General features: G+C 45.9%; 1 protein-coding gene across 1 annotated transcript; it reads right to left on the reverse strand.

The window, feature by feature from the left end:
* Positions 1-708: 708 nt before the first annotated feature.
* On the reverse strand, positions 709-58,423 carry LSM12 (LSM12 homolog). The gene is made up of 5 exons (XM_029574243.1): positions 58,269-58,423; positions 55,652-55,785; positions 36,466-36,575; positions 2,808-2,934; positions 709-1,257 (listed from the first exon to the last, which is right to left on the reverse strand). Exons 1-5 carry the CDS (start codon positions 58,387-58,389, stop codon positions 1,165-1,167), a joined length of 585 nt encoding a protein of 194 aa, XP_029430103.1. The 5' UTR covers positions 58,390-58,423; the 3' UTR covers positions 709-1,164.
* Positions 58,424-72,089: the final 13,666 nt, after the last annotated feature.

Here is a 72,089-nt window from a genome sequence, read left to right on the forward strand (position 1 = left end):
TGAAGAGCTCCCTGGGAGGAGTGGGGGGCAGGGGCATTTTTGCCCAGACCCACTGTCCCCCCTCTCCCACACCATTGCACCTTGCCCTCTAAGCTCTCATCTCCATTTGTTTTAGAATCAGCTTCTTAATCCTACTGCATGAGTTTCCTTTCTAATACAAACTAAATTCAGTTTGTAATTATTCATCCAACACTGGGCCCTCCAGAAGCTAAGTCTGCTCCTCTGCTTGTAGCTTATCCCAGGATAAAAGCCACATTGTAAGAAGAGAATATCTAGCGCAAAGGATAGCACAATAACCAGTGTCTATTGCTACCTACAATCACCTGGGGAATGGTCCCTTTTGCTTTTACGTAAGCAGTATGTTATGAGCTGGCATTTCTCATCTCCTGTCTAGAACTTGCCAGACAAGGTATTAGCATGTGGCTGCCATGTTTGAGCACAGCACTCACTTCCTGGCCATCACCTGCTGCACACCTACTCTCTCAACCCTCCAAGACAGAAAACTTGTCTGCTGCTCCCACAACACAGCCTCCTACAAGAGCCCCCCCCACACCCCCCCCAAAAAATAATAAAAAAAAAAAAAAAAAAGAATACACAAGGTCTGTTCTGTTTACCCTGATTGAGTAGAAAATACTTTGTAGACTTCTTAATATATCTCTAATATATATAATATATATATATTTTTTAGATAAGAAAAACCCACAATTCAAGTCTTGCCTTTTTCATATACAGACTGTGTAACCTCTCAAATTCAATCACAGCCAGATTTATTATTATTATTATTTTTTTTTTTTATTTCTGAAACGCACTGGTTGCTCTCCTAGCTCCAAAAAAGGGAGTAGCCAGAACCACTTTATAAACAAAATAAAGCTGGAGGACAGATACAAGAAAAGGGAAATAACCTTTGCAGATAAAACAGTGACTCCATTGAAAGTAAAAAAAAAAATTGGATGCAGTTAGTCAAGTAATGAACAATCTTAAATTATTCTTTTTTTCTGTCTGTTTTAAAGTCTAAGGTTTGGAATCGTTGGCTCTTTGTTAAAGAGCTCACAGGAAATAAAATCTAAACCCTCCCCCACCCCGATCCCCCTTTCGCCTCCAAGGTGGAACGCCAGCTCTGATGAATCTTGGCAGCAGCGCTTCCATGTGATCAGGATGCAGGACTCATGACGACAAGGCCGTTTCCTTCTGTGGCTGCTGTGCTGGTGAGCGCGGCACCATCTTTTGACTTTCCAGATCTCTAAAGTGTTTCTCGACCTGTGCAAAGGAGAATAAATTCCTAGTAACAGAAGGTGATGATAGTAACAGGAGGACAAATTGACCAATCTATCATTTTCAGTAGATGAACAAATTCACATAATTAAACCACTCATTTCAATGGTAAATAGTCACTAATCAAACTTACATAGCCAATTAGGCTTAAAGTTCAAAAGCCAAGCCATTCATCTTTAGAAAAAAAGGGCCAGAGTGAATTTTATACTGCTATGCATGCAAGACTTTGGATCCAGTTACACCGGGTGGCAATGCTATCAAGAATTACTCAACTCCTCAGGCAGGAGCAGCAGAATTTTCAGAAGAGTAAAGAACAGTCTTCTAGGAGGTGGCCAGCATCCTCCAACTCTTACCAATCTGGCTTCAGAAAAGGTCCTGTTAAGCTTTTACCAAAAGTGTCCACCTACATACTAACCAAGGTGGTAATGCCCTTCTGGTCCTTCTAGTCTTGTCGCATTTGGCCCTGTCAACCACTTTAGACAGCTGTATCAAGGGCTCTGCTCTTGAATGGTTCAAATCATTTTTGACCAACAGAATATTCACACCTAAGAATCTCACCTGCAGAATGCCCCAGGGTTCAGCGATTTCCCCACTCCTCTTCAACATTCTGTCCAATTTGTGACCTCATCCAATTTCATCTATTTGCAGCATCAGTTTTGCATGAAAACAGAAACTGACCAAACTGCAGCCATTGCTAATCTCAATGACCAAGCAGTGGCCCCTATGGCTTAAACTAAAGCTAAACCCCTCCAAAATCTGAATTCCTTTGGTTATACTGACAAGGATATTATCTTTATCTATTTAGTTATCTATCTCCTCTACTCCATTTTTCCAGCTACCTATGCTTCCAAGTTTTAGCCTCCTTGTTGATTGTAACTTTGCTCCTTCTGTTAAATGATTATTGATTATTTATTTACTGTTAAGTTCCTCCCTGTTTTATGTAAACCGATTTGATATGGCTATTACCATGAAGGTCGGTATAGAAAAATGTTAAATAAATAAATAACTTCATCAGCCTCCTTGCCAGCCTTTCCCTTACAACCTAATGACACTGTAGTATAGGCCCCAAGAAGCGACTGCATGCACATTTTTTTTTGTATGAGGAACAATTTTTTAAACAATTTGAGCATCAGTATTAGTGTTGCATTTCTGTATACAGCACAAAGAAATTTTTATGTGAGCAATGCTCCAAAATGTTGCTCAGGAGCTCAGCTAAGAGAACTAGTCTGGAGGGTACATGTCCATTAGCATCTCAACACGGAAATACAAATCTCAAAAATAGTAAAGATCTTTTATACACCTACATCAGATTAGTCAATTGTGTACCTACTTTGAGAAATGTGATCTTACTCACTAATTAACTGCATAGACTACTGCAACTATTCCATTGCACAATATAAAATGTACTAAATGTACCCTGTGACTGCCTTGGCCATCCAGTAGCTGCTGAGCACTTCAGCCACAGAAAAGAAGTAGTTTGCTCAGAGGGGCACGGAAAGAATCAGAAGCCTTGCAGGCTGCTCCTCCATACTTACTATTTTGCGTACGTGACTCAATGCGCTTCCCTCTTTGCCTTTACAGTTCTCCACTTGATATGGAGGTGCAATAACAACTTCTTCCATCACGACTATGTTCTTCTCTTGCCATTTGCAGTCTTTAATGCTGGGGAGATAGACAAGGATCAAAGATCACGGTTTCTTCAAGTCTGAGTAATATTGGAGCACATCCACAGGCACATTTCATTTGGGCTCAACCTCACATAAGGCTGGTTGATCGAGAACAAGGCATTACAGCCTTTCCACAACAAGATATATAGAAATTGTCACCAATTACTATACCATTGCACTGCCTTAGATCTCAGGCTTCATCACAATAAAGTAAAGCAGAGCTGCTTACCTGTGACAGGTGTTCTCCTGGGACAGAAGGATGTTAGTCCTCACATGGGTGATGTCAAATGGAGTCCGGCACAGAAAACTTGTCAAAATTTTTAGAACTTTGACTAGGCACACTGAGCATGACCAGCACATCTATCCACATGGGGTCCCTCATCAGTCTGATAGAGACTTAAGTGAAGAAAAAAACACAAAAACCAAACATGAGAAACCCAACTCCATGGGGTGATGGGTGGGTTTCGTGAGGACTAACATTCTGCTGTCCCAGGTAAGCAACTCTGCTTTATCCTGGGACAAGCAGGATGGTAGTCTTCACATGGGTGAATTCCTAGCTGCAGCTCCTAAAAAACCATCAAAAACCAACAAGCATGTAACTAGGTGCCAACGGGCACAATGGGAGGCAGCCTGAACCTGAAAACAAAGCCAGAAGCTGGAAGAGGTGGGCTTCACAGCTGAAAAACTCTGGAGAACAGATTGTCCGAAACTGTTGCAGCCGCCATCCCTGTCCAGGCAGTAATGTGAAGCAAAGGTGAGGAGGGAACTCCATATCGCAGCTTTCCAGATCTCATCCATGGGGACTGCTCACTAGTGGGCCACCGTAGTCGCCAAGGCTCTGACAGAATGAGCCTTGACATGGTCCCCCAGCTGCACCTGCGCATAGCAATATGAGATAGACTTTAGCCAACTGGCTGGCAAATTACGTCAGAGCCATGGCGACTTCGGAGGCCCACTAGTGAGCAATCCCCATGGATGAGATCTGGAAAGCTGCGATATGGAGTTCTCTCCTCACCTTGTGTGGATGGCCTATGACCTGCCATCCGCTTCAGGTAAAAGGCCAAGGCTCTCTTGCAATCCAGGCTATAGAGAGCCCATTTGCCCTGGTGTGAACAAGACTTTCTTTCCAAAGTGGGTAAGACTATCGACTGATTCAGATGGAACTGTCATCACCTTTGGTAAGAACTTAGGATGTGTTCGCAGAACCACCCTATTGTGGAAGAACTTCATGTAAGGTAGATAGGACACCACAGCTTGAAGTTTGCTGACCCTGTGCGCAGAGGTGTCTGCCACCAGGAAGACTACTTTCCAGGTCAAGAACTTTAGGTCACAGGAGCACATGGATTCGAAAGGAGCCTTCATAAGCTCGGTCAGGACCACGTTAAGGTCTCAGGACATCGCGGGAGGCCTTGCATGAAGTGCCCCACAATACGATGCATCAAGATGGGTGTACCATCCACCTCTTGGTGGTACGCCCCAATGGCACTAAGATGCACCCTCACTGAGTTGGTTTTTAGGCCGAACTCCGAGAGGTGTAGCAAGTAGTCCAGCAATTTCAGAGTGGAGCAGGAGAATGGGTCTAAACAGTGACTCACACCAAGCAGAAAACCACTTCCACTTTGGGCCACAAGACTTCCTAGTAATCTGCCTCCTGGTTTCCAGGACTGTAAAATCAACATCTACACTGAGGGGACAAGGCCCTGAGGCTGGGATGATGCAACCAGCCCCGATCCTGTATGATGGGGTCTGTGGCAGTCCCCAGATGATTGGTTCGCTCAGGGTGAGATGTTGCAGGAGGGGGAACCAGACTTTATGCAGCCAATAATGGGCGATGAGAAGCCCAGTCTCATGATCTTGCTGGAGCTTCAGGAGGGTCTTTGACACTAGCAGAAGTGGAGGGTAGGCATACAGGAGACCCCTGCCCCAACGGTATGCAAAAGCATCCAATGCCTTTCTGCCACCCTCCTGGAATAGGGAGCAGAACCAAGCTACCTTCCTGTTGCAGGGGGAAGCAAACAGATTCACATCTGGGAATCCCAAAGACGCAAGAAAGAAACTCAAAAACAACTTGAGAATCAAGGAAAGAAAATGGCGAAAGCATCCTTCCCCCTCTTTACTTGCAACATACAAAGCTTCCATGCATGAAAACAGGATCACCATCCTAAAAATAAAATGCGATTTCCACACATTCAAAATACACGATCAGTAGTACAATGCCAAGGCCCTCTTCTCGCTGATATCCAACTTAATCGCGCCTACCCCCACACACAGTCCCATTAGCCTCCAAAAGCAAGTGTGACAACCTTGCTTCTTTCTTCCACAACAAAATCTCCAAACTGACAGCAAATTTTCCACCTGATACTGCCGTCACCATTGCCTTCCCCTCCAACACCACGGCAAGCCTTAATCACCTTGAAACCACATCAGCCCTTGAAATTGAATCCCTATTAAAGAAAATCAATCCTTCTACTCACCCCTCAGGCAACATACCCTCCAAAATGCTACAAACCATCCCCAAAATAGCCACATCCCTCTCCGAGATCAACTGCTCCATCACCCATAGTGAAGTCCCTACCTCCCTCAAACAATTGTGAAACCCATCCTAAAAAAAAAACCCAATCTCGACCCATCAGAACTAGCTGTCACCCAATCTCAAACTTACCGCTAATGGCCAAAATCACTGAAAAGGTAGTCAACCTCCGCCTCACTGAGTACTTAGACACACAATATTCTATCCCCTTCTCAATTTGGTTTCCGTAAATTCTTCAGTACAGAAACACTCCTAATATCCCTCACAGACACTATACTCAAAGGCATGGATAAAGGTCAAGCCTACCTACTAGCTATGCTTGACATCTCGTCCGCCTTCGACACTGTCAGTCACAAAATCCTCCTAACCCAACTCACTAACATAGGCATAACAAACTGCCCACAGCTGGTTTAAATCGTACCTTGAAAACAGACATTTCAAGGTCAAACTAAGCAACAACGAATCTAACCCCAAACTAACTCGAGGTGTACCCCAAGGCTCCGCTCTCTTCCACCCTTTTCAATATCTACCTGTTACCCCTCTGCCACCTCTTATCTAGCTTAGGCATCGTCCATTTCATATACGCGGATGACGTCAAAATTATTATCCCCATCAACAATTCACTTTCCAATGCTTTAAAGATCTGGTACAACTGCATCAACTTGATCAACCAACTCCTTACTAACCTCAATCTTGCACTCAACACCACTAAACCTGAAATCATGTCTCACAATCCACCCACCTATAATCCCACTCTAACCAACACCGTTCCCCCTCCCCGCCCCCATCTCACAACATGTACGCAACTTTGGTATCAACACTGACAACCAACTGAACCTAAAAGCCTTCATAAAATCTACCTTGAAGGAATGCTATTTTAAACTTCATGTGTTAAAGAAAATTAGACCCCTCTTACACTTCCACGACTTCTGCACTGTCCTACAAACCATAGTTTGCGCCAAGATGGACTACTGTAATTCCCTCCTCCTAGGTCTCCCCTCCTCTACTACCCTGTTTCCCTGAAAATAAGACAGTGTCTTATATTAATTTTTGCTACCAAAGATGCACTAGGCCTTATTTTCAGGGGATGTCTAATACCGTAGAGCTGCTGGCTGCCCCTGCGTCAGCCATGCCTCACCAGTGTGCTGTCAGAGAGAGGTAAGAGTGTGCAACATTCATGGTAGTCAGCTTGGGCTGACACTGCTGCTTTTGAACCTCTGCACACTGCTTGGAAGGGGTCCCCCGACCGGTACTGCCACCATCCCCAGATGTCAGTAATCTTGCTGCCACTGTCACTGCTGCCACATGGCTATTGGGGAGGCGCCGATTGCTGCTACTGACACTGAAGCCCATTCTGCTGCCTCCTCTGTGCAGGCCCCATGGGCTTCCACTTTCTCCATGCGGATCTCATACATTGTGAGATCCGCATAGAGAAAGTGCTATTCTTGCACATTCCCAAAGATTACATGTGCCAATCACTAAAAAGTAAATTTTTTTTTTTACCTTTGCTGGCTGATGTTAGTTTTCTAATCGGTTGGTCACAGGCTTTTTTTTTCTCCACCTTCCCTTTCTTATTTTTTTGCCAATTCCTTTTATATTGTCCTTTTTTCTTCTGTATTTTTTTTCTTTCCATATTCTTCCCTAAAACAGTCAGGTTCTCATTCTCATATGCATTTCTCACACACACACACAGGCTCTCACTGTCACATGCTGTCTCTCATACAATCATTCATACAGTCTCTCACTGGCACATGCTGTCTGACACACACAGGCTCTCTCACTCCCACATGCTGTCTTGCTCAAGCATAGGCTCTCACCGTCACACGCTGTCTCTCTCACACACACAGAGGCTCTCACATGCTGCCTCTACAAACATTCAGATCCTTACTCCCACACACAATCTCTCAACTCATCTCATACACGCACGCACCCACCCTTCTACAGACCCTCAGCCTCTCTCTCACCTCTGGGCCTCCTCTTCGCGGGTCGCCGCAGGATGGGCTCTGCAGCGGCCCTGAACTTTTCGGGCCGCGGCAGCCCTGCTACCGGGCATCTTCCTCGGCCCTACCGAGCCTCTTCCTCTTCTTGGGACGCTGCGACTTGGGATTCGCAGCAGCCCGCGGCGGCTCCTCTTCTGCATGCGCTGATGCTCTTTCTCCTTCCTGCCCACACGGCTCCGGCAACGTTTACTTCCAGGGCCGCACAGGCAGGAAGGAGAAAGAGCATCGGCGCGTTTGAACGCGATCTTTTTCTTCGGGCAAGGAGGCTCAGCGGCCGCATGAGCCTCCTTGCGCCCGGGGGCATTGGCTCCCCTCGGGATACCACTGCTCGCGTCTGCCCCTAATACTTTGGAAACTTTATTAAAAAAAAAAAATGACATCACAGGATTGACCGGCCCACCGGGGGAAGCCCAATCCCCCGATAGGTCAATCCGCCCCTGTTTACAAAGGATGGCTTACATTCGGGGGAGGTCTTATATTTAAGAATTCAGCAAAATCTCTACTAGGTCTTATTTTTGGGGGATGTCTTATTTTCGGGGAAACACGGTATCAAGCCCCTCCAGTTATTACAGAATGCCACTGCCAGAATATTAACCAACACCTGTAGAAAAGATCACATCACGCCCATCCTTAGAGACCTTCACTGGCTCTTGATCTCTAGAATTCTCTACAAAACCCTTTCCCTTATACACAAGACTTTACACAACCAGACCACCACCTAGCTAAATGACTCATTCCACTTCAACACCTCCCAACAGACCAACCAGATCTGCCTATAAAGGAACTCTTCACATTCCCACTCCTAAAACTACACAACGATCCTCCACTAGGGACCGAGCTCTCTCAATAGCAGGACCCATCATCAACTAGAACTCAATGCTGCCCGACCTACGCATTGAACCCTGCACACAGAAATTAAAAAAAATAAATTAAAAAACGTGGCTCTTCAAGCTAGCCTTCCCCTAATCCCCACCTTCACCCCGCCCCTCATCCCCATTTACCACCCCCACTGCCCCTCAAAACATCTGCTAACTTATCTGCTCGAGATGACAATCCCCTTTATGCCTATTCTTCACTTTGTACAAAGTTACTCCCTTACTTTAAATTGACAACTTGCATATAGTTACTAATATATATATATATTTCAGTTATGTACTCTTAATGTTATGTACTCTCTCTTACCATGCTATACAATCTAATCGTTCCATGTAATTTCTCTCTCAATGTAAACCGATACGATGTGCAAACGGTTATCAGTATATAAAAACCTTTAAATAAAGATCCAATCTGCAACATCCCGCTTCAGAGACCATTCGTAGGGTCAGAACGATCAACTCAGACCGTCAGCCACCACATTCTCCAGTCCTGGAAGGTACATGGCCCGGATCAGGATGCCTTAGGACAGAGCCCACGACCAGATCAGCTTACTGGCAGAGAGGGTACGACCTCATACCCTGCTCTTTGAGGTACCATATTGGTTGTCCGTCCGGTATTAGGACCTCCTTGTTGGCCAGGTGATCCTGAAACGCCCAGAGCGTGTATCGGATTGCTTGGAGCTCCAGAAAGTTTACATGGTATTGTGCTTCCTGGGTGGACCATTGACCTTGAGTGTAGATATCCTCCACATTACCACCCCACCTGAGATGGGAGACATCTGTGGTGAGCACAGCCTGTGTCAGGGATGCCTGGAATGGTACCCTTGCCTCCAAGTTGGAAAAGGTCTTCCATCATGTCAAGGAGACCTGGAGCAGCTGAATGATTCGAATGTGCATCCGAAGATCCTGAGTGGACTGGAGCCACTGGAAGCGGAGGGTCCACTGAGCTCTGCACATGTGTGGATGAGCAAAGAGAGTGACATGGACCATCGCTGCCATGTTACCCAACAGCCACAACTTGCAGTGCGCCAAGACCTGGTGACTCTGGAAGATCGCTCTCGCCAGAGCCATTAAGTTGAACACCCAGTCTCAGGGCAAGAATGCCTGAGCCTGCACACAGTGTTGAACCTGGCTCCAATGAAGTCCAATTGTTGCAATGGAATCAGTTGAGACTTCGGGTAGTTGATCAGAAAACCCAGAGTCTCAAACCCAAATGGAATACAGGGACTGCAGTACACCCTCCTGGATGGAGCTCCTGATGAGCCAGTTGTCCAGGTAGGGAAAGACCTGCACATGCAGTTTCTGTAAGCAAGCGCCCACCACTGTCAGGCACTTTGTGAAAACATGGGGTGCTAACACCAGGCTGAAAGTCAGCACTTGGTATTAGAAGTGTTGCCTGCCCACCATGAACCAGATACTTTGTGGGCACAAGCATCTTTTAGGTCGCATGAGCAAAGCCAAGCTCCTCTCTGCAGGAGAAGTATCAGGGTGCCGAGAGAAACCATCTTGAACTTCTCCGTTTTCAGGAACTTGTTTAAGGCCCGTAAGTCCAGAATAGGATGGAGATCCCCAGTTCTCTTTGGAATCAGGAAATACCTTGAATAGAAACCATGCCCCCGTTGTCACGGCGGAATGGGCTAGACTGGCCTGGCTATTAAAAGGGTGGCGAGCTCTGTGAAAAGTTCTCCTGATCAGTCAAGACTGGCTTGAATTCCCTCAGTCAAAATTCCATGGCTGGGTTTTGGTGGGGGGGCTAGCTGAGGCCTAAGAGCTCAGGGTTGCAGAGGGAGAGACATAGGGCCAGCCCATTGAGCCTTCATCCTAGTCACCAAAAAGTAGTATTTCCTTGGCTGGTAACGAATTTCTTGTAACAGGATTACAATCAAAATGGTTTACATAATAACAAAACAGTGCAATTACATAAAACAGAGGAATACAGAACTAGGATCATGAAACAAACCAGGGTGTGTGTGTGTGTGTGTGTGTGTGTGTGTGAGTGAATTGGGGCTAAAGTAGGACATATAGCATTTGACTGAATCGAGAGAAAGCAGGCAAGAGTCAATGAGTTACTGGTGATAGAGTTGATTTAAGATATACCGCCGTTCATCCTAGGATATCGCGTCGGTTTACAGGAAAACAAAACAAAACGTCAGAGCGTTGTACATAGAAAAAGGTAGTAATAATTATGAACTAGTATATAAATAACTAAGGGAAGAAGTAACATTGTAGATATAACAAGTTAATAGTTATGAACTAATACATAAATAACAGTGAGAATAGCTAAGTAATTAAAACGGCAAAAACTTAAAGTAGAGGGAAAGGAGGGGGGGAGAGGGGAGGAAGAGAGAGTTGGACGTGCTGGGGTATTTAGGGAAGTTGTATCATGGAGGGAGAAAGTGATGGAAAATGTCTATTGTGCTTGCAAAGAGGGTAGAATGAAGTAGGAAGGAGGAGCGGGGGGGGGGGGGGGGGATGAAGTGTAGGCCTGAGTAAATAACCATGTCTTGAGATTTTTTTTGAAGACTGTTCAAGTAGTAGTTCAGTGGGCATAGAGTTCCATAAGGTAGGGCCAGCTAGTGACAGGGCGCGGGCCTTGGTGGATGTATATTTAAAGAGTTGGGGTGAAGGGGTTTGCAAGGTAGCCATGTATGGGTTTCTGATCGGCCTATTAGAAGTATGAAATTGTAAGGAGTTTAGAGAACCAGTTCATTTCTGATTTGTGAAGGGCTTTGTGTATGAGGGTTAAAACCTTATATTGAATGCGAAAGTGAATGGGTAGCCAATGTAATCGTTTAAGAATAGGTGTAATATGCTCCTTTGAAGTAGTGTTGGTGAGTATGCGAGCAGCAGTGTTCTGTAGAATTTGTAACGGATTGATTGCATTTTTGGGGAGTCCTAATAGAAGAGCATTACAGTAGTCCATTTTAGAGAATACCATGGCTTGGAGTACGGTGCGGAAGTCAGTGAAATGTAATAGGGATTTAAGTTTTTTTAATAGTATGGATCTTGAAAAAACATTCAATATTGTATTGATATATTTTTTGAATGTCATGTGGTCTAGTATGACTCCTAGATCATGTAATTGGTGGGAAAATTGGGTGTGGGGTAGAGTGATAGGCATTGTCGGCGTAGTATGAGAGGGTGTGGGAGAAGTTATAATCATAAGTTCAGTTTGAGGTATTAAGAGAAAGTTGTATAGAATTAAGTAGATTGTTGATTGCGTTGAGTGTGGTATGCCAGATAAAGGGCTTTTGGTATGGAATCAGTGATTGGAATTAGAATTTGTACATCAGCGTACAAATAGTGAGGCATCTTAAGGCTGGACAGGAGTTGGCAGAGGGGTAACAGATAAATATTAAACAGTGTGGAAGACAGTGAGGAGCCTTGGGGGACTCCATGAGCAAGGGGTATTTCCTTAGATTCATGGTTGCCTAATTTGACTTTATAATTCCTATTGCTGAGGTATGAAGTGAACCAGTTGTGGGCTGTGCCAGTAATTCCAATTTCATCAAGGCGTTTGAGGAGTATCTGATGGCTGACTATATCAAATGCAGCCGAAATGTCTAAGATTATTAGCAAATGGGATAGTCCTTTGTCTAAACTTTTGATCAGGTAGTCAGAAAGTGAAATAAGCAGGGTTTCTGTACTGTGTAGTTTCCGAAAACCATATTGAGATGGGGATAGGATCAGATGCTCATCTAAATATTCACTGAGTTGGCGGTTGATAATGCTGGAAGGTCTCATGATGACCCTTCAGGTGTGCTACTACTCAATTTTATCACTGAAGGGGTTCTCCCCAGTACAGGGCAGGTCCGCAATCCACTCCTAAACCTATAGACAGAGGTTTGAGGCATGAAGCCAAGCCATGCGGTGAGCACTGAAGCCAGCAGCCGCTACCCTTGCTGCCATCTCAAAGACATCATAGGTGGAGCAGACTATGCTTACCACACTCCAACCCCTGCTGGACTACCTTCAGGAAGTCCTCATGCAGTTGCTGGGGCAGGCACTCAACCAGATCCTGGACTTAGACATTCCTGGAATCCTGGTTCATGTACAGTTGGTAGCACGCAATATGTGCCGCCAGCATGGATCCTTGGAAGAGACTTCCCCCCAGGGCATCTACAGCCCTATGTTCCCGGCCTGGGAGCGCCGAGGCATGGGTCTGAGAATGCTTTGTCTTTTTGAAGGCAGCTCCACCACCACAGACTGATGTGGGAGTAGACACCTCTCAAACCCCTTGGTAGGCTAAACCAAGTACACGGCATTGGTCTTCCTGTTCACCACGGATACAGCGATGGGGTGTTCCCAGAGCCAAAGATCTTTACATATGTCATGGACTCTGGCAGCCATCACCTCTTTTGGCACATCTACAAACTGGAGAATCTCCAACATTTTGTGGCGGGAGTCCTCCATCAGGAGCTGAAAAGGGAAGACTCCTCCAAGGCCCGAACAAGTCAGGTCCTCTGGAGGGGACTGATAACTCTCCTCCGAAGGAGATGGCTCAGAAGACTTGGATGCATCTCCCCCCCCCCCCCCCCCCCCTCAATAGGTCATATGGGGCATCTTCTTCATTTATGACCCCCATAGATATCTGTGCCAGGCACTGGTGACACCTCCTCCCTGTCCTCACAGGACTTTCAGGAGGAGTTGGACCACAGGGTGCAGTGCTCAGTCTTCAAACATTGAGCCGTTCCCGCCACCGGCCCCCATACCGGTGCTGGAGCCCACACCACCGATCGAGCATCTGAACATTCGACTTGACGCCTTCCTGACATAGCCGGTGCCCAAGGGACCTTCGGTTTCCCAGTGGCCACCAATGCCCCCCTTGGGAGCTATCCCCAATCACTGGCTCCTCTGAGGAAGATGCTTCTGGCTTCGTAGTCCCCAGGTCTCTGTTCCCCTTGCCCGGATCCTCTGGCCTCCAGTACCTCCGTACCACCAGGACTGTTGATTTACCTCTGTGCCCTCAAGACCCTCTGAGCCCACGGCCAGGGATTTATGCAGGCCTCACCTGCATAGGTCCTGTGACAGCCTCAGCAAAGAAGGAATAATTCTTCAGAGTCTTCCTCTTGAGATCTGATGTCCCCCTGTTGGAGCCTTTGCCACCGTAGAAAAGGAGTCTCTCCCCTCTGGAGGACCTCTCCTTTACGGTTGTCAGGACCATGGCTGATGCTATCCCCTTCCAGCTTTTCACGGAGGAGGGTGCACAACAAAATAATTGGAGGTCCTCCAATTAGTCCAGTGGTTCTCAACCTTTTTCCCCATCGTGACACACCTGACAGGCCACGCACAAATGTGACACACTGCTCATTACAATTCACTGCGGAAATAAAAAGTAAAGGTCCAGTAATTATTTTTATTGTTTAAAATGACAAGGAAAAGATACGTATTCTGTCCTAACAGAAATTGCATAAATAGTAAGCTTCCCACATCAAAACAGCACCAATTTCCAGCACTTTATACAGTAACCACCTTACCTAAGAAAAGGCAACACTGAAAATATTACACCAGGCCTTAAGACACCAATACATCTCCTATTAGGAAAACAGACCAAGTCAGGCTGCTATAGAGCCCTACCAAACTACACGCCAGCAGAAAACCTCACCTAAATCACATGTGCTGACCCTCACCTAACAAAGAATAGAGAGACCAAAACGCATAACTAGAAGCATGCAGAAAAAACTGAATTGGAAATTGCAACAAGCCAGAGTCTCTTTATGCAGTATAATAAAGGAAAAAACCAAACATCACCCATCCTTATAAAACAAATCAAGAAATATAAAATCAGTAGCAGTAAAACCATGCTAACAAAAAACAGATTTCAAAACAGCTGATGAGTGGAATATCCAATAATTAAAAACTCAAACATTTTCTAGATACCAATAAAGTATTTCAAAATAGCAGACACAAAGACCCAGTAATGAAAAATAAGGATACAAACATTTTTTTGCTCTACATACCTGGGAGCATTTGATATCCAGGTGTCCTGAGATTGTTTTGAATTAGCAGGAGGAGGGGTGGTTTGCTTGGAACTTTCTCCTCTCTCTCAATCACATACCAGTGCTCTCACACTGGCTCTCAGTTACACACCTATACACACATGCTCTCTCTCACTTATATAGGCTCTTAATTACACATTTACACACATGCTATCTTTTCATGCTTACACACAGGCTTTCAATCACACACATACATGCTGTCTTCTCACACAGACTCATTCACATGCTTACAAACATGCTCTCATTTACACACAGGCTCTCACATACTCACATGCTCCCTCACCTAAACCAGCTCAGTCACACAGACATCTCTTACTTCTACACACAGGCTCTTAATCATACATACACATGATCTCTGTCACACACAAAGGATCTCAATCATACACATACTCTTTCACACAAACAGGTTTTCAATCACAAACTTACACATACAGGTTCCCAATCAAACTTGCATTCATGCTCTCTCTCTCACAGGCAGGCTCTCAATCACAAAGCAATTAAATAAATAAATGCTTTCTTTCACATATACAGGCTCTCAATCACACACATACATGCTATCTCACTCACACACAGGATCTCAAACACACATGCTTGCTCGCTCATTCACTCTCCCTCCCTGGAACTAGCAGCAGCAGCAGCCTCCTCCCAACCCTAACCTCCTTCATTTTCAGCCCTCGCGAGGAGAAAGGAGTCCCATCGGCCGCGGGGGTTGACCTTCATTTTTCTCTGAGCCGCGCTGCTCATTCCTCCGGCTGCGTCTCTTCTGGTTGATGCTGACCACACTAGCATGGTCTCTTCTTCCCGCGCACGCTGCTCACCACTTCCTCTTCCGGGCCGGGGGGGGGCAGGAAGAAGAGACCATGCCAGTGCCGCTGACTCCAGCTGTTCTGTTGCGTTCCGCCTGGGCTGACAGCATTTTAAGTCCAGGCAGAGGAGGACCGGGGAACAGCTGGGTCAGCGGGGGACCGCGAAGTGTGGCGACACACCTGCATGTTCTTGGTGCCACAATGGTTGAGAACCACTGAATTAATCGATGCCCCTAAAGAGATAGTGGCTATTCCCATTCATAAAATCTTTAAAGATCTTCTCCTTCAGATGTGGGAACACCCAATATCCATTGCTCCAGTGAAAAAGAAGGCAGAGGCCACCTACCTAGTACAGCAGGCCTTGCGTTTTGAGACACCATCTCCCTCACCAGTCTGTGGTAGTCAAGTCCACTCAAAAAGGCCAAGTGCACATGCACCCAGGAAAATGACTTTGCAGGTGAGATGTTTAAGGTCACCAGAGCGCATAGGCTCGAAAGGAGATTGCATGAGCCGCACTAGTACCACGTTGAGATCTTAGGTCACAGAGGGGGCTTTAACTAACAGGACCCTCATGAAGCAGTTAAAAGCAGTGGGGAGTCTGCTGGGACTGTATTGAAGTTCAGGTGGTAACTGTGTTTCAAGATGGCCAGAACCCAACGGCCGGTGGTAATAGGGGCCCAGTGGTTTGCGAACACAGTCTGCCTCCAACCGATGGGCAAGAATCCACAGGCACCGGGAGTTGGTCTCCGCTCTCTCGCCGCAAGTCAAAAGCTTGCAGCGGGGCTGGGGGTACACTGCTGGCAAGGCCAGCTCCTGGTTCTATTGCTTGATGCCCTGGTACGTGTAGCCGGAGAATAGTACCTTCTCTGGCAGTAGAAGGGCTTGCAAGGTCCTGTTTGCAGAAGCCTGTGCCTAGAAGACCTTGGGTCGGAGGCGCTGGCTGAAAGCTGCTGCAAAGTTTTGTGGTGATCCTTGAGCTGAGCCACTGTGTCCCTGACCTTGTCACTGAATAGATTCTCTCCGGTACAGGGCAGATCCGCCAACCTCTCTTGAACCTACGAGCGAAGGTCGGAGGCCTGAAGCCAGGCTATGCAATGGGCACTAATACCTGCGATCTTGTGTGGGCTGTGCTCAGCCAGGAGACAGGAAATACTAAAGCTTCTCGGGTCCAGCTAAGTAAAAAGTTTAAGTATAACTAAGTAAGACAATCAGGGGGAGGGTCCTTTCAAGCTCAATTGCAGATACAGGGTCCTGAGACCAACCCCCCCCACTCACACAAGGCATTAAGGAACTAAAAAAAAAAACAAAAAACAGGATTACAGTGGACTCTGGTAGAATTAGACCTGTGATGCGGAGACAAACACTGTATCAAGTGACACAAGTACAAAATGCCTTCTCTGTATTAAATACAGAAGTTCTTGAGAAAGACTGAAGTGTTATCTGAAAAGAAAGAAACCCCAATGCATACACAAATTCCATAATACAATCAGTAACCAAAGGAAAAAGCTCATTGTGCTGGGTGACTGTCAGAGGCACTAATCTGAGAACTCTCAGCGAGGGAAACTACAGTTAAAAGCCTCCCAGGATCATCAGCTGGCAGAAATGCTATTCAAATAGTCAATGTGATCAAAGAAGAAAGCAAAGAATTTAAAGTTGATATCATCCATCTGGGAACCAATGATCTTGCTGGAAACAACATCCAAGCGGTACAGAGAGACTTCCAGTCTCTAGCGAAGCAGATTAGTCACATGGCAACAACCATTGCCTTTTCAGAAGAGTTACCGGTTCATGGAAAGGGGAAGAAGAGGCTAAGCCATATTAATAACTTCAATGTATGGCTCAAATCCTGGTGTAAGGAACAAGTTTTGGATTTAGTGGGGGCTGGGGCCGTGTATGGAACAATAAAAAGCTGTGTCAAAGATGGCTTACATCTGTCTGTGGCAGAAATGGAGAAATTACTTACCTGATAATTTCGTTTTCCTTAGTGTAGACAGATGGACTCGGGACCAATGGGTATAGTGTACTCCTGCTAGCAGTTTGAGACGGATCAGATTTCAATCCGACATCAGCCCCTAGTACATATACCCCTGCAGGAAGTGCAGCTCTTCAGTATTCTCCTCGATGTGTGTGACTGACTGATTAACTTAATTTGATTAACTTGAATAATTTCATAACTTAAACGTTAAAACTTGATTAACTTGAACTGGTTGACTATAGCTGGAGACCTCCAGTGTACTCAACCGGGAAGCATCGACACCCGGCAGGGTGGATGCTCTAGGTAAATGAAAACGTGGCTTAACCTTGAATCATTTGAAAGACCATGCATAACGGCAGCCAAGGGTGGGATGCTGAGTCCATCTGTCTATACTAAGGAAAACGAAATTCAGGTAAGTAATTTCCCCATTTCCTAGCGTGTAGCAGGACCAGTGGGATGTATAAATGCTACTCCCGAACTGGATGGGAGGCTGCCCCTGACCCACTTAGAATTGTCCTTGCAAATGCCGTGTCCTCCCGAGCCTGAACATCCAGATGGTAGAATCTGGAGGAGGTATGGATGGAGGACCATGTTGCCGCCCTGAAGATCTCGGCAGGAGACAGCATTCTAGTTTCTGCCCAGGATACTGCCTGGGCCTTGATCTGTAGATGTGGTGGCTTGCCAGCTTCTACGTAGGCCGCCTTGATGACTTCCTTGATCCAGCGGGCAATGGTTGCCCGTGAGGCCGCTTCCCCTTGTCTCTTTCCGCTGTGAAGGACGAAAAGGTGGTCCGTTTTTCGTACAGGTTCCGACATTTCCAGTATCTGGATAGGAGTCTGCCGATGTTGAGGTGGCGTAGACTACGGGCTTCTTCCGAATTCAAGCCATCCGTCGTTGGTAGCGAAATGGTCTGGTTAAGGTGGAAGTGTGAGACCACTCTGGGGAGGAAGGAGGGAACTGTGCGTAGTTGGATGGCTCCCGGGGTGAACCTGAGGAATGGCTCACGGCAGGACAGTGCTTGTAGTTCCGAGATGCGGCGGGCTGAACAAACTGCCAGCAAGAACACTGTCTTTAAGGTTAACAGGCGGAGGGACAGTCCTCTGAGGGGTCTGAAGGCGGTTCCCGCTAGGAAATCCAAAACGAGATTGAGAATCCAGAGGTACTGGCCACTTTAGTGGTGGATAAATGTGTTTGACTCCTTTTAGGAAGTGTGACACGTCCGGGGGGAGAAGCTATGCTGTCGCCCTCGCTCTTGGGGCCGTAGCATTACAATGCGGCCACCTGTACATTGGAGTTGAGGGACAGTCCCTTCTGTAGTCCGTTCTGTAAGAATTCCAGGATCATGGGAACTTTAAATGAGCGTGGCTTGATGTTGTGGTCTTCGCACTAGGCTTCAAATACTCTCCAAATCTTTATGTACATTAACGATGTGGAGAACTTGCAAGCTCGGAGGAGGGTGTCGATTACAGTCCCCGAGTATCTGCTCTCTCAGGCGGGCCCTCTCAATGGCCAGACCGTAAAAGAGAATTGAGCTGGGTCCTCGTGGAGGATCGGACCTTGTTGTAGCAGGTCCCTGTGTGGAGGCAGGGGTAGGGGGTTCCCTGCCAGCAGCCTTATGTCTTCGTACCAGGGTCTTCTTGGCCACTCTGGAGCCACCAGAAGAACTAGCCCCCTATGTAGTTGTATCTTGTGAAATGATTGCGCCCAATAGAGGCCACGGCGGGAAGGCATATAGCAGGGTCCCCGGTGGCCAGGTCTGTACCAGGGCATCGATCCCCTGGGACCGCGGTTCCTGCCTGCGGCTGAAGTATCTGGACACTTGGACGTTTGATTTGTTTGCCAGAAGTTCCATGTCCAGTGTCCCCCACTGATTCACTATCATTTGGAAGGCTGCGGACGACAGCCCTCATTCTCCTGGGTCTAGACTTTACCTGCTGAGGAAGTCCGCTGCTGTGATGTTGTCTTTCCCGGCGATGTGGACGGCAGAGATCTCCTGGAGATTTGCTTCCGCCCACGCCATCAGGGGGTCTATTTCTAGGGACACTTGTTGGCTTCTGGTTCCCCCCTGTTGGTTGATGTAGGCCACTTGTGGCGCTGTCTGACATTACTCTGACCGCTTTGTCTCGAAGTCTGTGAGCGAATCGCAGACAGGCTAGTCTGACTGCCCACGCTTCTAGGTGATTGATGTTCCATCTCGCCTCTTCTGCTTTCCACTGCCCTTGGGCGGTTAACTCCTCGCAGTGTGCGCCCCATCCTCGTAGACTGGCATCCGTGGTGAGTAGGGTCCAGGTTGGGGAGGATAGTCTTGATCCTCTGCTCATGTGGTTGGCCTGCAGCCACCACTGTAGCTGGTTTCAGACTCTGCCTGGGAGTGATAGTCGTACGGTGTAATTCTGGGACCGTGGGCTTCACCGTGATAGAAGTGAGCGCTGTAGGGGCCTCATGTGGGCTTGCGCCCATAGCACAACTTCCAGTGTGGATGCCATCAACCCGAGGACTTGCAGGTAATCCCATGCTGTGGGACGAGGATCGTTCAGCAAGGTATGTAGCCAATTCCAGAGTTTTAATCTCCTTGTGGGGGTCAGGCTGACCTTGTCTTCTTTGGTGTCAAATCAGACTCCTAGGTATTCCAGTGACTGAGGGTTGCAGGAAACTTGTTTGTGTTGACCACCCATCCTAAGCTCTCCAGTAGTTATGACTGCTGGTTGCTTGGTGGCTTTCCTCCGGGGACTTTGCCCTGATCAGCCAGTCGTCTAGGTAAGGGTGGACGAGGATTCCTTCCTTCCTCAGTGTTGCCGCCACTATTACTATTACCTTGGTGAAAGTCTGGGGTGCTGTGGCTAACCCGAAAGGTAGTGCCCAGAACTGGTAGTGACGGTTCAGGACTTTGAAGTGTAGGTAGCGCTGGTGTTCCTGATGAATTGGGATGTGTAGGTAGGCCTCCGAAAGATCCAGGGATGTGAGAAACCCTCCCGGTTCTATCGCCCTTATTACGGATCGCAGGGTTTCCATGCGGAAGCTGGGGAATCCTCAGGTGGCAGTTGACAGACTTGAGGTCCAGGATGGGTCTGAATGTTCCCTCTTTCTTGGGGACGATAAAATAGATGGAATAATGTCCAGTATTTATTTCTTGTGGAGGCACTGGGGTTATGGCCTCGAGGGCCAGTAGTCTGGACAGTGTAGCTTCCACTGCCACCCTCTTGAAGAGGTCATGGCAGGGGGCCTCCATGAACTTGTCCGGAGGGGTACGTAGAAAATCCAGGTAGTACCCCTCCCGACTTGTCTGAAGTTCTCTTGACCCATCTGCAGTAGAATAGGGTTAATCTGCCCCCTATGGCTTCTTCCCTTGGACGGGTCGGCTGAATCTCATTGTGGGGTGCGGCTGGGGCCTGTATCCGAGCTGGTACCCCTCTTGTTGTGCTTGTTCCGAAAGGAATGGTTCCTGCTCGTAGGGCGGGGCGCTTGATAGTTGCTCCTGTAAGGATTGAAGCGCCGTGAACTTCTGCCCTTGGAGGACCTGGGGAAGAGTCGCTGGTTTCTCTTCGTTTTATCCTCCGGCAGGCGCAGCACTGGGGACTCGCCCCATTTGTCGGCTAATTTCTCTAGTTCGCTGCCAAACAGGAGGGGATCCTTTGAAGGGCATCCTTGTGAGGCGCGTTTTGGAAGATGCGTCAGCCGACCAGCTTTGGAGCCAGAGTTGCCTTCTGGCCGCCACCGCAGATGACACTCCTTTGGCCGTTGTATGCTTCCGCAAGGAATGATACTGCTGGTTCCATGTCTTCTCCCGGGGTGGTGTTCCTGGTTTGGTTCCAACGCTGTGAGAGCGTGTAGATAGTCCTCAACTGCTATGGAGACGGAAAATACTGAAGAGCTGCACTCCCTACAGGGGTAAATGTACTAGGGGCTGACGTCAGATTGAAATCTGATCAGTCTCCAACTGCTAGCAGGAGTACACTATACCCATTGGTCCTGAGTCCATCTGCTACACGCTAGGAAAAGAGGATTCTAAGAGAAATTCAAATCTTATGTCATAAGGCATTTAAACTAGATGCTGGGGGTGGCAGTAAGAAATTGGAATGTCACACCCCAAACACAAATGCTAAGGAAAAGGATGAAGTGGATAACAAAACAACTAAATAAGCCACAAAAGGAGTCTAGGAAAAGCAGTAACCTGAACTAGAAAAGCTGGAAAGCTATGAGCACAAATGCTCGTAGTTTGGGCAATAAAATCCCAGATCTGCAAGCACTAATGGTGGAGGCAGACTTGGACATTGTTGCTGTTACAGAGATGTGGTTCACGGAATCTCATGATTGGGATACAGCAATACCGGGCTATAACTTGTTAAGGAAGGACAGAGGATAGGAAAGGGGGAAGAGTGGCTCTATGTCAAACAATATCCAAGCATCTGAGCTGCAAGAAGATGGGGCAAAGAAGCAGCACTGTGGGCACACCTAAAAAAAGATGGGGCATCCACTTTTATGGATTACTGCAATTCCCTGCTGTTCAACTTACCTTACCACCATCCAACCTCTCCAAATCCTTCAAAATACAGCTGCCAGAATACTCACAGGAACAAAAAAATACGATCACATCACATTACTCCAACTCATTTCACTACACTGGCTTCCAATAAAATACAGGATAGAATACAAAATACTATCCATAATAAATAGTTTCTTTTTCATATATTTTGTGTAAGTTCATCCATAAAACTCCACTCAAACCGAAATCTCCATTCAGCTAAAAAGGTCTATTAAAAATTCCACCTGTTCGCCACAAACAACTGACCTCAACTCGGAAGAGAGCCATATCCCTAGGAAGCCCCGAACTCTGGAACACCCTCCCAACTGAACTGAGAACACAAAATCTAACCTTCAAAAAAGAACTAAAAGTGGTGATAATGCACCTGATACAGGTCCCTGATGAGGCTTCACCAGGAGTACTGCGCTCAGTTCCAGAAACCGTATCTCAAAATGGATAGACAGACAGAGGTGTTTCAAAGAAAGGTTACCAAAATGGCATGGGTTTGGTATTAGAAGACTTATGAAAGGCCTAAGGATCTAAATATGTAGACCCTGGAGGAGAGGAGAGAGGTACAGGGGAAGCAAATGTTGCTTACCTGTAACAGGTGTTCTCACAGGACAGCAGGATGTTAGTCCTCACATATGGGTGACATCAGGATGGCGCCCAATCACGGAACACTTCTGTCAAAGTTTCCAGAACTTTGACTGGCCCCTACTGGGCATGCCCAGCATGGCACTAACCCTGCAGCCAGCAGGGGTCCCTCTTCAGTCTTATTTAAAAGCTACAGGCAGTGCTGAAAAATAAAATAAAACGTTACGAACCCAACACCGTGGGGTGGTGGGTGGGTTTCGTGAGGACTAACATCCTGCTGTCCTGTGAGAACACCTGTTACAGGTAAGCAACATTTTCTCACAGGACAAGTAGGATGGTAGTCCTCACATATGGGTGAGTACTGAGCTGAGGATGTCCTAACATGCACCAAATGTACCCAAAGGCATGCAACAGGCACAACAACTGGGGTGGAATTTGGTAGAGGGCATCCTGAACCCCACCGGGCAGGCAGGTGTTGGTATGTCACGTTGTAAAGAGGTTACAAAGGACAGACTGGCCGTAGATGGAATCTTGTTTTCTGGCTTTGTCCACGCACTAGTGGGCTGCAAATGTGTGGAGAGAACGCCAGGTAGCAGCCCTGAAATGTCAGGAAGCGGCACCGATCGCAGGTGTGCTACTGAAGTCGCCATGGCCCTCACAGAGTGTGCTTTAACACGGTCGTGAAATGGAATGCCTGCTTGCTGATAGCAGAAGGATATGCAGTCCGCCAACCAGGAGGAGACAATCTGCTTACCCACAGGCTTCCCCAACTTGTTAGGGTGGAAAGCGAAACAATCGAGTGCTTTCCCTGTGGGCAGCTGTACGGTCTAGGTAGAATGCTAGAGCCCATTTACAGTCGAGGGTATGCAGAGCCTGTTCTCCTGGATTGGTATGGGGCCTGGGAAAAGAGGTAGGTAGTATGATGGATTGACTGAGATGAAAATCCGAAACTATCTTAGGTAAGAATTTAGGGCGAGTATGGAGTACCACCGGTCCTGCAGAAGTTTAGTGTAAGGTGGATAGGTAACTAGGCCTGCAATTCACTAACTCTGCGAGCTGAAGTGATAGCGAAAACGAAAATCACTTTCCATGTGAGATATCTAAGTTCACAAGAGTCTCGAATGGTGGTTTCATGAGCAGACCCAAAACCAGATTAAGGTCCCAAGAAGGGGCCGGAGGACATAGTGGAGGCTTGATGTGGAGCAAGCCCTTTGAAAAACGTGTTACAAGGGATTGTACTGATATAGGGACATCCGACACCTTTATGGAAGGCGGCTACCGCACTGACATGCATGTTGATGGAAGAAGTCTTAAGACCTGACTAATAGATGCCAGAGATAGTCCAGAAACTTCGGGATTGGACAGGAAAAGGGGTCAAGGGACTGAGAAGAGCACCATGACGTGAACCTTTTCCATTTGTAAGAGTAAGATTTTCTTGTGGAAGGTTTCCATGAAACAATCAAGACACGGGAAACTGGTTCAGAAAGGTTAAGTGGCTGAAGGATTAACCTTTCAACATCCATGCCGTCAGGGACAAGGCTTGAAGATTGGGATGGCGTAGGCACCCGTTGTGTTGAGTGATCAAAAGCGGGTCCTTTCCCAAGGGAATGCACCTGCGGATAGAGAGATCCTGAAGCATTGGAAACCACACTTGGCGTGGCCAGTGAGGTGCTATCAGGATCATGGTTCCCTTGTCCTGATGTAACTTCACGAGACTCTTCGAGACAAGAGGAAGTGGAGGGAATGCATCTCTGGGTTGAGCGTGTTTGCTGCGAATGTGGGGACGCAAAGAGGTCTATCCGAGGATATCCCTATTGTTGGAAGATGGAGTTCCTACGGAGGGGTTGAGACACCACTCGTGCGGTTGAAAGACGCGATTCAGCTTGTCTGGCAGCACATCGTCCACTCCCGGCAAGTAGGTGGCCCTGAGGTACATCAAATGGGAGAGAGCTTCCGCCCAAATCTGCGCAGCTTCCTGACACAGAAGGAAGGAGCCCGTGCTTCCCTGCTTGTAGTTGTACCACATGGCCATCTGGTTGTCCGTCTGAATCAGGATGACTATTTGAGAGACGATCCTGAAAAGCCCTGAGAGCATGTCTGATTGCTTGAAGCTCCAGGAAATTTATTTGGTGTTTGGCTTCCTCTGGAGACCAAGATCCTTGTGTCTGCAGATCAGCCACGTGGGCTCCCCATCCAAGGTTGGAAGTGTCGGTGGTGAGTGAGATTTGAGGGTCTGAAGCCTGGAAGGGCAAGCCCTGGAGGAGACTGATCTGATTTTTCCACCAGGCGAGAGACAGACGGAGTGAGTCTGTGACGTGGACAATGGTCGACAGGGGCTGAATGGATTGAGTCCATTGAGACCTTAAAGTCCAGTGCATGAGTCTCATGGCCAAGCGGGCCATTGGTGTGACATGGACTGAGGACGCCATGTATCCCAGGAGGACGAGAAATTGGCGTGCAGTCGCGGAGTGCTGAGACTGCAGCTGGTGAGCAAGAGACAAGAGTTAGTGCTTGTTGTTGAGGCAGAAAAGCCTTTGTCTGCAAGGTGTCCAAGTCTGCCCCAATGAACGATAAGGTTTGAGATGGACTAAGTAGGATTTCTCATAGTTGACAAGAAAACCTAATGAAAGTAGAGTGTGTAAGGTTAGATTGAGGGACCACAGAGCAGCTTGCTGAGTGGGAGCCCTGATTAACCAATCGTCCAGGTAGGGGTAGACATGAACACCTTGGGTCCTGAGGAATGCTGCAACTACTACGAGGCATTTTGTGAAGACTCATGGCGCAGATGCTAGGCCGAATGGAAGCACTCGATATTGATAGTGCTTGGGGCCTACTAGAAACCTCAGGTATTTGTGATGAGATGGAGTTATTGCAATATGAGTGTATGCATCCTGGAGATCCAGAGAGCAGAGCCAGTCTCCTCTTTGTAGAAGAGGTAGAAGCGAGCCCAAGGTGACTAGCTTGAACATTTCTCGCTGGAGGTACTAGTTGAGGGCCCATAGATCCAGAATAGGATGAACGCCTCCCGATTTTTTTGGGATTAGAAAGTACCGGGAATAGAACTCTAGGCCATGCTGAGAATATGGTACGGGTTCCATTGCTTTGGACTGGAGAAGGGAGACCTCTTGATCCAGAAGAATGGAGTGATCAGATGTTCTCCACATCGGTAGAGGTGGGGAGTCCGGAGGCATGGAGAGAAAGTTCAGATAGTAACCCTGAGCAATTACTGCCAATACCCATTGGTCCGAGGCGATTGAGTGCCATATGTTGTGGAAGTGGCACAATAGACCTCCCACTGGTGAGGCAGTGGAATCTGGCTGCTGCTCTCTAAGTGGAAGTCAAAAACCTGAAGCAGACCCTGGTTGAGGATCTGCTTGTGGCTTTTGTTTACGTGTTTGACGAGACCACGGTTTTTGATAAGGTCTTGTGGCACGGGATCTGGTTGGTGGCGGGTAGGACTTAGAGTCTTTCCTGAAGGGCTGTTTTGAAGAGAAGTCGGAAGGCATCAGAGAGCTGTCTTAGGGTCTCATGATGGTCCTTTCGTTCTGCCACTGTCAGTTGAATTTGTTCGCCAAACAGATTATCTCCGACACAAGACAGGTCGGATAACCTGTCTTGTACTTCTGGGAGAAGGTCAGAAGACTTGAGCCAGGCCCACCTTCTCGCCAAAATAGCAGCTGCAGATACTCTAGTGGAAGTATCAAAGAGGTCATAAGATGTTCTGATCTCACGTTTGCCTGCCTCAAAACCCTTGTTTACTAGGGTTTATAATTGTTCTTGAAATTGCTGAGCAGGGAATCCGAGAAGTCCTGTATCTGCTTAAAAATGACCCTATTATATTGGGTCATATAAAGCTGATGTGCGGCAATCCAGGAGATGAGCACAGACCCTTGGAAGACTCGGCGACTGATGGCATCTAGGAACTTCTGTTCCTTGCCAGGTGGAACAGAAGAGTGAGGCTTCGACCTTTTTGCTCTCTTCTGTGCAGACTCCACCACTACAGAGTAGTGATCTAGCTGTGATTTCTGAAAGCCTGGAGCTGACCGCACCAAATAGGTAGTGTCAGCTTTCCTGTGGACTGGAGGAATGGAGCCAGGATGTTCCCAGTTCTTCTTCAGGAGATCCAGAAGAACCTGGTGGATAGGGATAGAGGTGATTACTTTGGGGCATCCAGGAATTGGAGCAACTCCATCATCTGGTGCCTATCATCCTGTTCAGTCTGTATTTGGAAGGGAACCAATTCAGACATTTCCTTCACAAAATTTATAAAGGAGAGGTCCTCTGGAGAACGCTTCCTACTTTCAATGGGTGAAGGTGGTGAAGGTAAATCAGTGTCTGGAGAGGAATCATCAGTCCAGGTATCATAAGGATCAGCACCTTTCCCTCTAGGAACTAGAGGGGAACGGGATGGTGGGATACCTGAAGGTCCTGATCTAGGCTCCAAAGAAATCGAATGAATTATTGGAGGCACCAGCACAGGCATGGAGGACATCCATGGTTGGATTGGTGGCGAGGGACGTATCGGCATCGATGGCCGAGGCAGAACTCCTGATGGAGGGATGCGGAACGATGTTTCTCCTCCCAATGACACTAAGTGGGGAGGGCACCGGAGCCATCGGAGACCCGTGATCCAGCGGTGGAAAAGCGGCCATGAGAGATTCCGGCAGCGGTGCCAACGCTGCCGGAATCGTGTCAATGATCGGTTCCGCTATTGGTACCGGTGGAACCTGGAGTCGATGCATCGCCTTGTCGATGGCCTCCTGAACCATCCGGTCCAGTTCTTCTCAGAGACCTGGAGCAAGCAGCTCCGGCTCCGGAACAGAAGAAGGAGGCAGAGGCATAGCCGGAGGGACCACCGTTAAAGGTGGAGTCGCAGCTCCCGATACCCTGTCTGGTGAGGGTTGCCTCGGTGACCTGGTCGCCGAAAAGGTCTGTGCCTTTTCTGGACGGGGCTTCTTAGACGGCAGCTCGATGGTGAGGTTGATGATTTCGCTCCCTCGATGGTCCAAGACTTTCGATGCCGGTGGCGATGTTTATCTCTACGATCCCCTCAGTCCTGAGGGGGAGTAGAGGGTGTCAAAGGCAGAGAAGTCTATGCCGGACGGTTACTGGCCGGAGGTCAATGCCGGTTCTGACATCGATGCAATCGACGGCGTTGGGGTTTCAGCACAGAAGAGAAGTTCCATCTTCTCCATTCTAGCCTTGCAACCTTTTGGTGTTGGTTAGGACATCGTGCTCACATCAGAGACACATTACACAGACTTTGTGAGGGTCTGTGATGGACATGGTGCAATTACAGTCCGGGCACCGGCAGAACCCCGACACCATGGCCATGGAAAAACTGAGCCATGGTACGGTCGACGGCCAGTAAGCCGCAAGGGCCAAACTAGACTGTAATCGACGGAAAACAGGTAAAAAACTTACCGGAGTACCGCGGCTTGAAAATGTTGGAGGGACCCCTGTGGGGTAAATTAAATTTTAGTAATTCTGTGAGGAAAATTCCTGTCAGGAATCTCTGCAGAGCTCCTTAACCGCATGGCTACTGCTGCGTGGAAAAAAGACTGAAGGGGGACCCCTGCTGGGCATGCCCAGTAGGGGCCAGTCAAAGTTCTGGAAACTTTGACAGAAGTTTTCAGTTATTGGGCTCCATCCTGTGATGTCACCCATATGTGAGGACTACCATCCTGCTTGTCCTGTGAGAAAATATGATTCAGACCTTCAGATAACTGAAAGGTTTTAATGATGCACGAAATTTGAACCTTTTCCGCTGGAAAGGAAACAGTATAACTAGGGTTCATGAAATGAAACTCCAGGGGTGATGATTCAGAACCATCAGGAAATATATTTCTTCACAAGAGCGTGGTAAATACCTGGAACACCATTTCAGAAGAGGCAGCAAGGACAAAAACAGTAAACAAATTCAAAATAGCTTGGGATAAACTGTGGATCCCTAAAGGCTAGAGCAGGGAAATAAAGAAAAAGATATTCTAATTTCTCTTCCCAGTTTTAAGACCCTGTTGTAATGTAACTTTTGTTCTCCTTGCACTTGTTTTTCGTTTCTTGTTCTCACCCCTTGTTTTATGTAAACCGGCATGATGTGGTTTCTAATCTTGAATGCCGGTATAGAAAAACGCTAAATAAATAAATAAATAAATAAACATGGGGTAACCTGTATGGAGCAGCAGTTACTACTGTTAATCAATTAGCTTCCATGATTTTGATGCAATTGCAACATTGCCTTGAACGTATGGAAATGGTGGAATATAAAGTAAAATAAATTGCTCTGTCTCAGTGGGAGTGAAAGAAGAATTGGATTCAGACATCCAAACCCTGGACCCTGACTTTTATGGTCCAGGGTACTGATATGCAGACAATTAGAGAAAGTGCAGGACTGCTTCTATGGCCAAGTCCAAAAGCAATGCATGTTCAAGCAGCATTATCTGAATTATCAAGGCTGCTCACCCAGTACCATTTGGTCTTTCTGCTATCATTACTATGTAGAAGCAGTGTCATCCTTTATCTTCTGAAAGAGGTTATAAAAGTATTGGGTCATTTTAAACTGGTGAGCAAAAATTCTGTTTTGAGCATGGCTGAATTAAAATTTCTTGCCCATACTCTCTAGGGATCTACACTATTTCCCTGGAGGTTTGAGTAGATCTTTGACATTTTTGTTTTACACAGCCCCAATTCAACAACTGCAGAATCATGAGTTAGCTAACCTTTATGACCTAGACCAGGGGTGGGCAAGTCCGGTCCTCGAGGGCTGCAAGCCAGTCTGGTTTTCAGGATACCCCTAATGAATATGCATGAACTAGATTTGCATACAACTGAGGCAGTGCATATGCAGGTCTCTCATGCATATTCATTAAGGATATCCTGAAAACCCGACTGGTTTGCAGCCCTCGAGGACCGGAATTGCCCACCCCTGACCTAGACAGTCCTTCATTTTATATTTTAGTCCAATTCTTCTCAATACTGGTGCTATGAAGATCTTTTGGGTCTTGTGTACCAAGAACAGCAGATGGCTGCTTTGGAGCTTTAATGTATAACTCCTCCCAAGAATTTCTCCAGTGGTTCTGGGTCCTCTTGTATTGGGCATGAAAGAGTACCATTTTCTGGATAATGGCTGAACAGGAGATATCCTCTGGAAGGAAATTACTTTTTTCTGTTTCATCAAGATATGTTTCTGGATAATCTGGAAGGGAATGATCTTGGGGGGGGGGGGGGGGGGGGGGGGGGGGGGGGGAGGAAGTCACAAGATTCTACCGTATTTCTGAATCCTGGATATGGACTGGCAAACTAGACCTAGGTTAAGGATTGGAGTTTTCCCGTCAATAGCAGGGCTGAATTAGCCCTGCTGTCATGGGAACTGTCAGTCAGGCCCAGGAGGCGGAGCTTCCTAAGTGATGTTAGAGCTTTGCTCTGAGGCTGCACGTGGTTTCCCATGCTGATAACGACTCTCCTCAGTCTGTTTTTCCTCGCACGGGATCGCATGCGGAGCCTCAGACCTCCTCAGCAAAAAACAAATATCTGAAAGAGCACCGAAGAAATGAAAAGAAAAGGATGCTCCCTGGCCTTCTGAATTCAAACCCTGCCTCTGCGGGAAGGTCATGTCCATCACAGATGGACATAACCGCTGTTACCGTTGTCTGGGACCAGACCACCCGCTCGAGGCATGCCCCCACTGCGGTCGGATGTCCCTGAGGGCATGCTGACAGAGGAAAGAGAAGATGGAGCGTCTCCGGGCCTCGAGGACAGAGTCCTATGCCCCGCCGGAGGCCCACTCTTCCCCGGGGCCTAGTACGTCTGCGCCGGCCCCCCAGCGTCGAGCAGCCTCCATGGAACATCCAACCACGAAGCACTGCGCAGAAGGTAAGAGCCCGGCCGCCGGGAGTAGAGATTCCTCCCGTGTAGAAAAGCGGTGCTGGCCGGAGCCGCATGTGTCGGAGCGGGTAGTAACACACCCCCGACAACCAATCCGCCTGCCGTAATTAAAGATGCACGTCCAATTGACGCAGCGCCGGGTGGACGTGACACAGGCTACAAAACTTACGGCGCCGGAGCCGAACCTCGACCGGGATCTTCCGAGTCGCCCCGGACGACGGCTCAGGTGCGTTGGACGACACACCCTCGAGACGCCGGCACCATCATGGCGCAAAGACACAGCACAAGGAAACAACGCAGTTGCAATGCGACGAAGAGACGAAGCGAAGAAGCGCCAAAGCAAACAGACGCACACCATGGCGCCAGACGCACGTCGTACCGCCCTCAATGCCAACATCAGAAACCAGAAAGAAAACATCAAAAAGTTGCCCGCATTCACCAGAACATACTGGACTGCGGAAGAAAAAAGGTCCAGGGATGCTCCCTTGACCTTAACGCCCTCATCACTGGCCTCCTCGTCCAGGTCTGACAGAGACTAGGCTTATATTCATCTGTCTTTGTCGTCCGTCTCCCCGGCCTCCTCGGCTCCTGAGTTCTACAAGAACCCCTAGCGAAAAAACACAAGGTGAAAGAAAGAATGCACACACGCGGACCGGAGACTCAACCAGATACAGACATACTCGTGGCAGCTATTCCAACAGCCAGGCCACCAGTACCCAGACTAGACCACTGATGCCGGCAGCAACGAAGGACGCTTTAGTTAACCTTTTCTTGGCATTGTCTGGATTCTTTGAATTCATGAAGTTCTCTTACCAGATGGGAAATTCATTGCCCAGTACAGACAAGGATTCTCCACAACCTTCGTTGGATTCATCCCCGTAAAAAAAACATAGCCATCTCCACGGGCACTCTCTCCAGCCCCGACACCGGCATTGCAACCTTAAGGTTCCTGTACTCCAGGGTCACCGGACCGGCAGCCCACATCACTGGATACCCCTCAGAACATGGGGACGAACCGGCGGAACCATACTCGCCTCTGGAAGACCTTATCTGAAATTTTTGGAAGAGAAGTTCGGTCCTCAACCTGAACATCCAGAAGGTGCCAGATCAGAGATTGGCGACTCTAGATCTATTAAAGATTTTTGATCTACCAGCAGAGCCTACATCTCTCCTGCCACATGTGATGTTGGACTCAGTGCTGGAACGTTCCTGGGATACCCCTTTTCAACTCCCACCAGTTTCGAGGAAGACCAATTTCAAGTATAAGGTACAAAAATCACCTTACTACTCAGCACAGCAACTACCCCATGCATCCTTGGTAGTTGAATCGGCGATGGCGAGAGCTCGAAAATCTAGATTACACTCCGCCACCCCTCCGGGCAGGGATCTTCGTTCACTAGATGAATTTGCAAAGCGCACATTCCAGGCATCAATGCTGGCCGCCCACATTAACCATCACCAATTCTATATCATCCAATACCTCTACGAGTGTGTGCAATGGATGAAAGACAGCTCAGATCCTGTCCATCCCAATGGGGACACAAATCATGATCAAGACCTGGAGGAGGGCATTCGCCATTTGTTGCGCACGGTCTATGAAAGTTTTGAGACCTCCACGTGCGCCTCCGCGGCGACCACTGCGGCATGGCATATTGCGTGGCTGCGGGCAAGTTCCATTCGAGAAGATGTCCACGAAAAATTGGCCAATTTACCGTGCAAAGGAGATAATTTGTTTGGGACCCGTTTCCAGGAAACCGTAGCCCAACTAAAGGAGCAGTCCGTGGCAGTACAATTGTTGGCTACTCCACAATCCTACTCCGCACCACGCAGATATCCCACAATACTGCGCAGACAAACCTTCCAATGCCGCACATATCGGCCATATGCCTCCTACCATCCCCCGCCTTATCAGCCGGCTGCCCGTCCACTGAATCAACAGAACCAGAACCGACGAGGACAACCCCGGGGCCAATGCCCACAAACGCAGCAGCCCGCCGCCCTGGCCAAGACTAATCCATCTTTTTGAGCATGGCCCCGCCACCACCGTAACCGGTACTAGCAGGAGGCATGACGACACATCCGGGAATGGGAAAAGATCACAACCGACCAATGGGTACTAGACATTGTTAGATACGGGTACAGAATTCACTTCCACTCTCCCCCTCCGCTTCCCCATACAGTATCGAAGGGGTCCAGACCACATCAAAACCGTCTAGCACAACAGGTAGCGACATTACTACAACAGGCAATCCGCACCGTTCCTCCAACAGAACATTGCACTGTATTCCACTCCCCCTATTTCCTAATTCCAAAGAAATCTGGGGACCTTCGTCCAATTCTGGACCTCAGAGAACTGAACAAGTTCATTGTCAAGGAAAAGTTCAAAATGATTTCTCTCAAATCTCTGCTACCTTTGATCCAAACCCCGAGCCTGGATATGCTCCATCGATCTCAAGGATACATACACCCATATTCCTATGCATCCGTCCTCCTGGCGATACCTGTCTTTCCAAGTCCATGGCCAATCCTTCCAATACAAGGTCCTACCCTTTGGCCTGTCCATAGCGCCCAGGGTGTTCACCGAATGCATGGCAGTGGTGGTGGCGTTCCTCCGCCAACAGAGGGGGGGGGGGATGGATCATGATCTTTCCTTATCTCAACGATTGGCTGTTGGTAGGCGCCAGCCTGGACACGCTTTGACGACATCTCCAAAACACAATTCAGTGCCTGGACAAATTGGGATTAATCATCAACTATCAGAAGTCTGACAAACGATACAGTTCATAGGAGCTCTGCTGGACATAATCAAATACCAAGTTTTCCTGCCAGCCAACAGGAAACGAACAATGAGACTCCTTTTCCGCAGTCTAAGGTCGACTGTGTTGCCAATGGCAAATCAAGTCTTGCAAGTTTTGGGACATATGGCTGCCTCGATCCACACAGTCTCCAACACGAGACTGCGCATGCGACACCTCCAATGGGGATCTCAAAAGAGTGGAAACAAACACTCGCAACCACTACACTGGAAAGTGTCCTTGACAAAAACTATGACAGACTTGGATTGGTGGTTACACAAAGCAACATTCACCAAGGGAGCTCCTTTCACTCTCCTACCGCACAATGCAGTTCTAACCACAGATGCCTCCCACAAGGGTTGGGGAGCTCACCTTGACAACCTCCAGACGCAAGGCCTCTGGTCACAACGCGAACAATCTCTTAGAATTGAGAACCATCCGGCACGCTCTAAGCACCTTTGTCTCACCTTCAAGGCCACAGGGTGATGGTCTACACGGACAATCAGGTGGCCATGTTTTATATCAAACAGGGGGGGGGGGGGGGGGGGGGGAGGGGAAATCAGGCTCTTGGACTCTATGCCATGAAGCCCTTATCCTCCTACAATGGTCCGTCCACCACTCCATTCACCTACAAGCAACTTACTTGCCGGGAATCGCCAATACGCAAGCGAAGCGGCTGAGCCGAATCTTTCATCCACATGAGTGGTCCCTCGACAATGAGATAGCCGAGTCCATCTTCCAGAGATGGGGTCATCCGTCCATAGATCTCTCCGGTTGTGCTCTGTGGCAAAAAGTACATCGCTTCTGCTCTGTATGGCTGACTCCGCACAGGGTCACCCAGGATGCTTTCCTCATTCCATGGACGGAGCCACTGATGTACGCATTTCCCCCCCCCCCAATTCCCCTCATCACAAAAACCTTACAAAAGTGCATGAGGGACGAAGCACAGCTGATCCTCGTGGCACCGGCATGGCCACAACAGCCATGGTACGCACACCTTCTACACCTGTCTGACAAACCGTTCAGACTTCCCAACCAAGAAAACCTGCTGTCCCAAGACGAAGGGTCCCTCTCCTCCATCCGTTACACTCCTCTCTGCATCTCATGGCTTGGAGATTGAACGGCGCCTTCTGTCGGAACAAGGCCTCTCCATCACAGTTCAAGAAGTCATCTTAGCAGCTCGCAAACCATCCATGAGGAAAAACTATTACATCAAATGGAAGCGCTACATACACCATGTGGTGCGACACCAAAAAAGTGGACCCGTTTACCTGCATGCCAGAAACCTTGCTAGACTACCTATACACTCTGTATATGGCTGGTCTTGCTACAGCTTCCAGAGTCCACCTCGGTGCAATAGCAGCTTTTCACCAATCGCACAACGGCCAACCCATCTCTATCCATCCAATGGTCTCTCGATTCGTAAAAGGGCTCACACACCTTCGCCTTTCGGTCTCAAAACCACCAGTTCCGTGGAATCTAAACTTAGTTCTGGAACAACTGATGATCTCACCCTTCGAACCACTAGAATTCACACATCTGAAATACCTCACCTGAAAGGTAATCTTCCTTATCGCAATCACATCGGCTCGACGTGTTAGCGAATTGCAAGCCTTGGTACATTATAGCCCAAACTTTCAATTCTACCACCATAAAGTGCTCTTACCCCTCCTTCCTGCCGAAGGTAGTCTCCCAATTTCACCTCAACCAATCAATTGAATTACCAATTTTTAACCTGAAACCTCACAAGAATGACACAGATTATTGCATACCCTGGACTGCAAAAGAGCACTGGCCTACTATAAACAAAGAACCCATTCGCCCCACAGGGCATCACAGCTCTTTGTCTCGTTTAACCCGAATGCCCCGGGGCCTTCTGGAAACCAAAACACACCATCTCTAGCTGGATCACCCAATTTATACAGTTCTGCCACCAGAAGTGTAACTCTGCATTGCCATCTCGACCCACGGCTCAAACACGAGCCGTGGCTACCTCCATCGCCCATCTACGACATATTCCATCGGTGGACATTTGCAGTCCACCAGTGGAATATTTGCAAAGCAGCCATGTGGGCTTCTCTTCACATTACTGTCTTGACCAACCGTCAACGGACGATGCAACGTTTGGTACAACCCTGCTGCAGTCATTGTCTACAGACTCCAAGAGGTCAACTGTCACCGAATGACCATCACGCTGTATAAGACAATACCCATGACCTGCTCGTCAGCGTGCTGGGAGCTTAGGACTCCCATGACAGCATGGCTAATTCAGCCCTGCTATCGACGGGAAAAAGCAAGTTTGCTTACTGTAAACGGTGTTTCCGTAGATAGCAGGATGAATTAGCCATGTTGACCCACCCATCTCCCTGAGAGTAGACATCAACTCTACGACCACGTTTGCTTTATCACAGACTGAGGAAAGTCGTTATCAGCGTGGGAAACCACACGCAGCCTCAGAGCAAAGCTCTGACATCACTTAGGAAGCTCTGCCTCCTAGGCCTGACTGACAGTTCCCATGACAGCATGGCTAATTCATCCTATCTACAGAAACACTGTTTACGGTAAGCAAACTTGCTAGAGAACCTTTCTAGCATAGGTGGTACATTCCTAAGATAAGCAGGATTTGTCATATACATTTCTTAAACATGCCAAATTTTTTCACGAAAGCACAGCTATCATACGGTGGGAAAGTTGCTAAAGTGTCAGATTCATGTACTAGAACAGAGGGAGAAGGTTTGTGCACAGATACTGTTTTTTTCTGATGCAGATGGCACAGATGATACAGAGGAGTTTGATGTTGATTGCACAGATTTGAGAGGTTCCTGAGTACGCTGATGATTTCTGCACCAGTTTCTGTTTGTGCCCCAAGGAGGATTTTCATCTTGTCTCACCTACTGTGCAATGCTTCAGCAAAGGCACGGCTTTGTTATAAGATCAAAGAGATACACGATTTCAGGAAAAACTCATTCAGCCTAGTCTGTCCATCCACACGAACAGCTCAGCTCTACAATCCTACCACTCAAGGATCCCCTGCTCTTGTCATTCCTCTGAAGGATGACTGCCGCTACCCTTCTTATTTAGGGAAAGGGGCTGACCCTGGTATAAAAAAAAAAGTTCAGATTCTCTTTTTTACAGCATGAAACTTCTTGCATTGCAGAATTTTTTTCCTATGATCTGTTTAGTAAATCTGCCAATGTGAAACAGTTTCTTTGGGGTGTTTTATGGTGAGGGATCCAGACCCTATAGTGATAAAGAACTCTTCAGGGCACAGCATCTTATTCAAGAAGCTTTATTGGCATGACAGTTTATACATATGTTGCCAAACTAATCTATAGTGGTGAAGTTATCTAGCAGAATGGGTTTAGCTGGCACAGGTCAAATGTTGACAGTGCAGCCTTCTACGTAAAGTCTATGTAAGACACTTAAGCAGTATTCTGCTAGAATCATTAGCTTAATGATGCCAAGTAGCTACAGAAAGGTCATCAAAAATCAAAGAAATGGAGGTGCAGTGTGAAGGCTCACTGGGAACAGACTTTGGGAACTCACGTCTTATGAATAGTCTGGAAAAGCTGTTGTCCATCTGGGGAGACACCAGCGCTAATTGCATATGCTTGGCTCAACTTTTCCTCTTTCTCCATTCGTGCTCTGCTGGCAAGCTGAAAAACAAGAAAAGAACATGCTTAGAGGTGCCATCCCTTTATACCTGTCAGCTGCCCTTAAAGGACAGGCTGTTATTAATGCAGAGATGACATTTTTTCAAAATTTTGCAAAAAAGAAAAACCAGATTATCAATTTGGTTACTGAACATCTGGTTGCACGGAGAGACTCATTCTTTGATGTTCTGAATAAAAATGGCTCTGGCTGCTGTGTTACGTTTTCTTATAATTTCTGAGAAGAAAATCAGTGGCCTCATTCTCAATCACATTTCTATTAAGCTGTAAACAGAAGAAATTTTTACAGCTACGACAAATACTTCCCCACCACTTCAAAGATTAAACACTGTCTAATCAGGAGATGTCAAGGTTCGAAATAAGAATGCCAACATTCAGCAATGCATGCTGGTGGAAAGATACCCATTGAGGTTGCAGCCTCAGCTCTAATATGAAGTGCATGTTTAGTACAAGGGCAGCAAGCAGTTAAGTAAAGCCAACATTCAGCCCAGTAGTTTTCTCCTGCTCTTTTGAGCTTCTGGTTCAATCAGAACCAGGCTGGGATCTAGCACCATGAAGCTTCATGGCAACCTCCCAGAGATTTCCTCCCCAATTCATATCCCCTAACTTGCCTTAGTCTAATCATCGCAGTCCACTAGTCCTGGGCCAAGGACTTAGCACTTGAGCATGTTTCAGAACCCGTACAATCAAGAAGCCTTAATCTGGCTACTAAGGTGTTACCACTGCACAATGACCAACTCCCTAACCCCTGGGGCCGTGAATGCTGCCTCTGCAGCATCCTTGGCAGACCCCAAGGACTGGAATACCTGAGCCAGGAATCAAACCCATATCCTCTCACTTCACTGTCATTGAACCAGACCAGCCAGGCATTTGTCAGATGCATGTGCGATGACAGGTTACCAATTACATGATTATAAAACATGCCATAAGTTCTGTATATGTAGTTGCACCATCTCTCCCCCCCCCCCCCCCATTTTTAAAAAGGTACTACAGGGAAAGGTTTCCCTCCACAGTCTATAGGACAGGAGTGCTCAAAGGTTTACAGGATCTCTAATGAATATGCATGCACTACCTCCTCCTATAAGTCATGAGAAATATTTGCACACTTAATTAGGGATATCCTGAAATACCAACTTGCTAGGGAGGCCCTGGGACCAGTTTGAACAGCCCTGCTATAGATTTATTTAGCAATTATTGTATTCCGGGTGGCCAGTCTTATACCAGAATCATAGGCAGAGGAAGGTGGGCTGCCAGTCAATTGGCTGTCTACAATTCAGCACTTTAAAATGAAGATTTTCAACTGCCTTGGAGAGAAAAATCCCAAGTCTTCCCCCTCCCCACAGTATGTCAGTGTTATGCCACAAACAAGTCAAAGAAACAGAGCAGCAGGAACTCAAAAGCATCAGATTAATGAGAAACATCTGAGTTAATGCTCCAACAATTCTCTATTTCACTCCAGATAAGTCACCTGAAACTCAAAATCACACTTTGGATGTTCTTGTAATATCAAAGTACCCAAGACTATTCTCTAGTAAAACCAGAGGTTGTGCGAAGACTTTCAGTCTGGAAGGTCCCACAGAGATCTAAATAGCTCAAATCAAAGTTTAATCAGGAAACTATGACAACAGTTCCATGGAACACACAGTGCATTGCGCAAACCCAGCCAGATGTAACCTTTCACTAATAATGCTAATCAGCAGTTTTGCTGAAGGTCTTCTGGCTAGGTTTCGCCAGTATTTTTGCAAAATGTCCAAGAACAGTATTCACAATCTTAAGTACACTACCAACAGTATGTTGGTGCTATCCTTCATGCTGAAAGCATTCTGATCAAGATGCTGACTTTTACAAGAGAAAAGCCACAGGCAACATCTCATAGACGGCAGTGTCAGGTATCCATAAAATAACCACAGTCGTTCACTGCCCTGCAAAGCTTTGATCACACCCCAAAAAATACATTCCAAAAAGCCTTATACTGAATTCTGTTAGGACCAAGCAGAAGTACAGCTATTAACTATTCCAACTAGTTCCCAATGCTCTGTTGTACCCCGTTACAAACAGTGCCTGAAACAAGCTAAGAGGCGGGGTCTGTGATAGTTAAGATTGTCAAGTAACTGCATCATTTTTAGCCATTCCTGGGTCAAAAGAATTCAGGACTACTCCCCTCAATGCAACATTCAGCATATGCCAAGCCAGTTACAATCAGATGCTGGCTTAACCTTATCTGCATACTGCCAGATGCACTGCTCATTCAATTGTGAGGGCTCCAAACAAAAAGAACCCTGAAAAACCACAGCATGGAATTCGTCTACAAATAATTTTACCATACCACCACCTCCTTCCCGCCAAGGGGAGAACAGCAAGATTTAACAGTCACAGGTCCTTCCAGGGCAATGTTTTATCATGATGAAGAGAACTGAAGTGGGAGCAGGGGAACAGTTGCTACCCTCTTTGTTCTTCCAGCTCAGCACCAGATCTGGTGCTATGAGCCTTCACTTATCCACAACCTGGGGATTTTTCTCCTATTTTATACTACAGCAACAGTGCTTGGGCCAAACATTCCCCGGGGCTGTGAATGCTGCCTCTGCGGCATTATCCATCCAACCAGAGAAGCCAAAGATCTGACCCACAAATCCAATCCAGATGCTCCATATAACAGTGCACAGCATGGTCACTAAACCACCAAGCTAGCCCATAGTGATGAAGTTATCACCGCATTAGTACCATTTCATGCGGTGTGGCATGCATCTGGCAAGGACTTGCTCAAAACAACCAAACCATTTCTAGCCAACACACACTTGCCAATATTCTGAGGAATTCCACAACGTTTACTATTTCCTGAGCCATGGACATTTTGCTCCACCTGTCTCCCACTTCATTCTTTGACCTTGTTCCAGGATACTATGCCTGGGTGGTAAGCTACCCAAGGATTAGCATCCAGTCTTGTCCCACTGCAAGTGGGATGTAGCTCAAAATCAGGTAGTGAGCTTACTAATTAAGCCCTCTGCCACCCAAAAAAAAAAGTTAGAATGGTCCTATTCACTATGAATAGGGACATTTGTTTTCAGTTATTTTTCCCAGGAATTTCAGTGTTCATTACAACAAGAACAAAAATGATATTTACCTGGAAAAATGATGAGTCTTTTCCACTGATTTCTCCCGTTTTTATTCTTGCTGTAATAAATACTGATAAATTCCTAGGTAAAATAAAATAAAAACTGAAAACAAAGATCCCTAAATATGAAACACACAAGTGCAAAAAAAATCATGCAATACTAGGATTCAAGTGACAAAACTGGTGACAATAGAGCAAAACCCAGTTTATGTTACTATGTATTCACTACTACATCCAGATCTAAAGTCTAATTTGGACAGTTTGAGCTCCTGTAGCTGAACATCACTGCATACAAGATTTGCTCTAACATAACTGCACACTTGGACAAAGCTGAAAACATGAGTAGACACCCAAAAAGATTCTATCCCTTCTGAAAATTCACAACAGCAACTTCCTACCACTGGCATTCCAGAAGCAAAAATCTCTCATTCACAAATCTTCAGAAATGAAGTCTATGTAGGAAGTAAATGCATGGATACTCTTCAGCCAATTGTCTTGGCTGCTTTCTGTTTCCAAATGGGAAGATACTTCCAGGATGTATGGTGAAAGAATATCCATTCAATTTTCTTAGAGCAACTGAATATAGGTTATGCCCCTAAACACATTTGAAACACTCCACTCTGCATCCAGAAAAGGGTGCAGCCTCCTACCACCATACCAAGAACGGTTCGCTTCTGAAAGCTACAAATTTCCAGGAATTATTGTATAAAGGATGGTGTATGAGAAAGCAGAATAGCTACACACTTCACAGAGCTGATCTAAACTTAAGGAGATAGCCATTGTACATATTGGATACCTGAGCACATTTTGATAACCCACATTAATAACGGTATCTTCAGCTTACACTTTTGAAGTGCCTAAAATGAGCAAGACTGACTGTTTAAATGGTCTGTTTGGGCGTATGCCCAATGACATTAATCTGAAAGGAGTTCAGGGGAGGGGGAAGATAGCTTCAATGGCTTTGCTTAAAATACCAAAATATGTATGCATAAACAGAAATGCACAATATATACCAGTTGCTTCAGACTGGCTCTTAGATAGCCTTTGGACTGAACTGACTGCAGAAAGCAGTCAACAGGTTAAAGATGGCTTACATCAAAAATCCTTCAGAGACTAGAATTTTAGGTGTGGAAGAAATGTGACTAGGTTTTCAAGCTAAGGGACAAAGTAGCTGTTATTTATTAAAAGAGAAAACGATATTCAAGTTTGCTTTATTAAACTGCTCTGAAGGTTTTATAGCCCAAGTTAAATGTTTCTAGCCTATAGTATCTAGCAGTTACAAAGGTGAGCAGAAGCTTCAGTTAATCAAAAGTAAACCTCACAGACAATGGTGCAAAGGTTGTACACAAGTACACCAAATCCACTCATCTATCCCCAAGTGCTTTAGTCTTAACAGACATCACATGACAGTACTTCAGCTTCTTTGTATATTACAATGACCATACAGCCCAGGCTGATTCAAATCTGTGTTAAATGGAACCTGGTCTCTGTCCAGTTTCAAGGGCCATAGCAGAGGCATCAAATCTCAGGAACCTGAATTCTGATGCAGTCAGAGAACTTTACAGGCTAGCATGCTAGGCACCTTCACAAAGCATGGGCTAGTGCAGATTTAAGTCACATTGCTGTGGTCTAACAATCCAAAATGCCCTTCACTTCCATGTTTCTCCAAGTATTAGTTTTATGTTCTGTTTCACCATCAGGCACTCATGGACACAGAAGCTAACAAACATAGTGGGTGGAAATGGTCAGATTTTGAGATTACCACCAAAAAGAAATGGGTTGGGGAATTGCAAAGAATTGAGAAGTCTAGAGAACCAACAAAAACCAGCACCTGTGGAGAGATTTTGGTGCACCTGAAATCCAGGGATGGAGAGAGGGAATGGGCCACCATATCACCTGGAAAATAGCATAATATAAGAACTGCCATACTGGGTCAGCCAAAGTTTCACCAAGCCCAGAATCCTGTTTCTAATCCAGGCCACAAGTACCTGACAGGATCATACATAGTGTCCATGCTACTTATACCCACGCATTAAGAAAGGTGGGTGGAAAGCAAAACGATTACCAGCATGGTTAAAAAATGAGGTGAAAGGCTATTTTAGCCAAAAAAAGAAAAAAAACATCCTTCAAAAACCTGAAGGATCCATCTGAAGAAAATAGGAAAAAAGCATGAGCATTGTCAGATTAAGTGTAAACACTGATAAGGCAGGCAAAGAGATTTTGAAATGAAGTTGGCCGTACAGGCAAAAACGAATATATCTGAAGCAAGAAATCTGTGAAGGGGTCTGTTGGACCGTTAGATGACCGAGGGCTTAAAGGGGGTCTTAGGGAATATAAGGCCACTGCAGAAAGATTAAATTAATTCTTTGCTTCTGTGTTTACTAATGAGGATGTTGGGGAGATACCAGTTCTGGAGATAGTTTAAGGGTGATTAGTCAGATGAGCTGAACCAAATCACTGTGAACCTGGAAGATGTAATAAACCAGATTGACAAACTAAAAAGAGTAGCAAATCACCTGGACCGGATGATGGTATGCATCCCATATGCATCTGAAGGAACTAAAAAATGAAATTTCAGATCTATGAGTTAAAATTTATAAACTATCATTAAAATCGTCCATTGTACCTGAAGACTGGCTAATGTAACCCCAATATTTAAAAAGGGCTCCAGAGGCAATCTGGGAAACTATAAACCAGTGAGCCTGACTTCAGTGCCAGGAAAAACAGTGGAAACTATTCTAAAGATCAAAATCAGAGCATATAGAAAGTCATGGTTTAATGGAACACAGTCAGCATGGATTCACTGAAGGGAAGTGATGCCTCAAATCTGCTTCTTTTTTTTTTTGAAGGGGTTAATAAATATGTGGATAAAGGTGAACCGGTAGATTTATTTTATTTATTTATTAACTTTTATTTACCGACATTCGTGAAGCACATCATGCCGGTTTACAAAGAACTCAAAGGAGGAAAATTACAATAAAACAATAAAGCAATAAAATAGGGGAGGAGAGTGGGCAAAGAGGATACGGATCGGTGGGAGAGGATAGGGGGATGGGAAAGGCAGAACTGATAGAAGTAAGAAACAAAATAGAGGAAACTATATACAGTTGACAATATGTACAGTTACAATCAATTATGTAGCGCTAAGGAGGTATTCAGAGACTGGCAGTATTATCTGAGCGATGGTATTCACTAGATGTAGTGTATTTGGATTTTCAGGAGACATTTGACTAAGTCTCTCGAGAGGCTTTTAAGAAAACTAAAATGTCATGGAATAGGAAGGAGGTGATGTTCTTTCATGGATTACAAACTGGTTAAGACAGGAAACAGAGTAGGATTAAATGGTCAATTTTTCTCAGTGGAAAAAGGTAAACAGTGGAGTGCCTCAGGGATCTGTACTTGGACCGGTGCTTTTCAATATACATGTATATAAATGATCTGGAAAGGAATACGATGAGCGAGGTAATCAAATTTGCAGATACAAAATTATTCAGTATAGTTAAATCACAAGTGGATTGTGATAAACTGCAGGACCACCTTGTGAGACTGGAAGATTGGGCTTCCAAATGGCAGATGAAATTTAATGAGGACAAATGGCAGATGAAATTTAATGAGGACAAGTGCAAGGTGTTGCATATAGGGGAAAAATAACCCTTGCTGTAGTTACACGATGTTAGGTTCCATATTAGGAGCTATCACCCAGGAAAACGATCTAGGCATCATAGTTGATAATACTTCGAAATTGTCAGCTCAGTGTGCTGCTGCAGTTAAAAAAAGCAAACAACGTTAGGAATTATTAGGAAGGGAAATGGCGAATAAAACAGAAAATGTCATGCCACATCTGTATCGCTCCATGGTGAGACCGCACCTTGAATACTGTGTACAACTCTGGTCACTGCATCTCCAAAAAAAAAAAAAATATATATATATATATATATATATAGTTGCTCTGGAGAAGGGCAACCAAAATGATAATTGGGATGCAACAGCTCCCCTATGAGGAAAGGCTAAAGAGGTCAGGACTGTTCAGCTTGGAGAAGAGACTGCTGAGGTGGGATATGATAGAGGTCTTAAAATCATGAGACATCTAGAACGGATTGATGTGAATGGCTTACTCATTCTTTCGGATAATAGGAGGACTGGGGAGGGAGGGTGGGGGGGCGGTGGCACATTCCATGAAGTTAGCAAGTATCAAGTAGCACATTTAAAACTAATTGAAGAAAATTCACACAACTAAGCTCTGGAATTTGTTGCCAGAGGATGTGGTTAGTGCAGTTGGGTTTAAAAAAAGGTTTGGATAAGTTCTTGGAGAAGTCCGTTAACTGCTATTAAGTTACTTAGGGAATAGCCACTGCTATTACTGGCATGGGATCTTCTTAGTGTTTGGGCAATTGCCAGGTTCTTGTGGCCTGGTTTGGCCTCTGTTGGAAACAGGATGCTGGGCTTGGACGGACCCTTGGACTGACCCAGTATGGCAATTTCTTATGAATAAGCGGTGGCTTTCCAAGTCTGATTAACAATATAAGATTGCCCTACTAGGTCAGACCAAAGGTCCATCAATCCCAGTATCCTATTTCCAACAATGGCGAATTCAGGTCACAAATATATGCAAGGACCCCAAACTGAAGACAGATTCCATTCTGCTTATCTCAGGGACAAACAGTGGATTTTCCCAAGTCCACCTTAACAATGGTTTATAGACTTTCTTCCAGGAAAGTGTCTAAATGCTTATTAAGGCCAGCTAGGTTAACAACTATCACCACATCCTCCGGCAATGAATTCTAGAATCTAATTATGTATTGAGTATATAAAAAAACAAAACCCTATGTCTATTAGGGGGCTTTTAACTTCAATAAATATCCCCTAATCTCTGTAATTTTTAAAAGAGTAAACAACCAATTTGTGTTTACTCATTGGCATTCCACCCCCTTACCAAATCTCCCCTCAGCTGTCTTTGCCAAGCTGAATAGTCCTAACCTCTTTAGAGGTTCCTCATAGGGTAATCATTCCATCCCCTTAATTATTTTGGTCACCCTTCTCTATACCTTAAAAAAAAAAAAAGTTTTTTTCTGGATGCGGTTACCAGAATTGCACTCAATACTAAAGATGCAGTAGCACTATGGAGTGACAGACATGATATTCCCTTCCTAATAATCTCTAGCATTCTATTTACTTTCTTGGCTGCTGCTGCACACAGAGGGAAGGACTTCAATCTATTATCAATGACTACATCTATATCCTTTTCCTGGGTGGTGACTCAATGTGGAACCTTGCATTGTGTAACAATTTTGGTTGCTCTTCCCTACATTTGTTTAGAGCCCACGACTCCGAAAGGGAGTAGGGCACAATGGGGCAGGGCGATGCCTGGTAGAAGAGGGGAAGTCAGCGTGGACAGACTTCCCTTTTTCACCCAGGCATTCATCGGCACGGCTTCGACACCCCCCACCCCCCGCATTTAGGAGGATCGACCAGGCGGATCGGACTAGGCAAGCGGCCTAACAGATCCAGCACAAATCCCTCGATGCTTCAATGGCCAAGAGGGAGAAAGAGGGGAAGGCTGAGGCGCTTAGACCAAACGACCCGACTTCCATGGTAGGGTCACCAGCAACGACGCTATGGCTTTAACAGCCAGGTGTCAGCGACAGCTCCCCTGCTTCTACGGCCGGGGGTGTGCGCACCTGAACCCAAACGGGCCCTAGGTGAGAGAGTTGTATTGTACACCTCAAACAGGTTCTGAAGGAGACACAGGCTGAACCTACTGTCGCGGGCATCCCTATCCAGACAATGAGATGTAAATGGGTGGAGAGAACTCCATGTCACAGCCTTACAGATCTCCATGGGAACTGCTCGTAAGGGGGCCACCGATGCTGCCATGGCTCTGACAGAATGAACCTTGACATGGCCCCCAAGATGCAGTCCCACCTGGGCATAACAGAAGGAGATGCAATCTGCTAGCCAATTGGATAGTGTGTTTGGCAATGGCAACACCCAATTTATTCTTGTCAAAAGAAATAAAAAGTTGGGTTGACTGTCTATGGACTTCTGGCCACTCCAGATAGAAGGCTAAGGTTCACTTGCAGTCCAAACTGTGCAGTGCTCATTCGCCTTGGTGCAAATGGGGCCTGGGAAAGAATATTGGCAGGTGAATTGATCAAGAAGGAAATCCATCACCACCTTAGGCAGGAACTTAGGGTGTGTACGCAAGACCACCCTATCATGATAAAACAAAGCATAAAGTGGACAAGTCACTAAGGCTTGGAGCTTACTGAGCCGGTGCGCTGAAGTGATTGCCATCAAAAATACGACCTTCCAGGTTAGGTACTTCAAGCCACATGTACGCAGTGGCTCAAAAAGAAGTTTTCAATCAGCCGAGCTAACACTACGTCGAAATCCTAAGACACAGCAGGAGGCCTTACGGGAGGCTTCCATTAAAGCAGACCCCCCATGAGGCATACAACTATAGGCTGTACAGAGATGGGCGTACCATCCACACGTTGGTGGTATACACTAATTGCACTGAGATAAACTAACGGAGTTAGTCTTTAAGCCAGCCGCTGATAGGTGTAGGAGGTAATCAAGAAAATTGTGTGGTACAGGAGAATGGATCTAGTGCCTTCTGCTCACACCACTTAGAAAACCTCCTCCACTTCAGTTCATAGCACTTTCTAGAAGCCACCAGGACCGCAGACATCTCCTGAAAGATCAAGCGGCTGCAGGATTAACCTTTCAACATCCAGGATAAGCAATAGGGCCTGGAGGTTGGGATGCCGCAGCCTTCCTTGATCTTGCATGATGAGTTCTGGGTAAGTCCCTGGACTGTTCGGTCTCCAGATGGAAACCAAACCTGTCTCAGCCAATGAGGGGCTATGAGGATCATAATTCCCCCACCCTCATGAAACTTCGAGATAGTCTTCGCTACTAAGGGAAGGGTACGTATACAAAAGACCCTTGCCCCAATGACGGATGAGGGCACCCAAAGCTGGTTTGTCATCTGACCTGTCCAGTGGGCAGGACCAAGGCACACTCCTGCTGCAGGGGGCTGCAAACAGATCTATGCCCGGGCTTCCCCAGGAGGTGGAATATCCAATTTGCTATTCCCTGGGGACCACTCGTAGGGTCTAAAGGCTCAACTCAGCCTGTCTGCTACCACATTCTCCATCCCGGCCAGGTACATGCCCCTGAGAACTATCCTGCGAGACAGGGCCCACGACCAGATCTGGACTGTTTCCTGCCACAGGAAGTGTGCCTCCCTGCTTGACATACTACATAGCTACTTGGTTGGGTGTGGATCAGGTTAACTGTTGGACAGCCAATCTCAAAGCCCGGAGCACTTACCTGATTGCCTGAAGCTCCAGGAAGTTGATTCGACAAGAGTGTTTCTGAGAAGACCAGAGACCTCAAGTACTAAAGCCCATCTACATGAAATCCCCACTCCAGGGTGGATGTATCTGTGGTTAGGACAATTTGGGTAGGAATTGGAAGTACCCACCACTAGGACTATGAGTCCTGGAGAAACAGGGTGACTCAGATGGAATCCTGGAGGCTCTGGATGGCCTGTCGCCATAGCAACCTCAGGGTCCATTGGGCTCTACACCTGTGTAAACGTGCCAAGGAAGTGACATGGACAGTTGTGGTCACATGGCCCAACAATCTCAACATGTGCCAGGCTGATACCTGTTGGATGTTGGATTTCTGTTGCAATGGTCGTCAAGGTAACAGCCTTGGCCTAAGTCTTGCAGGGCTCCTAGGAAGTCCGACTGAAGTGCCAGACAGATGAAACTTTGGGTACTTGAGAACAAACCCTAGAGACTCCAAATCCAGACAGTGAAGCACAAGGACCTGGTGGCCCCTGCTTGAGACGTGCTCTTGAGCAGCCAATCATCTAGATTCGAGAAGACGCACTCCCAGCCTGAAGAGGTGCACCGTTACCACAGCCAGACATTTTGTGAAGACCCCTATGGCTGACAAGCCGGAACAGCAACATCCAGTACCGGAAGTGCTGTTTTCCCACAACAAATCTGAGATGCTTCCTATAACTGGGAAAGGTTTTGATATGGATGTATGCATCCTTTAGGCTGAGGGAGCATAGCTAGTCCCCTTTTTGCAGAGGGGGATCAAGGTGCCCAGGGAAACTATCTTGAACTTTTCTTTTCTTAGAAACTTGTTCAAGGCCCATAGGCCTAGGATAGGGCAGAGTCCTCCTGTTCTCTTTAGAATCAGGAGGTACCCAGAGTAGAATCTTTGCCCTCTGCCCCAGTGGTACCTGCTTGACCGCTCTGGCCGTTAAGAGGTATGACAGTTCCGCTAGTAGTACCTCCTGATGTGCTAAAGGCCCCCAAAATGGGCATGGAGGGAAATTTGGTAGGAGACCCAATAGGTTCAATTGGTACCCCTGACAGGCGATGGACAGAACCTGATTGAGGTTATACTAGGCCACTGGTTCACAAAGAACTGCAGCCTTCCCTTGACCAGAGGGTCAATCATCCTGGGTATGGGCAACTGGCGTACACTCCCTACAACTCAGTCAAAACCCCATCCCCAGAGTTTACCTAAACCAGCTGGGGCTTGGGGGATCTCTGCCATCTGGGATGGCCACAGGAGCCCTGATGGTGTTGATGGCAGTAAGGAGGCAGAGGATAGTACTTCTTTTGGCAAAAGACTGCCTTGGCCCTGGTCTTGCCAGACTCCTAAACGAGGATGATGGGTCCAGAGTACTGGTGGAGAGTTGTTTGAGGTTTTCATGGTGGTCCAGAAGTTGGCACATCCAAGTGGTGAAGGACCAAACCCAGCTTAGGAATTACCAACAAGAAGGATGGTCAAGATTTGTCAAAGTCCACAAGCATTCAAATTGTGAAATAAGCAGAATTTACTGAAGACTTCAGGCTGGCACTGCTACTTAGATAACGTCTTACACGATCCCCCGACACGGAACAGTGTTTCGAAAAGCTGCATCAGGAGTAACTTTTAACCAGACAGTGGCTCCAATTGGATGCAGCTATTTGAAACTCTGTTCCGTGTCGGGGGATCGTGTTGGTGACGCTTATCAAATCCAGCAGCCTTCTGGATGAGGTAGTCTCCCGTCTGCCTTCTTATTAATGGGAGGCTCTGTGAGAGTGTGTTCCCATACCCTCAGCAGCAGCTCCTTAAAGATCCCGTTTATGGGGACCGCCACAATCTCCCCTTATGCTCCATGAACTAGAGGATCAAACATTGGTGGAGGAGGATGCCAGACACACAACAACTGAAATGGGATGGCTTCCACTATCATCCTCACAAAACCTGTGAATGTCAAGTCCTCAGGCAGAGACTTCCTTTGCTCCTCTGGAGGAGAAGGTTCTGAAGGAAGACCCTCAAAGCCTTTGTTGGAGGACTCCAAAGCATCATCCCCCCAGGGGTCAAAGGATTCCTCATCCTCTCTAAGCACAGGGGATAGATCCCCTAGGTGTTAGGCCTTCGTCCAGGGGTGCAAGTACCAGAAGAATTGGACGGGGGGGGGGGGGGGGGGGGGGGAGCCAGGTCTTGGCATCTCTGCCGGCCTCTGTAGAGCTTCCTCGGAGGAACCAGCAATGACCACCATATCTGTATGGGGTGGCCTTGATGCCCACCAGGCACAGATACCATCCCGGGAACCAGCACCAGCTGGGTTAACTCAATGAGCACACAGTTGCTCCAGAAGTGGTATGAGGATGGGAGGCACAGGATCTGTTGCTGTCTGTGCTACAGGACCCAAGCCCTGCAGTGCCCAGTTGACCACTAGCTGGACTCGGAGCTCCAGCTCCTCCTTGAACACTGCCGAGGCCAACAGACTAGGAGAAAGGAGGGGTGGCCACATCCTCTTCAGACCTATGAGGTGAAATCAGTGACTGGTATCAGGACTGGTGGAGACAGTCACGGACCACCGGCATCAATGAAGGATTGGCACTCCTCACCATGGGGTTGCTTCAGAGGCATCTCAGCAAAAGCCTGTGCATCCCTGTGCCCAGCACCATGCACCAACAGGGACCAGTGCAGATGCTTCGTTGGTTTCCCTTGAAGCTCTGCCTGGACTTTCCCCGGTGCTGAGACCGATGAGGAACTCAACATTCTTGGCCAGGAGGAGATAGAGTATGGTCAGTTTCCAGCATCCCTGTCCGCCGACGGCATCGACAGAACAGATGGTCCCCGCCTATGTCGATGGCTCGGTGTCCACCGGCGCAGCTCCTTTGTCCTTCAACCCAAAGAGCTGTTCCATTTTTTTGAGTCAAAGCAGACATCCTTTCAGGGTCATCTGGGTACATAAGCAGCAACCCTGGATGTCATGCGATGCCCCCCCAGGGAGAGGACATATCTCATGTGGATCTGTCATGGACATGGTTCTCTGGCACCAGGGACATTGCCAAATACCGGACGTGGCCATGTTGAATGAAAGAAAAGAGGCACGAACTGAAAAAGATGGCAGCATTGGCCAGTGAGCACCGATGCACTGCAGCCTCAGGGAAAATAAGACCGCAAAAGGAAACTTAACCCAATAGCTGAAAACCCTGACTAGGAGCACTACGGGAATTGCACCAAGAGGGACCCTGTATTGGAATAGTGGAAAAAAAAACTGCGAGAAAAAAAAAAAAGAAAGCTTTCCACAAGACCAAAAAGTGGAAAGTGAGCTCACTCACACTGCGAGGCTTACAGCTCCACGGAAAGACTGAAAAATGACCCCACATGGACGCGTGGTATTGGGCATGCTCAGCGTGCCTAGACAAACTTCTAGAAACTGACATAAGCTTTCTGTAGCTGGGCTCAATCTGTCGTCCCCCATGTATGAGGATTACCATGCTGCTTGTCCTCAGAGAAGGCAAGATTTCCCTTGGCTAAATCCATGTTGGCTTGGTCCCATTAAATTATCTATATATTCAGTAATTTTGATCTATAGAATAGTTTCCATCATTTTTCCTGGCACTGAATCAGGCTCACTGGTCTGAATCACCCCGGAATCCTTTTTAAAAACTGGAGTTACACTGGCCATCCTCCAATCTCCAATAGTTCCACAATTTCATTTGTTATCTCTCTCTGAGATGCATACAACCTGGTCAAGGTAATTGAATTACTCTGTCAATTTATCCTATTACATCTTCCAGGTTTACTGAGATTTGTTTCAGTTCCTCTGAATCACCACCTTTAAATAATCATGCTTGGCACAGGTATCTCCCTTACATCTTCCTCAGTAAAGACTGAAGCAAAGAATTAATTTAACTTCTCTGCTATGGCTTTGTCCTTCCTTAGTGCTCCATTTTACCCCATGATCGTCTAATGGTCCAACTAACTCTCTCACAGGCTGTTTCGAATGTACCTGAAAAGTTATTATGCATTTTTGCTTTTACAGCAAGCTTTTCAAATTCAGTCTGACTTCCTTATCAGTGGTTTGCATCTAACTTACCAGTGCTTATGTTTCCTGTTTTCTTCATTCAGATTCCTTTATTTTTTGAAAGATGTTCTTTTGGCTAAAATAGACTCTTACACCTCATCTTTTAACTATGCTGGTTAATAACTTGCCCAAGCCCTTTTTATGCCCAACTAGGTTAACTGCCTTAATCACATCCTCCAGCAATGAATTCCAGAACCTGATTGTGCTTAGAGTGAAATATTTTATTTAGATTTATATTCTGCTTTTCACACTTTTTTCAGCGCTTTAAAGTGGATTACATTCATGTATGGTCTCCTGGTTCATAGTCCACTGCTCTAACCACTAGGCTACTCCTCCTCTTAGATTAGCTTTCAATGTGCCAAGTAATAACTTCATGGAGTGCTCCCTAGTCTTTTTTTGAAAGCATAAACAAATTCACATTTACCCATTCCACTCATTTTATACACTTTATCATCACCTCTCAGCTATCTTCTCCAAGCTGAAGAGCCTTCAGCTCTTTAGCCTTTTCTCTTAGGGGACTTTATTTTGGTTGCCCTTCTCTGTACCTTTTCCAGGTCCAGTAACATGGAATACAGAGATTTTATGATATTCTGTTTTCTTCTTGATTCCTTTCCTAACAATGCCCAATATTGTTTGTTTTTTTTGTCACCACTGTATACTGAGCTTGGGGATTTTTAACATTGTTCTTAATGATGCTTAGATCTTTTTCTTGGGTGGCGATTTCTGATATGGAACCTGTGTAACTACAGTTTAGATTATTTTTCCCCCAATGTGCATCACTATTTGTTTACATTAAATTTCAGCTGCCATTTAGATCCCCAGCCTCCTGACGTCCTTCTGCAATTTCTTACAACATGCTTGTAATTTAACAACTTTGAACAATTGTGCATTATCTCCAGACATGATTCCCCACACATTCCCTTTTCCAGATCATTTATCATGTTAAAAAGTGCCAGTCCCGAATAAAACCATATATTATAAAGAAAAAAAAAGTTCCGGTCCCAGAAAAGAAATCCCAGTAGTACTCCACTATTTACCTTACTCCATTGAGAAAAGTGACCATACACATTCCTACTCACTTGCCTATCTTTTAACCAGGTTGCAATCCAAAATAAAACATTGCCTACCATACCATGACTCTCTCTCAAGTCTTTCATGAGGGACTTTGTCAAACATTCTGAAAACCTAGTTAAACATGTGGTTATAATATTAATCCCTTCAAAAATGGGACAGACTGTTGAGGCAAGACTTCCCTAGGATAAATCCATGGTGGCTGTGTCCCATTAAACCACGTCATTATATATATATATATATATATATATATATATATATATATATATATATATATATATATATATATATATATATATATACACACAATTTCGTTCTATAGAATAGTTCCTATAATTTCCCCTGGCACAAAAACGATGTTCACCAGTCTAATTTCCTGGACTATTCCTGGAGCCCTTTTTAAAGATCTGAGGGTGGCTAATGTAACACCAATCTTCAAGTACAGATAATTTCAATAGGTTACAAATTACTAGTAATAGGTCTGCAACTCATTTTTTAGTTTTCATGACTCTGGGCAATAAATTGTCTGGTCCAGGTGATTTGTTACTCTAACTTGTCAATTTGCCCTTTTTACATCTCCCAGGTTCATTATGCTTTTTTTCAGTTCCACTGAATCACCACCATTAAATACCATTTCCAGAATATCTCCCAGACAGTCTCCTCAGTAAAGACCAAAGCAAAAAAATTAATTTAGTCTTTCCAATATGACCTTGTCTTCCTTAAGTATCCCTTTTTACCCTTTGATCATCCAACCAATTCTCTCAGAGGCTTCCTGCTCAAGGAAAATGTTATTGTGAAAAGTTTGAAAAAGTTATGAGTTTCTGCCTCTATGGCAAGATTATTTTCAAATGTTTTGCCTGTCTTGTCAGCGTTTTACGTTTAACTTGCCAGTCCTTATGATTTTTTTTTTTTTTTCATTTGGATTTTCTTTTTTTGAAAGAAGTTTTTTGCCTATGATAGCCTCTTTCATTTAACCATGCCAGCAGACATTTGGCCTTCTTTCCACCTTTTCTTAAATGCGTGGAATAGATTTGGTCTGGGGTGTCAAGATATTTTTTTAAACAATCTCCATGTCTGATGTAAAACATTGCAGCTGCACATTTTAGGCTTTTTCCATTTTCCTCATTTTATCATAGTTTCCCTTCTTAAAGTTAAATGCTAGAGCAGTAGCTTCCCTTAATGTCCATCTACTGACTATTAAACAATTAAATTTGACTGAATAGTCACTACTGCCAAGTAGCCCCAGTACCATTACCTCTTGCACCCAATGCTAGATTCCATAAAAGATTAGATCTACAATAGCTCCCAACCTCAGCAGTTCTTTGTCCAGCTGTTCCATGATACAGTTATGTCATCTCTAAATTTTACCTCCCTAGCATTTCCTATTGAGTTGTCAAATGTTAGCTATTCTAGCCAGATGGACGATAGTGTATCCTTTCCGCTATACTGTTCCCCATCACATGTATTTCTATTCATTTAGATTCTACAGTGCATTTAGTCTCCTGCAGGATTTTTATCCTGTTGACTTAGCCATTTTTATTTTTTTTTAACATATAGCACACCCCTCCCCTCAGCAATTTGATCCACCCTATCTTTGCGATATAATTTGTAACCTGGTATTGCTCTATCCCTCTGGTTACCCTCCTTCCACCAAGTCGGAGTTAATTATGACTACTTCACTGAGTGCTATACATCTAACTCACCCATCTTATCTATTAGACTTCTGGCATTTGCATACAAACATTTCAGGGTATATATAGCCTTCCTAGCAGTTAATAGGGATAATTTGGGATCTTAACTCTGTCTGCTCTTTACTTAAAAGGCACCTGGGCAACCTTTGCCTTTACTAGAATGTAATAGGATGCTTTAACTTCCCTGGTTTGTTAGAATCCTTGGAAGATACCTCCCTCTAAACCATTCACTGCTGAGCAACTGTCCTCTTGTGTTCAAGTTTAAAAGCTACTCTTTTTAAACATTAGCACCAGCAGCCATATTCCACCATGGTTATGGTGAAGCCCATCCCTTCAGAATGGGTTCCCCAAAATGTTGCCCAGTTCCTAACAAATTTAAAGCCTTCTTCCCTGCAGTATCTTATCCATGTATTGACACTCAATAGCTCTGCCCATCTCTGAGGTCCTGTGCCTGAAACAGGGCGCATTTCCAATAATGCTACCTTGGGGGTTTGGAATTTCAACTTTACCTAAAAGCTTAAATTTAGCTTCTAGACTCTTCCTCCATCTTTCTATTACACTGGTACCTATATGTAACAGCTGACTCCTGCCCAGCACAGTCTAAAACCCTATCTAGGTGAAGCATGCGATCTGCCACTTTTGCACCAGGCATACAAATTACCAAGTGATCCTCACGTCCTCCAGCCACCCAGCTATCTACATTCCTAATAATCAAATTGCTAATTACAACAGATATCTTAACCCTTCCCACTTATGCACAAGTCCTTGGAGACCATCCACAGTGCGAGAAGATTCTACATCTAGGATCTGCTCTCCAGCCAATGCAGTATAACTTCCTTCAACATCAAGGTGTTCTCCTTCCAGGTGGCCTTGCTCCTCTAAGGCAGCACAGGTGTTGCCAGACTGGAGCTGAGAATTTACTATGTTCCTGAAGGTCTCCTTTATATACCTTCATCTGCCTCAGCTACTCAAGTCTGCCACATATACCACCTCTCACCAACTGACAGATAAATCACACATGTGGCACTTTGTGCAAAAAAAAAAAATGAAAAAAACCTTATCTTTCTGCTGGACTGCATTTTAATAATGATAATTAAGGTTAAGGGAGTCTGGTTGCTTAACCTAATCTATAGCCCTTTAAAAACTTATTGGATGAATTTTCTGTTAAACTGTTGCCACATTTCAGGTCACTGCCAATCTACTGATAAGAGCTGAGTTATTACCTTGTTTTATCAAAGAACGTATTTGGGTTAGGAGGAAGAAAAAAGCTGAAAATTAACCTCACTTTCTCTTAAATGAACAACAGAATATCAACACACTCTCCTCCCCCAAGCTTCAAGTCACAAAATTTCCCAGCAAAGTAATATTTACAAAACCTCTTCGAATCACCCATTGCTCAAGCTTCTACAGGGATGCCTCATTATGCTACTTGAAAATGAAAGCATGAAATGTTCTTCCTCCAACTATCTACTTGGGCCACAACAGCAATGTAAGTCAGCCCATGTCAAAGCTAAACAAATGCCTCAATCAAAATCAGGCATTTCCAACTCACAATGAACATACATCTACAGAAGTAATCACATGTACAGAAATCAGCTCTCCAGTCAGAATACTAGTACACCACTACTCAGAATCCTGTGACATGCAAAGGCAAGAGAGCTACTGCTGAAGTGAAATGTTTATATAAGCCTCTTCCCAGCCCACATACCTATGAAGTGCACCTGAAAATGCTGTGCTCAGTTTAGTCTGCAGCAACTCTTATGCAGAACAGGAAATAGCAGGCTCTTACCTTGTTAACATTGAGTGAAGCTAGAGGAGGGGGAGTTTCTGTGCGATCATTAATTATTTCCACATCGGAAATGTACTGTAAATTTAGGAGCAGGATATCTGCATGGTTCGGCTTTCCACTGGAGGAAGGACATTCTGGAGAAAGAAGGGTTAAGGTAACAAAACCCCACAGGCATACAGTGGCAGGGTCCAAGAAAAAAAAACAAACTACCTTTCAGAAGCCATTTTTGAATGGTCATGAAGAGGATGCTTCTGAACTCCAACATGTGTAGTATTTTACATTCCTAGCTTAGCAGCTTTAATCCTGGAGAACTACTGTATGTATGAATAGCAACAAATCTGAGAATAGTTACTTGCCTCCTCCTACTTAAGCTATTTATGCTATTGCTTTTATTTTTAGTTCCCAGATATTATTGGTAATAGTTGACATTCAATTCCCTCATACACATATTGCCAGCTTTCATTCAAATTTATATTCTGAACCATGTAAATTTGCCTCATACACAAATTGAAAAAAGTAAGCTTATTTGTACCTAAATAAAAAGGAAACCGGCATAGCCAACCCACACACAAAAGCAGTACAGGACAGACTGTCAGAAGACTCCTACACAATATTTCCTTAAAGACAGACTTTAGACTTCTGTTTCTTCCCTGCCTCCCTTAAGACTCACCCTTCTTACAGGAAATAAAAGTTACACTAACAATTTTTATGACCTACATGCAGACACACACACGGTGTAAACTACTCCCAGTCAAACTCTGCACACCCAGAACTCAGTGACTGCCCACTGCCAAAGTGGCTCAAGAAATCCAAACATTTTTAAAGCCAACAAAATGGGAAGGAAAATATCCCATTTACGATTTCTTTTGCTGAAGATATTACTGAAAAGAAACTCCATTAACAACCAAAATGTTATCTTAAGGTAAGATCTTTGCCAAATACTAAACCATATATAGGTACATGACATGTATATATTTAAAGATGAAGACATGACATGATGTAGATAAGCCAATCACATCCATGATGAACTGTAAATAACTGTCAGAAGGGCTTAAACAACCATTACCTACAGTCCTACACAGCTAAGTGTCATAATACTATCATATGGCCCTTGAAACCATGGATTGGCAGCATAGGACACTGGAAAGAAGAATTCATAGGCCAATGCAATAATCTAGGCATTAAACCATGCGCTGGATTTCAGATTTTTTTTAACTCCTGATGCAGTAAGTTAATGCTACATAAATGCATTAGAAGTTGAAAGGGTGGGGGGAGGGGACAGCATTCTGACAGTCCTATTAGATGCCACTGGCTGCCACTTATCAGGATAGGTTTATACTTATCAGGTTACATGTGGGCTGCCTCCACATAGCCAGATAAGTATGAGCTTATCCTAATAAGTGGCAGTAAGCCCATTAAGTTCAGCTTTTTTTTCTTTTAAACTTTTTTTTTCCATTTTAGGTTTTAAGTAGCACTGGAAACTTAACTTCATCTCTGATCCTGGCCTAAGTTTTTAGCACTAAGACCGACCACATTTGGCCAGCTCATCTCTCTGCACCGGGGCACACTGCTTAATGCCCTCATTTGCATGGGATTTCCATGTGAGGGCACTAAGTAGGACTCCCATTTTAAAATGCACATTTTGAGAGTGTAAAACTCCTTGCTGCATCAGCAGTAGGTTTACCCTCACAAAATGAGCATTCAAAAGATAAGCAAAGCTGTGAGTTGGCCTAAAAGCACCTTTCTGTATTGACTTGTCAGAAAGGCAAGAATATACACCTTGAGTTTAGGACAGTTTGGAATCATGGCTTTAAGTCTGATTAGTACATTGATCCTGTTTAAGGACGAAGCAAGAAGAGTTCTTGCATATGTGCAAGAACAAAATTCAAATTCTTACCAGTACTTTAACCCTTCCCTACACAGCCCCACATAGCTTTAAATCACATGCTTACCCAAAGCACCTTAAAACAGTGTTATGCTGGGTCAGAATATGATCCATCAAGCCCAGCATCCTGTCTCTTGCCAGTCTGGGTCACAAGTACCCAACAGATCCCCAGTAGTTGGGGTATTTATTGCACCTCAGTCAGAGGGAGTAATTGGTGGGAGGGGTCGTTAAAGATCTCAGATCTCCACGCACCAATTATTCCTCCTTTTCAAAATGGAGGAACTACCTAAAGATTTTCCTTTCACCGAGTAAAATAAACCAAAGCCCCATCATGCCTTTTACCTAGAAAAGAAAAATCGCACCCTCCCCCCCCTTGGAAAGGAGGAAACAGCAGGGAAAACAGCTCATACCTCTTCTCCTACCTTGCCCTAGTGAAGATGGGGGTAGGGGGGCGTTGTCCCCCACCTTTCCTCTCACCGAACTATCCCCAGGAAATGGCCTCTCGTTCCCAATTCCATCTCTATCCCCTTTAGTGCCAACCATAGGGGCTGGGTCAGCCGACCCAGTGCCAGCTAGTTCTATACCCACACGGGGCCCCAGCAGAGCCTGGAGGGCCGCGCATGCGCCAATACTACGACGCCGCTGCCGGTTGCTGGCTAGGCCCCATCCTGGGCTCCAGGAGCCTCAGCCGCGCCTCCCCGCTCCCACCATGCCCCAGCACCAGAAGGATACTGAGCGCTAGCATCTTGGATGGGTAGTCGAAGGCCACAACCTCGCCCTGCAGCCTCTGCTCCTGGCACGTCCGGCACGACACCTGGCTGCCGACGCTGAAGTACTCCCCCGGAGCCGCCATCTTGTCAGCACAGCCAGGGGCGGGGCGACCCGAGCCCGCCCTTATGACGGCTGCCTACGTCTGACGTCACGTTGGGGGCGGCCCCAAGCCGGCAAGCCGCAGTCGGCTGCGTCTGTGACTTCCTGTTTAGGGGGAGGGGAGAAAAGCGAGGCATGTGCGGTTCCGCCAGCCTGAGGTGGAAGGAAAGCGATAATCTGTTCCTCTAAGGAAAAAGATTAAGGCGCCGCTGATTACTGCAGTCAGAAACCTGCAACCCCACTTACATAAATGCTGCTGCAGCCTCAATTATATGAAACCTGTTACAATTACTGCAGTCAGAAACCTGCAACTCCGCTTATATAAAACCACCAGCAGATACTGCAGGCAGACAGAAACCTGTATCCCGTTTTATATAAAATCTATTGCAGATATATACAGAAACCTGCAGTCCGCTTATATAATCCTGTCCTGCATCTCATTTGCATAAAACCTGTTACAACTAAGGGCAAAGAGAAGATTGCACCCTCGAATTATTATTTTTTTTATTTTATTTTTCATAAATGTTACAAATAACACGAGTAACTTGTACCAACAAATATGGGAAATATGCAAAGTTGAACAATTAAACAGAAAAAAAGAAAAGGGAATTTACCTTTACACATTCCTCTTAATCATAAAGAAAAAGGGGGGAAGACCAAGGCAGAAAAAAAAAGAACAATGCAATCTAGAAAAAGAATAGCGAGAAGACACTCCACACCATATAAACTATATAGCCGATCCTACAACAAGTGAATTCTAGGCATGTGAGTCAAGGAATGACTGCAATTGGGAAGGTTACAAAGAAAACTAAATATTTCACAAGACACTTGCATGGATATTGCAAAATATACTGCACCCCCATTGCAAGACCTTGGATATCATAGAAAGAAACTTTTTCCTACGCTCTTGAGTAATTCTAGTAACATAGGGGTAAATCCAGATTTTCTGACCATAGAAAAGCAATCTATTACAAAAGAAAAATCTAAGACCAGTGGTTCCTATCACTCAAGAAAGCAAACAAAACCAATAAAGCCCCTCTTTTAGAGATCTCAATCTCTTGTGACAATTCCAAAATATCCATCAGGTTCAAAAATGAATTTTAAGATTGAAGTTGATTTCCAGTAATGATTTCCTCTTGTAGCAAATAATATGCCTTGGTAATAACTGGCAAAGCCTCCTGTGGAACCTTGAGAACATGCAAAATGTAATTCTTAAAAAGAACAAGGGAAACCGTTGTGATGGTTCCACCGAATGACGGTATATAAAATCAATCAATAAACAATAAATCTATAGGAACAATCATTTTAATCAAAGGAAAATTAAGAACCCTCAAGTTCAAACTTCTTAAAGAATTTTCAATATTCTCAAGTTTCTTAGTATGGACCATTTCAGCCTGAACCAATCCATATTGAATCTTCTCTACAGCGGAAACACATGAATCCAAAACTTCTATTTTTTTTCTCCATGAGATAAAGCCAATTTTTCTGTAGTTAATACATGCTGATTAGTATCTAAAGAGATCTTGGTTAAAGAAGCAATAGATGCCTCAAGGGACACCAATGCGTTCCATACAGTATCCAAAGTGATTAATGGAGGCAAAGAAACCCTCGAGCCTTTGTTGACTTGAGTCCAGCGAGGGAGACACAAAGATACTTTCTCTAAGCTTAGCTTTCCATTTAATGTGAGGCATGTTACAGGAGAATTAAACTGCAATACAGATCAAGGAAAGAGAGAACTCTTGGCGTTCTTCTCACTCAATAGCCATTTTGATCGCTGTCACTCTCGAATTATATAGGCACAAGAAATAAATGATGGTGTGGAAGGATTTTTTTTTATATTGTTGATAAAACAAAAGTATTAGGAAACACATAATGTGTTATGTTAGAGTAAAAGTGTTTCTCATAGTTGGACATGTTAACTGTGATTTGTACAATTAGAATTTCAAAATAAAAGCAAGGTCTGCTGCAGCTCCACTTATTAAAAAAAAACCAAACTGTTAAGTTTAAAGCAGGCAGAAATCTGTCCCAGCTATAGAGAAGTAGTTCCTTCCAGCACTAAAGGATCCTACTTTTCAAAAGGTGTGCATATATGTGTCAAGGTATAAGGGTGAATCGGTGGGGGGGGGATCACCACCCTGTCAGAGTCCTCGTGTTATCCCTGACAAGTCCTGAAGATTTAGAATAGATAGGATACCAAACACAAACATTAGGAGAGACACAGACACCCACAATTTTGATCTCATAAGTCTTCTTTCCCTTCAGAAAGTAGGTTAAAAGCATGCTGAACCAAAACACAGACAGAAGCCTGAAGTCCTGATTATATAAAACCTGCTAGAGCTACAATCAGACAGAAACCTGCAACATCAAAAGCAGACAGAAACCTGCAGTTCCAGTTATACAAAACCTGCAGCCTTGCTGCACCAAAGAACAGACTGAAACCTGCAGCATATATGGACAGAAACTTGCAGCTCTGATTATATAAAACCTCCTGCACCAAACAGCAGACAGTTTCATTTCTATGAAGCCTGCAGATCTGCTTATAGAGAACCCGCACCTATGATTATATAAAACCTGCTGCAGCTATGTGCAAACAGAAACCTGAAGCCTCAACTATGTAAGACTTGCTACAGGGGTGGATCATAGATACAGGGGTAGATTTTAATACATGTGCGCATGCTTCCCGGCATGCACACATGGACATGCGCGCATGCTTCCCGGCATGCACACATGGACATGCGCGCACATGCTCCAACGGAGCAGTAGCAACTTGCGCGTGCCAGCTTCCCTTCCCCGCTGAACTGGCCACCTCCAGCCCCTCCTCCGGACTGCCCCTTTATCTGGACCAGGCACTTTGGCGCATAACAGGGGTTATACGCTTGGCTGGGCCTCTTTGAAGATGAGTGCAGTGCGCACAAGGCCCGGCCACACACATAACCCCCGTTTTCCCTGCACGCACCTTTCTTAAAATCTACCCAACAGTGAATAGTTTGGAAGGATGTTTTTTGCTGTTAATAAAATAAAAAAATATGTAGGCAACACATAGTCTATTTGTTAAATATATGAGCACCACCAAATAAGTGGAGAATAGGACACACCAACAGGGAGATTGAAATGATATATAGGTGTGCCAGGACAGGTAGATCATCAACAGGCACAGGAGACTGTGATAAACTAGAAACAGTCTTTATTCTCACAAACATAGTTGTCAGGTGCAGGGCTGGAGGAACCACTAGGCGAGCTAGGCCTGTGCCTAGGACGCCGAGACTTAGGGGGCGCCACGGCAGGCAGCAGAATTTTGAAAGGGCAAAAAGTGCCTTTCAAAATTCTGCCAGCCCCCAACTCGCCCTGCCTCCCCCCCAGTGCCACCCTCCTGACGCCCCCCCCCTGGTGGTCCAGCGGAGGGCATGGGAGCGATCTGCTGCTCCCGGGACCTTGGCTGCCACTGAGCAAAATGGCGCCGGTGGCCAAGCCCCTGTCACATGGTAGGAGCTGAAGGCCACCGGCGCCATTTTGCTCAGTGGCAGCCGAGGTCCCAGGAGCGGCAGATCGCTCCCGGGCCCTCCGCTGGACCACCAGGGGGGGCTGGCTGCCTGCCGCTGCGCCCCCTAAGTCTCGATGCCTGGTCTCCGGCTGCGCCGATCTTCTTTCTGTGTGTGTGTATGTGATGTATATGTGAGAAAGGAATGGTGCTTCTGTGTGTGTGTGTATGTGATCAATATGTGAGAAAGGGATGGTGCTTCTGTGTGTGTGTATGTGAGAAAGGAATGGAGCTTCTGTGTGTGTGTGTATGTGATGTATATGTGAGAAAGGAATGGTGCTTCTGTGTGTGTGTATGTGAGAAAGGAATGGAGCTTCTGTGTGTGTGTGTATGTGATCAATATGTGAGAAAGGGATGGTGCTTCTGTGTGTGTGTGTATGTGATCAATATGTGAGAAAGGGATGGTGCTTCTGTGTGTGTGTGTATGTGAGAAAGGAATGGAGCTTCTGTGTGTGTGTGTATGTGATCAATATGTGAGAAAGGGATGGTGCTTCTGTGTGTGTGTGTATGTGATCAATATGTGAGAAAGGGATGGTGCTTCTGTGTGTGTGTGTATGTGATCAATATGTGAGAAAGGAATGGAGCTTCTGTGTGTGTGTGTATGTGATCAATATGTGAGAAAGGGATGGTGCTTCTGTGTGTGTGTATGTGAGAAAGGAATGGAGCTTCTGTGTGTGTGTGTATGTGATCAATATGTGAGAAAGGAATGGTGCTTCTGTGTGTGTGTGTATGTGATCAATATGTGAGAAAGGAATGGAGCTTCTGTGTGTGTGTATGCGGTATGTATGTGAGAAAGGAATCTGCCAGTTTAAAAAAATGAAATGTGATAGTACATATACCTCAACTTTTGTGCTGGTAGCGCAACTTTTGAAAAATTGGATGAAAGATGAAATTACTGAATTTTAAACATCCCTCTTCTGGAAAATAAAATTTAACAAAGTGGGAAGAGACAAATACTAAAGCAAAAAAAATTAAAGTATTTAAAATGTTCATCTCAGCAAAATCACAAATTTAAGATACTGATGCCAGGTGGGGTTTTTTTGGTTTTTTTTTTAAGCATAATTTAAGCATGAAGACTAGAATAGTTCCAATCTGAAACGGTTTTGCTTTTTTTTTTTTTTAAGCCTTTAGAAAATGTATATTTTTAAATGACTAAGACTGGAATCTTCCCATTTAAAAGGGAAGCTGACTAAGGATGTCTTTCTGTTCCATATCTCCCACATGAATAATCATACAACTGATAGTTTGAAGAAAGACACTTGCTTTATTGCCTGAAAGCGTAAAAGAGAAGCTGTACGGTGTGGGTGGCTGTCCCTTGGAAGGGCAGAACCTGAAGGAAGGGTGTCATTTCACCTTCTGATAGGAATGTGGTTTTCTTATATAACGGTTGGGAGCATTACTTTCACTTTTAGTAAAAGTGAAAAATGCTGCAAGTTTGAAAGCAAGGTGCTTCTGTGAGAGTGTAATGTGTATGTGAGAAAGGGAGGGGTGCTTCTGTATGTGTGTGGTGTATATGTGAGACAGGGAGGGTGCTTCTGTATGTGTGTGGTGTATATGTGAGTCAGGGAGGGTGCGTGTGTGTGCCAATGTGAGTGTGCGAGAGAGATGGAGCATGTTTTTGGCTGGCTTGTGGCTGTGAGAGAGGGCATGTGTGTGATTGAGCCTGTTTGTAAGTGAGATAGAACATGTGTGTGATTGAGAGCTTGTGTACCGTGTTTCCCCGAAAATAAGACAGTGTCTTATATTAATTTTTTGCTACCAAAGATGCACTAGGCCTTATTTTCAGGGGATGTCTTATTTTTCCATGAAGAAGAATTCACATATATTGTTGAACAAAAAAATGAACATTTATTATATTCTGAATAGTTGTCTGGTTATGCTGGTTTGTGATGACAACTAACTGTGAATCCTGCAAGATAAAAAAAATCACAGCTGCATGCTCTGGTGTTCTGTTTGACGGGCATGCTCCCAAATAAAAACTTTGCTAGGTCTTACTTTCGGGGGAGGTCTTATATTTAGCAATTCAGCAAAACCTCTACTAGGTCTTATTTTCGGGGGATGTCTTATTTTCGGGGAAACAGGGTATAAGTGAAATAGAGAGAGCATGTGTGTGGTTGAAAGCCTGTGTGTAAGTAAGAGAGAGCGAGACCATTGTGTGATTGAGAGAGACTGAGCAGGGAGATGACTGGTATGTGTGTGCTTGTATGTGTGAGAGACAGAGAGACTGGTTGGGGAGATAATTGATGTGTGAGAGACAGAAACTGGTCCTGAGGGTGTGACGTGTGTGTGACGTGTGTGTGACGTGTATGTGTGTGAGAGAGAGAGAGAAGAGACTGGTTGTGGTCCCTAAGGAAGAGGACTGTGAGGACAGCTTCAGCAACTACTGCTGCTTCTGGTGTGGCCTGCAAGGGAAAGGAGTAGGAGAACTGCTGGAGAGGGTAAGTAAAGGTGGCTTTTTAAGTTCATTTTTCCTGATTGACTACCATTTTAATTATTGGGTAGTATGTGATGTATCTGCTGTTTGAAATATTTTATTGGTGTTTGGTAAAGCTTTCAAAATTTGCATGAGTCTTTAATTATTGGATATTCTATTCATCAGCTGTTTTGAAATTATTTTATTTGTATGATTTCATAATTATGATTAATGATTTATATATCTTGATTTTATTGATTTGTTTCACAAGGAATGGTGAAAAGCAAGTTTGCTTGCTGTAAACAGTGTTTCCGTAGATAGCAGGATGAATTAGCCATGCTGTCATGGGATCTGTCAGTCAGGTCCGGGAGGCAGAGCTTTACAAAGCAGAGATCAAGATTTTAGCTCTCTGCGGCTATGCGTGTGTTCCCGCGCAGGAAAGTAACAGATTCTCCTCAGTCTGTGATTAAGCTGTAGGTTGTAAAAACGGTGACTGCCACGGAGGAGGGTGGGTCAGCATGGCTAATTCATCCTGCTATCTACGGAAACACCGTTTACGGTAAGCAAACTCGCTTTTTCCCATCGATAGCAGGGCTGAATTAGCTATGCTGTCATGGGAGTCCCAAGCTCCCGATCACGTTGGTTATGGTATGTATGTTTGTACGTGATCATGGACAGTGTGGCATTCACTGTGTACAAGAGAATAGAGATTGCAGGATTGCATGCCCTATCTTCACATCAGTGGCTGCTTGTTGATCAAGGCAGTAGTGCGATGTGAAGGTATGGAGCGATGACCATGTAGCTGCCTTACAAATGTCAATGGGTTGTACATGTTTAAGGTGTGCCAAGGAGGCCGCCACTGCTCTAATTTGGTGAGCTTTGGGAACAGAATGTAGCTTTAGGTTTTGTTTGTCGTAGCAGAACTTGATGCACTGTGCTATCCAGCTGGAGATGGTGCGTTTAGCCACCGATACTCCAGGTGCTTTCAGGTCAAAAGAAACAAAGAGTTGAGAAACACGGGAGTCCGAGTTTGTTCTTTCTTTGTAATATGCTAACGCTCTTTTGCAGTCTGGCATATGCAGTAATTTTTCCCTGTCATTTGCATGAGGTTTAGGGAAAAAGATGGGTAGTTCTATGGTCTGATTGAGATGGAATTGAGACACCACTTTTGGTAGGAAGGATGGGTGAGTTCGGAGAATCACTTTTTGGTGATGAAACTGTAAATATGGAGAATAATGGACTAAGGCCTGTAATTCACTGACTTGTCGTGCTGATGTTACTGCCACGAGGAATACCACCTTCCATGTGAGGTATTTAATGTGTGCCGAGTCCATGGGTTCAAACGAGAAAAGCATGAGCTGTTCAAGAACTATGTTGAGGTTCCATGGAACTGGAGGCTTAGAGATCGGAGGTCGAAGGTGATTTAACCCCTTGATGAAACGAGAGAGTAAGGGGTGATTGGAAATAGGAATGTTGTTAAGTCGTCTGTAATATGCTGTTATGGCACTGAGATGGACCTTGATGGATGAGGTTGCCATACCAGCTGTGTATAGTGTATGTAGATAATCCATGAGTAACTCAGGTGAACAGTCTAAATGTTGAGAACGGCCTCGAAAGGCCTTGCATTCTGTCAAACTACTGGTGGTTTAGTGTGCCCTTGGGCCTCAGCCCGGGCCCAGACCTTCCGTGCCGAGCGTTGACGGTGGCTCCGCATGGCTGACGGGCTGACCCTCTGCCAGGCCTGCAAGCTCCCAAGGCCAACATCCAAGGATGTTGGAAGTTGATTGGTCCTCCGACCATTCCGAGCCCTTTCGGACCTGCTGCAAGCAGCATGGAGCAGCAGGCCTGGCCTGAGGTTGAGGGCAGACGGAGGCCTTGACACGTAGACAGGACTATGGTCGATGCGGCGGCATCACAGACAAAACACTTGGTTGATGCGACGGCATCCTGACGAAGACACTTGACAACAGCTGGGTTGATGCATCGGCATCCGGGCAAGGAACATGACAACAGCTGGGTTGATGCTACGGCATCCGGGAGAGGAACTTGACTACAGCTGGGTTGATGCATCGACATCCGGGCAAGGAACATGACAACAACTGGGTTAATGCATCGGCATCCGGTGAGGAACATGACAACAACTGGGTTGATGCTACGGCATCCGGGTAAGGAACTTGACAACAGCTGGGTTGATGGTATAGCATCCGGGAGAGGAACTTGACAACAGCTGGGTTGATGCATCGGCATCATGGGCATGATGAGGAACTTGACATCCAAACAGGCAAAACACAAGGTATGGACATTGGCACTGTCTCTCAGGGCGCCCTACTCAGGCCACCCGCGGGACTGAGTCGCGGACCACCCTGTCCCACTGCGCGCCCTACACAGCCCTTGCAGGCTGGTCACGGACCATGAGGAGAACGGGACAGCACAGGAAAGGTCCAGGCAAAGAGGGACTCCAATGACGAAGCTGGTGTCACCCGAAGCTCCCTCTAAAGCTGGCGGGAACGGAGGCTCCGGAGCACAGGGACACTTCCCATCTGCAAGCCACCTCATTCTCAGGCATACACCATCCGAGAGCACCGGCTTACAGGAACAGAAGGCTCGAGAGCACCAGACGAAGACACAGGGAAGAACATCCTGGAAGGAAGACACATCAGGAGGTGAAGATCATGACGAGACATCAAAATGTGGACTGGAACCTCAGGCAGAACACCAAGACATGAAGACGTGGTAGAAGGCAGACGAGATGAGGAGCTCCACGAAGAACAGAAGACCTTACAAGGCTCTGGCAGGCAGAAACCTCCAGAGAGAAGTCACGATGATGCAAGGCGAGGAACAGACTGACGAAGCAGCCCTTTATAGGGCTAAGGCAGGAAGTCCCATCAAAGGTGGGGCCAGCACACTTCCTGTGCCTGGCCCTTTAAATCTGGTGGAGAGGTGCGGCCTCGCACCTAGAGGAAGCAGGAGAGCTGTGCAGGACCGCGGACTGCACCAACATCTCCAACGTCGGGCAGCGGCTCCAGCCGCTGCAGGAGACCCCGGGAGCGGCTCCTGCCGCCAATCCAGCCCGGGGATGCGGCCTTAGCGCCGCGAAGATGAAGATGACGTCAGCGGCATTCCCAGCCATGCCAAGAGGGCTAGAAAGTCCGCGGTTCCGGCCGCGATGGAAGGAGGCCCGATGGGCGGCCTCCGGGCCGCAGGGGAGTGCGCAGACCGCGGCTCCAGCCGCATGGGAAAGCCGATGGCGGCGTCCTGCCACGTTGGCTGAAGAAAGGCAGCAACGGTGAGTGAGTCTGCTCGCGGGGGGACCCGCGGGCAGCAGTTCATAACACTAAACGTGGTACACCGTTAGAAGTGCACCAGGTAGAGTAGCGTTTCCATTTATAGCTATAGTTCTTCCTCATTGAGAGTTTCCTGGATTCTAACAAAATGGATTGTGCCGAAGTGGAAACTCTCTGTTCAGTTAAAAGGAGCCTCTCAATCTCCATGCTGTCAAATGAAGAGATGAGTGTAGTGGGTGTAGAAGCGTTTCTTGATCTTGGAAGAGAAGATCTGGGCGATTCGGTAATCGAATGGGGTCCGTGATGGACAGTCGGAGAAGGAAACTGAACCACGGTTGCCTTGGCCAGGCTGGAGCTATGAGTATCAGTTGAGCCTTGTCTGCTATGCACTTCTGAAGTGTCCTTGTTATGAGTGGTATGGGAGGAAAGACATACAGGAGGCCTGTCGTCCACGGAATGAAGAAGGCATCTTGGGCGATCCTGAACTGACTTAGTCTTATCGAACAGTATTTGGGAACCTGAGCGTTGATCTCGGTTGCAAAGAGATCTATCGCAGGTGTACCCCATTGCATGAAAATGTCTTGGGCTACTTCCGAATTGAGTGTCCATTCGTGAGGATGAAAGATGTGGCTTAGCCTGTCTGCCCTTGTATTTGCTACTACTGGTAGATAAGTTGCTTGCAAATGTATGCAATGTTGGTGAGCATGTTTGAAGATTGTCAGGGTCTCCTTGCAAAGGGGCCATGAACCGGACCCTCCTTGCTTGTTGATATAAAACATTGCAACTTGATTGTCTGTGTAGATCATGACCCTGCGGCCCTTTAAGTGATCTTGAAACACTTGCAGCGCATTTCGAATTGCTCTGAGCTCTAATAGATTTATCTGCAGGGTCTGCTCGGAGATTGTCCATAACCCTTGGGTTTCGTAAATCTCGAGATGTGCTCCCCAGCCCTTGCGAGACAGATCTGTGGTTAAGACTGCATTGTGAGGAGGAGGACTGAATACTGTTCCTTTTGACAGGGTGGAGTATAGGAGCCACCATGTTATGTCCTATTTCATCTCGGAAGTCAACGATAGCTTCTGTGTCAATGGTTGTGAGTGTTGTTTCCATTGACGTTTTAGTCCCCATTGCAGGTGTCTCATGTGTAGCCTGGTGTTGGATACTGTGAAGATAGCTGCTGTCATATGGCCGAGGACTACCAAAATTTGTCTTGCCGATGGCCTTTTAGTGTTGTTCAACGAGTAGAGAAGTTGACGTAGTTGTGCTATTCTTTCTGTTGGGAGATATGCCCGATTGCGAACAGTGTCCAGGCCTCCTCCTATGAACTGTAGTCGTTGTGTTGGTTGGAGATGTGATTTCTGAAAATTGATCACTAGCCCCAATTCTTGTAAGCATTGTATCACCCGTCGGAGGTGATTGAGTAAGATCTCCGGGGTCGAGGCTATTAGAGGCCAATCGTCCAGATATGGAAAGATGGTCATACCCTGTTGCCTGAGATGAGCCACCACCACAACCATGCATTTGGTGAAAACCCTGGGTGCACCGATAGTCCAAAGGGAAGAACCTTGTACTGGTAGTATTGATGGCCGTAGCGAAAGCATAGGTAATGCCAAGAGGATGGATGGATTGGAATATGTGTTTACGCATCCTTCAGATCGATGGAACACATCCAGTCGTTTGGTTGAATCAGAGGTAAGATCGATTTCAACGATACCATCTTGAATTTCTCTTTGGTCAGGAATTTGTTCAATTCCCGTAGATCTAATATGGGGCGAAGTCCACCCGACTTTTTGGGTATGAGGAAGTATGGGGAATAGAACCCTGTTTTTTGGGTTTTCGGGGAAAATTTGTCGAATGGCCTGCTGTTTGCGAAGCAAAGTAATCTCCTCCCCCAGTTGTGGTTGGAAGCTTTGACTCTTCGGAGTGGAAAAGTGAGGTAGTATGGGTTTTGTGGTAAATTGGAGTTGATAGCCATGTCGTACTATTTCTAAAACCCATTGATCGGTTGTTATTTTCTCCCAGGCTGCCAGGCAAGAATGAATTCTGCTAGGTGGTGCTTGATGTAGTGGTGGTGGCTGATTTATTAAAAAGACTGCGTTGATTTTACTGCAGCAGCTGGTTGTTGTGTTTGCTGTCTCTGATTACGTGGTTTACCCCTATGTTGAGTCGTGTTGTTTTGTTGCGGTGGAGGACGCTGGTAAGATGGATACGTCTGTGTACGAAAAGATTGATAAGACCTGTAAGGCCTACGATTGTCTACGTGTAGAACCCACAAAACGACGCGTGGTCGAGTAGTGAGAATGTGACGTTAAGGATTGGACTGCTAGAGCTTCCTCCTTTAATTTCCCAACTGTTTCTTGAAACTGTTCTCTGAACAGGTTGTCTCCTGTACACGGGAGGTTCGTCAGTTTCTCGTGCAAATCTTCTCTTATCGTACTAGAGCGTAACCATGCCATCCTACAGGCTACTATGGCTGTCGCCAGCGCCCTAGAAGATATTTCAAATGCCTCATATATTGATTGTAGAAGGTGTCGAGAACACTCCTCCATATCATGAAGAGGCAGTGGTACCTGATCAGCCATCGAGGAAAGCATACCTTTTGTGGCTTGTATGCACTCATATAGGTATTGTACCATATAGAATTGATGGTGCATAATGCGGGCATTCAACATTGAGTTATGATACATCTTCCTGCCAAAGTCATCTAAGCACCGGTTGTCTCTACCCGGTGGATTCGAGGCATGAGATTTTGTTTTTTTAATCTTTGCATTGCCGACTCTATCACAATTGAAGCATGTGGTAATTGTGTTATAGAGTAAGGCAATGTTTTTCTCATATGAAATTTTATATCTGTTTTCTTGGAAACCGCTGATAGAGAATAAGGCGTTTCCCACGACTTCTGTAAGACAGAATGTAATAATTCGTGTGGTGGGAGGGATGTTGATTCTCCCGGAGCTTCGAAAATCTTTAGGAGACCAAAGGTTTCTGACCTAGGGTCTGTCTCCTTTTGGACCTACAGGTGTAATATCGTGCCCAATTTTTCTAAAAATCTTGGGTATGTTAGGTCCTCTGGAGGAGAATATGGTTCCTGTGGTTGTTCCTGTGGATCCGATGGGAATCCAGTAGATGACAATGGAGACGTTTGTAGAGATAGAGAATCTATAGGGGTATCTTGCTGTTGAATTGGTGAAATTGGTCATTTCGTCATTGGGGATGCCGGAGGCTCCACCGACGGTTCTCTAGAGGTATGTATATTGTGTTCCGGAGAACTCACAGATAGCTCGTTAGACATCTTAAAAGATGATTGAGGAGTTTCATAAAAACATGCCAATGATTGGGATAATTGAAGAAATGCCTCTTTTGTTTGAGGAGGCATTGCTGTACGACCAGACTGTTTTTGTAGTTCACCTGTTTGAGGTGATACTGTAGGAATTTTAGCAGAAGTAGCTGGTACATCATACTTGTTCCTCATCTTGTCCTCCGTGGTCTTAACAGAAATATCTGAGGACGAAGATGCAGCAGAGGAAGTGATATGTATTAATTGTCTACAAGATAGGGAATCTACACTTCATGGGTGAGATGACCTAGAAGTGGAAGGGCTACTGCCCATGAATCTCTCGTGTTCGCATCTTTCTGATGTGAGTGACGTGATCGCCTATGGTGATGGTGTGACGATGATCCTATATGGGTTCCATCTCCCGACAGTGATCGTCTGATTCGTTTTGACTTAACCTCTGTAGAATTAGAGTCTGAAGAGGTGGAATGAGGTATATGTGGCGACTGATGTCTTCGTTTTACCCCATGTGGTCTTGAATGATGTTGTTTGGACTTTTGTAGTCCACTGTGGGTCGATCTGTGTGTTGTCGAATGCACTAATGCCCTTGGCGCCATGTGCATTGATGTTTATTGTAAGTTGTGCACATATACTGACTTGTGTGCAGAAGTCATCGACGCTGTACGCTCAGATGGTTTTGATGCCGAGCTCGCTTTAGACGGCGCCGACGCCGTGCGCGCAGAGGTCTTTGGCGCCGTGCACGCAGACATCTTCGGCGCGTTATGTGCATACTCTTCCTGCGTTGTGCGCGCCAGTGTCTCGTGCGCCGATGATGATTCAGGCGCAGAAGTATTATGAGCCAATGGTGATTGGGCGCAGAAGATACTTTAGGCGCATAAGTCATCGGCGCTGCAGATTTAGGCGCCATTCTTTCCTGCGCCGATCTCCGAAGCTCTTTCGGTCCTCTTGGATCCAAAGGCCTATGTCGGTTCAGGAAGTCCTTACCTCCAAGCCTGGAGGGTTGAGGATCCCAAGACGACGCTCTTTTCTGTGACGGAGCCGCCGTCGAGGGACCCGGTGAAGAATGAGCCTCTGATGGCTCGTAAAACGTAAAGAGTTCAAACATTTTGTAGGCCCGTTGTTTTTGGGCTCTTGGGGAAATTTGAGCACAGAA

Source organism: Rhinatrema bivittatum, chromosome 12 (assembly GCF_901001135.1).
Source record: "Rhinatrema bivittatum chromosome 12, aRhiBiv1.1, whole genome shotgun sequence".
In the NCBI taxonomy this organism is placed as follows: domain Eukaryota; kingdom Metazoa; phylum Chordata; class Amphibia; order Gymnophiona; family Rhinatrematidae; genus Rhinatrema; species Rhinatrema bivittatum.

Bases quoted from the DNA above. Each gene is read 5' to 3' on its own strand.
- LSM12 (XM_029574243.1), bottom strand. From the start codon at position 58,389: ATGGCGGCTCCGGGGGAGTACTTCAGCGTCGGCAGCCAGGTGTCGTGC. The intron at 55,786-58,268 runs GTATCCTTCTGG...TTCTTTCTCCAG, and splicing joins ATCCAAGATGCTAGCGCTCA to AATGTCCTTCCTCCAGTGGA. The intron at 36,576-55,651 runs GTAAGAGCCTGC...CTTGTTTTTCAG, and splicing joins CTTCACTCAATGTTAACAAG to CTTGCCAGCAGAGCACGAAT.